Genomic DNA, 71058 nt, shown 5'->3' on the forward strand with positions numbered 1-71058 from the left:
CCAGTTGTCATGAACGACGAAACAAGAATAACCTCTATTGTTAATGCCATTCTGCAACCGGATCTTAATCGGATTGATGGTGATATTTCTGCTGTTGTTGCCTCCGTCAAAGAGGTTTCTGGCTGTTCTGTTGCGTACGAAGCAAAGGTTATTGCAACTGTCGAAGGAATGCTGAAGTCTTTCAAGACTGAGATCATGGCATCTAGGTCGAGAGTAAATACTCAATCACCAGGTGAGTCTCCGAAAATCTACAGCAAGGCTCTGATGACGAACAAGATTCTTGGACTACTTCAGTGCAAAGAATCAACAATTCAGAATAGTCACAATCTGTAACCTAGTATTGTTTACCAATGATTATAGTTTGTATTCGGATATTCGATAGGTAGTGGCCCAAATTATATGTCTTTAATACCTCTTGGTGCCCCGTTATGTTAAAATGTAAGAGCATCATTATCCCACGTACCCAATTAGGGTCTCTTATTTATTTTTTAATATTTTTAAGTAATAAATATGTGTTAAGAGACTCCGTTAAGAGACTCGATCATTTATGTCCTCCATTGCAAGTTTCTTATTTAAGAGTTCTTAAAAAAATTTTATTAAACTTGCAAATTTATTTTGAAATAAAAAAAGGAAATGCAAAATCAACATGTAGAAGAAATGCAAAATCAACATGTAAAAAGAATTCAATCTACCTCACAATAAAAAAAAGGGTTAAAAAGAACTTACAGAGGCTACAAACAGAGTGGAGGTGGATTTATCAAACACCACAAAAGCGAAATCGCCACTTAGGTATGACACAACGTGGTTAGCCGGGTAAGGAGCTCTGTCACGGAGAGTCTTGTAAGCCTCGATGACCAAGAGAACCTCGTTTGCATTCTTGGCAAGCCCATATTGCTGCTTCAAGCTTCCTAGGTTGTCAAGTGAGCCTTGAAACAAGCAGAATATCTCATCCTTGGCCCCAAATGACCTGCATAAATTCGAGAAAACCCATCTTTAAGACAAGCATAAGCCTATCTATATATTATATCCACAGAGTTCATATTAACTCAATTTGAGATCTCTAGAGGAGCAAAACAAAGGTTTAGACTTTTAAACCCATTTGATCAAAAGTACTAAGAATGTGAGGCATAATAATAATTCATAAATCAACCTACACTCTGTTTGTAGCCTCTGTAAGCTCATATTGCTGCTTCAAGCTTCCTAAGTTGTCAAGCCCATATTAAAATTACAAATTTATGTTAAACAATACTTCTATTCAGCTTTGTATTCGCAAACAAAATGCAAAATCAACATGTAAAAGAATAAATATTGCTTCACCTGGGTGGTCGAGCTTCTTGTTGAGCCTCAATAGGATCATCCTCTGCAGGCATCGACATGTTGGCAACCCACTTCTCAGCCTGGAAAACGAGCAAACGCAGAGCCATGAGATATCAATGCAAAGTAAAAAGAAGCTAATCCAAACAGGGTTTTCGAGAAAGATTAAAACTTTAGCTTCTTCAATCCCAAAATTTGATTGCTTCAAGGAAGAGAATCTTACAAGTTTTAGTGTCGTATCTGTCTTGAGAATCTGTGGTGTTTTCTTCTTTGTCATTGCAACTAGAGTATCACCACCACCACCAAACTTCCTGCTTACATTAGTAAGGAAAAAAAAAACATAAGTAAGCTCTTGTTTGTTTTTTGAACATACGTAAGCTCTTGTCAAATCTTAGTAACACTTGCGTTTCACTAGTTTTATGCAACAAGTTCTACTTTCTTCACAAAGTTCTTCCCCTTTCACTAAACCCTTCTTACTCCCTCAACCTTTCCCTCACAGGGTAAGATTTTTCTAAGCTAAATCCACTATAAATCTCTGTGACAAAACTTTAATCAACATATACTCCCACAGCCAAATCGTCGAACAGCTTACGTGCATACACTAAATAACTCAACTTGGGCTAGAGAATTGATCGTAAACTACACCAACAAAAGAGCAAAGAACAAAGAATCGTCGCGCAGATCATACATACCCGATTAAAAAGGAAGAAACTAGAGCCACCGTCAAAGGAACTTTCTCTATCCCACTGATACCGTTGATGGCTCTGGTGATGGAACTTTCTCTATCCCACTGCCACCGTCAAAGGAACAAAACACGTTCTATAGTTTATGCTCAAACCCCGTCAAAGCCCTCCGGTAAGGATCAGAAGGGAGGATAGGGTTCTTGTCAGACCAGACCTCGTCGATGTACTGAACCTGGATGGCTGATTCGCAAACCGGTTTACCGTTGTTTATAAAGACCAAAGATAGACAGAGAGGAAGGCAAAGAGAGGAAGAGAAGAAGAGAAGAGACGTCTCTTCCATTGCTTAATTAAGAGACGTCTTCTATAGTTATTACAATTTTTCTTTTTTTTTAAATCCCAAATACACTAAGAAACCTGTCTAAGAGACAGGGATAATGATGCTCTAATGTTCTCATTTCAGGGTTCTGATGCCAAATCTCGTCCCCAGCAATCAGTCAACCCTTTGGATAGTACTCAGAAGACAACAACAATGGGAATGAAATCCTCAGTGCTTACCTAACTCAAAAACAGTGGACCCTACTCCCGCAAGTGTCGCATTATGCTTCTGCGAAATTTAAAACCTCACTCGACTGGTTATTTAACCGGTCCTCCACACTTTGTGTACCTTTTCTTCGTGTTAAGCCTACCCCTACCAGATACAGTGTATTTACTTTTTCAAAATTATCCACATATTTTCTACATAGCTGATTATAAATTGAGTATCTGTATAGTTTTTTATATCAAAAAAACCTATATTTTATTTTAATAACCGGTTATAACTTAATGTGATATCAACCTCCGTATTGGGTTATGCAGGTTAACGCTGCACCTACACATCTGCAGCTGAGTAACCTGCGTTTTGATGGAAACGTAGAAGAATCTTACCAAAATCACCCATCTAGGTCTGCTCATAGCCATACGCATGAACATCATGATCCAATCGTATGATCACACTCCATATATATTACATATGTTTTTAATGTACTTACATGTTACCATGTTTTTCTCGTAACCATGACACTCCTCTTCTGTTAATTTTTTTCCATTCAGATTCCGTCATTCTCACTTGGCTTCACTCAGGATCTTCAGGCTACCCAACATCAAGATGATGATGACATGGGAGACAACGAGGAACATCTAGGTGACAAAGACAGTGGAGACGGTCTCGGAGATACAGAGGAGACTTTACTGTGCCGTAAAGTAAGCGCATCTGGACTGTCTCACCTCAATTGCTTACCGACTATCAATGTGAAACTGCCATTCTTAACCATGCGAGGGAAGGACAAACTATCGGCAACAGTGCGTACGCCTTAGCAGATATTCACGAAATGTACAACCGCCTGCAGACTCTACTCAAGAAAGAATGGTATGAAGTCGAGAGAGAACAGTGAATTATTTTCGAGTGATTCCTATTATTTAAGTTGGTAAAAATGACTTTTGCTTTCGTAATTGCTTTCATTATAGTGTTATAAACGTCGCGGGCCTATCCGTCTCTGGCAAGGACATTACGGACATTGGAGAAAGAAACCGGTTTCTTCCGGGCAGAGTATGTAACTTTTGATTTCTAACGTGTAGTTTAACAAGTTTTCTTTACTTATTCAATCATCATTCTGTCGATGCTCTCAGGTTGTCGACATCCTTATGAGGGTAATTTCAGCATCTGTCAACAACCAAGTATGTGTTACGGCCCCTAGCACTCCGGTATTTCTTGATAGTCGAGTTCAGGTTTTATTGTCCAGGAACTTTCCAAAGTTCAGATAAAGAAAGACCCAAACTCAGTATGTTTTCACCAAGGCTCTCAAATTGTTTCTTCCTTGCTATTAGTTTCTTAATAAGTAGTTGCCAGAGTGGTATCTCACTGATGGCTCGGGCCCCCCCGGAAGGAGGCCTTCTTCGCCTTCCACCTAAGCTGCGCAGGAAAAGCCCAAAGCCAATCCCAGGGAACTTGGTTACATTTCTTTATGTTATTTGTACCAGTAACTGGTTTATGGATGAGTGCTCTTGGAGTAGTCGGTCTAGCTTTGAACGTAGATATCGTGACGAAGAGTTCGAATTTCAACACTGGTGTTTCTCGTTTCTACATGCCTCTCACCATTGGGCGGAAACACTGGATCGGGGTTTGCATTAACATCACTACTGCAAAGATATATGTTCTCGACTGCAACCCTGAAGTGCTCAATGACAATGCTTTAATTAAAGAGGTTGCTTCCGTAAGTCAAATGTTTCCATCCTTACTGAAACACTGTGGGAGTTTGGTTGAGTATGTGGACAAGCCAGTTGTTGTTAAAAGGGACAAAGGGGTGGTACAAAACACCAACCCGCCGAAGCCGCCATAACTGCGTGTTTGTTGATTAAAACACATGCGCTGTATGGACCAGAAACTTGTAGGTGTATAACTCCATTAGTCATTCCAGACGAAGCACAAAGGGCAGCTGTGATGATATATGAGTTCCACCAGAAGTTGTAAGTGGTTCGTGTGTTGTTGTCTTCGACCCCTATTTACGTTTGAACCCATAATCATGTGTTACATACTAAGGAGTTTTATGTATGTTGTTTGGTTCTCGTACTTACAATGGTTTGTATCGGTACTCTTACCTTATCCCACCGTATTTTGTGATAACCCGTTATTCTAACCATCTTTTGTATCTGGATTTGTATGTTATTTAGAACCCGGTTTATCAATGTTATAATTAGTTATTTTTATCTTTTCCATTTTTGTAATCTTCAATACCCTCCTTTGTTTCACTCTAGTACTTTTTAAAATGTAATTCTACAGTGTTATGTTATTTACTTTCAGTGTCTTAATTACTGTCGTTTTCACACCTGTAATGGGTCTAGCTTTTAAAACATGTAACCATACATTATCCGGGCATTTTAGATATCCCCAACCATTCGTTATGGTACACAGTGGGCTTAGTAGGTTGGACTTATATATACGAAAAAGAGTCAAATGAATATATTTTTGAACCTTAAATCCGGATGTAATATATGTTTGAAGGAAATTTAAGTTACAGCCTTAAATCCGGATATAATATACGTTTAAATGAAATTTAAGTTACAACTTGAATCCGGATATAAAATATGTTTGAAGGAAATTTAAGTTCCTACCCGGAAAAGATTGAATTACATAGTTGGATTGTACATAGTTGGCTTTCGTAAACCTTGTCCAATTGTATCATCTTTCAATTCTCATAACTCTCACACACCTTGTAAACTCTCAGATTCACATTAAAATGTTGCGCCTCTATAATTGACTGAAAATAATATTTCACATTAACATCTTACAAATTCACCCCTTAACATATTACACAATACAACTTCAAACTTTTTTTTTGAACAACATAACTTCAAACTTAAGATCCATTTTATCCCCGTTTTCATAGGGCCAGCAAACCGCATATTAAGCATCTTACATACAATACTATAAGTTACTACACCCCCTCCCCCAAAATAAGACACATATCGGGATAGCATCGACAAGCAAAATACAACATACCATCGTACCATCGATAGACATATTTATATAAAGAACCTTCAATCTTCACCTGCATCTCCTCCATTGTTTCCCTCGTCTTCAAGGGGCTGCTCTATGTTTTCAGTATTCATTACACCAGTCAAATCCTCAGTTGTTCCCAAATTGCCCTGTTTTGACGATTCACCTATATCTCGGTAAAAAATCACATATTTAAGTTATATGTGTGGATTTGTTTCTAACCACAACAAATGATTTACATAATATTCGTTGGAACAAGCGAAATACATATATACCTTTCTCAACATGTACATGATTTCCAAAGCATGTGCGTTCTATCTTGGAGAAGTTCGCTTCTGCCCCAGTTTCGACGATGGTTTTCACATCTGTTGAAGAACCGTTGGAGGATACCTCAATTGGTTGTTGGTTTCTTGGGATAGGAGGAACATTTGTGGCCACTATATTGAGATCATTTGGGGCGTAACCCACGTATTCCGAACCCGGAACTCCATAAATTCTTTGTAGCTGAACAACATAGCTCGAAGACATCAAGCTTTCCCAATATTCCGGACTGGCTTACATGCTTCCAAAATGGGGGTGTAGTAGTGTGGATCATAGGTAGGTGATGGAACAGAGGTCCTGAAACGTCTACCCCTGGAGACATGGTGAAACCCTGGAAAATTGAAAACAGTTACTATTTCGCAAGAAAATATTATAACACCTTGTCTTTGTTGTAGTAATGTTCTCGGATATTTCAATAAATGCAATTAATCAAAATACATAACCGGTTAAGTTTGCCTTACCATAAACGTTAGCTGTACTCTTCTTAAATCCTTCTCCTCCTATGTGATTAACAATCCGCGTATTGGCAACACTAGGGACAATGTGATCAACGGTTTCAACTGTAGGACCTAGATTTAGGTCAAGACTGTTTTTATCCTTTTCAATCTCTATAGAAAAACGGTAGAGAAGCACCATTTCATCTTCGTAAAAAATCGCAGCCATGGCGCATTGACTACACACAAACTTCTTGCCTCTTATCATATCTACAATGTTAGTGTAAGAAACTTTATTTGTTGTTCTATACTAAAATCAACAAATGAAACGGTAACTAATGAAACTTGTATACCATATCTAAAAAGAAGAAGGATATACCCAAAACAACGGCTATGTGTTGCTCCTCTGTAACAACGTCAGCAAGAAAATTTCTAGTTTCGATGGTGAAAGACGATCTGTATCTGAACTGGTATGTAGCTACATCCTCCGCCCCAAATATTACGCATAATCTAGGCTCTGTATTCCATTCGTAAACGCAGATCATCATCTTGTGGGAACCGAAATTCACACCGTCGATTTCCGTAATCGGAGAAAAGTCAGGAATCCCTAACTTTCCCTGAGGTCCCGGATTCTTTGCGAGAGCCAACGACAAGTGACCAAATAAATGGGGAAAATATGAAAAGATAACTAAACAAATTTATAGAAAAGGTAGACCTTATTTCGAATCCGCGTAAGAGCGTTGCGATCATTACAAGAGATTATAAAAGCTTCGGCCGCAAGAGCTATCAGTGAATTACATAGTTCTAGCAACCTAAAACCTTAAACCCAGTTGAGTCGCAGCTCGATAACAGAAGACGAAAATGATATGAAAATGGTTTTGATTGATTTTGGACTAAACCTTATGAAATGATGCCTACGTACCCCTTTCGAGGATCAAGCCGAACGTAGTTCAAGAGTGAACCAAGAGATCGAACTGCTTGTGCGTGTTCGTCTGGTAATCGGGTGCCTGTCATAGAAACAGAGCATATCGAGAATAATGCCTCAAAGTTTCTAAGTGCCGAGAGTTCTTTTTTATGCCTCTCGCCTAGGACTCCTTATATACTCCCTCCAAGGTCGGTTTGAGCTTTCCTCTTCTACCCTTAAGCCGTCATAACTCAAAAAATGGAGATATTCCATTTTTCTCGATCTTCATGATTATCAGCTGAAACTTAACATTTATCTGCGGAAATTTAACATTTATCTTTTCTTGTGGACTGAGTATAAACCGCCATAGTATCTAGGGGCTTTTCCTCAAAAAATCGTAAGTGGTTTTCTAATCACGTTTTAGACCTATTTGAGCCGTCTTTCGACTCGAAACGTTTATTACGATTTTATCGATAAAAATAAACTTTCCGCGATTTTTATCTTAAAATTTAAGTGATAACTCCGATCGATGGGAGTGAGAAATGATATGGCTGCGGTACATAGGAGCCAGTATTAACGAACATAAGAGAATGCACGGATTTGGGTCGTACCCGTTGATCAACGTCCGCGCTGGTTCGGTCGCTACGTAGCGATCTGGTCCTCGCTGGTTCGGTCGCTACATAGCGACCGAACAACAGGTTTGGTCGGTCGCTACGTAGCGACCTACTCGTTCGCGGGTCGGCCGCTACATAGCGACCGACCGAGTTGCTTGGTCGGTTGCTACGTAGCGACCGACTCGTTCGCGGGTCGGTCTCTACGAAACGACCGACTGAATGGCTTGGTCGGTCGCTACGAACGAGTCGGTCGCTACGTAGCGACCGACCGAGTGGCTTGGTCGGTCGCTATGTAGCGACCGACTCGTTCGCGGGTCCGTCACTACGTAGCGACCGACCGAATGGCTTGGTCGGTCGCTATGTAGCGACCGGCTCGTTCGCGGACCGGTTGCTACGTGGCGACCTTGTTTGGATCCTTTTCTGACGTTTTATGAACGTGTTCTTGGACTATGGTTGTTTAGTTTTGATGAATCAACCGAGATTAGTGCAAGATTTCACCGTAAAGTTCTTCGTAAAGATTTCTTTACGAAGATTATTTTTCGTAAAAACTTTCATGTTGATTTGGATGTTAACTTCGTCGTGTCTGATTTTGATCCCAACAATATTAATAACTCGTCGTATAATCTTTTCAATAAAAATTATACGAAATTCACAAATCGAGAAGTATTTTTCGGGGAATTTTAGACATTGATTCCATCTTGACCGATTTTGACCCCAACAGTTAGCCCCCCAGCTCGTTAGAATTGTGAGCTTTTAGCGTGAGGTTCTAGCGAGTGGCTTGGCAAGTTAGGCAAGTTAGGCAAGTTAAGCGAAATTAATGGTTGAAAAGGTCCGTCATATGTGGTCTTCTCGTTCTTCTGAGAGTTGAATGCGATAAGATTGGGGTTGCGCCTTGTGAAGGTTGTCTACGTACCCTTATCGAAGGGATCAAGCCTTTCGTAGTTCGCCCTGGAGTTGAGATTCTTAAGACATGTTTTCCAGTGAGACATTTACGGTCCAGTTTATATGTCGTGTAGAGGTTATCAGGCATATTGCTGCCGATGGCATTTTATATTGGTGTAGAGGGAAGACTACGAGTTGTCATCTCGTAATCTAACTCTGTGTGAACTGCTATATTCGTGATCTGTTTCGAGAGTTTTTCGCAGTGCATAAACTTGAGGGATTTCTGAAGATGCTCGAATATTAGCCAAGAGACAAATTTTGGGATCTCGTACCAGGGTGTTCGATACTATGCCTAGAGATGTTAGAGACCAATGTGCTGGGTTTAGGACAAGATCTAGGTTTAATCACGGCTTTAGGGGGTGCGATGATTACTTCGGCTACGTTTTTTGTATCATTTTCGACCTGATTCCATCCCGCTTTAAAGTGCGCAGTATGTTCTCGGTTTACGTGACTTGTATGGTAGGAATCGAGCATCTCTTCGAGGACAATTTTTAAGTCTCCCGAAAGTGCTGACCAAAATTTCGGATTTTTTTTTATATAGCGCTATTACCCTTGTGTCGGGTGTACGAGAGCTATCTCTACGAGATGGCTAAGTCTGTTTAGGACGTTAAGAGTTTGTTGTGATCAGCAATAAACTTATCGGTAGATATTACCGTTTCTGAGTGTATGACTGTTTGGTCTTCCAAGAAGATGCCTTTATCGAGGAAGGTAATTTTGTCGAAAATTGGTTCTTCAGGCGTCTGTGACGTCTCGCAATGCTGAAGATTGATTTTTCTTTCGTATGCCGCGTTTCGTGCTCGAAATGTTTGCGGACTTGAAGATGCTTCGTGATATTGCAATGTTTTAGTCTTAACCCTGCGTTTGAGAAACATTCAGGTTTGTCTAAAGATGTTCGCAGCCAAAATTGTTGTTCATGTTCGGATGCTAATAATTTGATTTGCGATCGAGGAATTAGGACCGAGGGGTCCCGTAAATGTTTCCCTGGGAAGAAGCGTTTTCCTTCGTAGTTCTTTGTGCGGTGTTGGCTTTCCGAGATATATTTCTTGTACATTTGAGGATGTTTCGTATAGCTCTAGGAGCTCTGTTACGAGTTTTCCTTACATACCGCATTTTACGGGTAAAACATAGCGGGCTATAAAGTTATTGGTGGAATGTATTGAACTTAGTCGATTGTCGACAAGTTTAGGTTTTCCGTTAACCATTTGGTTGTTAGGACTGAGTTTTGTTACGAAAAATTTATCATATGATTTCCGACTATGGGTTATACGATAGTTATTTTCTTGATAGTCACATGACTTTTTAGAAAAATCGCGGATAGTCGTTTAGCCGTTAAGTGATGGAGCGATGGTTTCTCAAATACTTTGGCTTGGCGTGAAGGATGTGTTCACTCAGATTGCCAAGGACATTGTAGGACATGCAGCAGACTGTGGTACTTTCGTGTTAACATTAAGGTCATGTTAGTTTACGATTGTCATTAAAGTGGATGCCGAATTCTGGTTCGGATTTTTACTGGTATGTGTAATTGACCGAGGGCCAAAGAGGGCTTGTCGAGATTGATAGGCCAAGTTTGCCAGGGTTATCCGTGTTAATATGGCCAATAGTCATACTGATATACTATGGATTTGACCCATTTTCATCCATGGTATATAAGTGTTTTACTATCTATATATTATATATTCTATCCTATTAGGTATGTTTTTAGGTTCAGCAGTATCTTGGAGTAAAGTGATGATTATGGAGCATTTAGGAGCTTAAAAGAGATTTCATCCGAGATGACCATTAGAGGTCGATACGAAGAAGAAGCAATCGTTCGATGCACATCCAGTGTCGTCGATCGATACAGAAGAGAAGCCTCGACGATTGAAAATTATGATCGATCGATGTACATCCTGTACCATCGATCGATGTCGAGACGCGAGAAGCGCGACTTGGTTCCAGCCGACTTTAAACCCAAGGCTTCACCAAACAAGATTACCCCTGACGAGTTTCTAACCTAATAGTTATATACTTGCCTAAGTGTTAGGAGGCAGAGAGTTTTTTAGCCACCATTGTATTCTTACTTTCAGCAAGAGAGAGAGAGAGAGTTTTAGGAGAGAAAATCATAGAGAGATTTGTGATTGGAACTCCATTGATTCATCTATTATATTCTATGCAGTTTTTATCTATATTTTGTGTCATGAATTGCTTAGCTATGTCTGAGTAGTTTACTTGTTAGATTCAGGGTTCAAATAGGTTAGAGGGATTAGCCCCAACTATAGATTTGCTGAGTTGTGATATTCATTGATTGATTGTTCTTAATGCTGGTTTTAGCCTTGCTAACTAGAACATGAATCTAGGAATTTGCATGTGTTAAGCATCCTTGATCATCCTGTCCTGAATCTAATATGTCATGCAATGACTGCTAGAGAGAGCTAACCGCTGATCTAGGAGACTAATGAGCATTATCAACCCGCGCCTAGGGCTTAGCTAGAAGCTATCGATCGATATTGTCTTCTGACAATCGATCGATATTGCGAAAGGTGTATCGATCGATATCCATATAAGATCATCGATCGACACTTTCTTGTGATAAAAAAACGACGGTTGAGATCCAAGATCTAGGTAGTTAACCAGTGAAACATTGCCATCGCTGATCACTGTGATTAAGGAGTTGAGCTCTAATATATCATGCATACAACTATTAGGCATCTATAGGATTCTAATCTCTAACAACTGAATAGAAACCATGCATCTAATATCTTCCAATAAAGTTACATCCCCAATCATCTTGTTAGTCGAGCAATAGACTTGCTCAATTAGGATTGCTATTTACTTTTAAACCATAAAACAACAAACACCTAGAATTAATAACCTGACTAGATTTAATAGGTTCCCTAGCTGCTTGTGGATTCGATCCCTAAGTACTGCAACTGAACCTCTTATTTGAGAGATTAATTCACTCCTTAGGGTAATTTGAGTGGTATCAAATTTGGTGCAGTTGTCGGGGAGCTTTGATCGCCATTAGATTTAGTGTTATTGATTCTTATTCTTTTCTCAACCCCCATTCTGACACAAAAAAATTTTCTTGTCTTTTCAGGTACATGCCCAGCAGTACCAGAAGCAACAAGGACAAACACCTGCTATTCTCAGAAGATCCTGCTCACTTGGAACGCACGATCCGCAAAGACCAATGTTGCACATCGCTCGACGCAGCAGCTTTCACGTCGATTGATTCTCGCACCCAACCGTCGACCGACATCCGACCTTCATCATCGACCAATCTACATCGTTCGACATCGATCGATACTACACCGCGTACATCGATCGTTCATCAGTCGCGAAACATGGTTGCGATTGTTATTCTCAGACAGGACGAGAATGGAAACCTGTATGACCAGGATGGTCATCTGCGTAATGCAACAGGTCAGAAACTAGACGCTCAGGAGAATGTAATCCCTAATACTGATGCTACAGGAGCTGCTCAACCTGTAGAAGAGGCTGCTCGACCAAGGGCACTGGCTGACTACAATCGTCCAGATGAGTACTACGCCAACATATCAGCTATTCGACTTCCAGAGATTCAGAAGCAGAATTTCGAGCTGAAGCCTCAGTACTACACACTCGTGTCGCAGATACCCTACTTTATTAGATATTGTTCGGTCTATGATGAGTCATACAAATATGCCACCATATTTTTGGAGATACGCTCTAGAAACGTCTGCATTTACGCTAAATAGATGTCCATCAAAATCAGTTGAGAAGACACCATATGAGATGTGGACTGGAAAGGTTCCAAATCTGTCTTTCTGAAAATTTGAGGTTCTAATGCTTATGTCAAACATATGTTTACTGATAAGGTTGGACCTAAATCTGATGAATGCTACTTCATTGGTTGTCCTAAAGAAACCAAAGGTTATTACTTTTACTACCCCACCGAGAACAAAGTGTTTGTTGCTCATAGTGGTGTTTTTCTTGAGAGAGAATTTCTTTTTAAGAAGAAAAGTGGGAGTAAAGTACAACTCGAAGAAGTTCGAGAAACACAGGAAATGGTTTCATCATCTTAGGAAGATGATCAATTAGATTTACGAAGAGTCGTAGAATCTACACCTGTGGAACCTGAAGTGCGTAGGTCCGAAAGGACATGTCACGAACCTGATAGATATGAGGTTTGGGTGACAGATCATCATGATATATTGATAATATAGAGTGATGAACCTACGTCCTTTGAGGAAGATATGATGGGCCCTGACTCCAATATATTGCTTGAAGCAAGCATCTCGGAGTTGGAATCTTCGTTTTAATGAGGCAATCAAAGAGTTTGACTTCATTAGAAATAAAGAAGAACCTTGCGTTGAAAAGAAGACTAGTGGGAGCACAGTTTTCCTTGGTGTTGTATGTAGATGACATACTTTGAGGTTGTTTCTTAATGAAAGACATGGAAAAGCTACATATATCCTTGGAATAAGAATCTATAGAGATAGATTAAATAAGACTACTGGATTATGTCAAGATACTTATATCGATAAGGTCTTACATAAATTCAAGATGCATGGAATGGATTTTTGCCAATGTCTCACGGCATAACTCTTAGAAAGACTCAGTGTCCTTCGACACATGATGAGCGAGAGCGCATGAGTAGAATCCCATATGCTTCTGCTCTAGGATCTATCATGTATGCCATGCTCTGTACTCGTCCAGATTTTGCATGTGCTTTGAGCATGACGAGTCGATACCAATCTGATCCAGGTGAAAGTCATTGGACAGCAGTCAAGAATATCCTCAAGTATTTGAGAAATACAAAGGAGAAATTCTTGGTATATGGAGGAATTTATGAGCTTGTTGTAAGTGGTTACAGCGATGCCAATTTTTCAAAATGACAAAGGAAATTTTCGATCACGAGTTGGTTTCATCTTTTGTCTTAATGGAGAGTGGTGGGTTGGAAGAGTTCCAAGCAAAGCACCATAGTATAGTCTCAATGAATGCAAATGTTGTTGATCCATTGACCAAGCCTCTTCCATGGCCTAAGTATGAGAGTCATACTGCAGCAATGGGTATTAAGTATCTTAAGATGTGATCTTGATTTTAGTGGGAGGCTTTATGTTTATGATATGATGTTCATATTGACATACATTTGATTTTGTATTCAAACTATTGCAATTGTTTCAGATTTATTTGATTATTATACAATTAAATAAATGTCCCAAAATAATTTATATCATTATTATAGGTCATCAAGTATGTGACTTGATCATGAAACTCTATAAGTGAAAGATGCTATGAATTACTGAGGTCCCTAGTCAAGGTTGTTAACGTGAGACATTAATAACCATGAATGGCTAGTATGTGAGGTGACTGATGACTAAGTTTCATGGAGTCATTCAATATGTGGTATTGAAGTCAATTGCATGGATATGTGTTAGAGAACACATGATCGGACTGACCCACTATGAGAACTCTACAAGATTGTTACATGAGTGTCATAAGAGTTTCTCATTACGACTATAGAGTATAGTCCTTAGACCTGAGTTCGTCATGATTCTTTATTTGTGGATTAGTACACTTTGACCTTGTCAAACGTCAGCCATAACTGGTCATTGTAAAGGCATTGATTAGGTGTTCTATGAAGTTTGTAAGGAACATGGATGGAACAAGATGGGATTTGTCCCTCCTATATAACAGGAGATAAATATCTCAGAGCCTATCGAAGATTTGATACTGAGAAATGCATGGCCATGCTCAAACGAGGTGAATGTCAGTCGTTTATTTGATCAGTATAAATCAGAATTCGATAAACGTGATCTAGCTTAATAAGGATGACACTAGCTCTTGCCTTATTCTAAGATCGAGATATAGAGACAAAGGGATTATGAGAATAGATGATTATAGTACAAGTGGGAGATTGTTGGGAATATCCTAAAATCATTTGTACTTACTTTTTATAAAGTCGTAACTTCGAAGTTCGACAATCGTATAATATTAGGTGTTATAATGTTTTGCTAGAAACCGTTTATAATTTATGAATTGATAATTCATTACTAATATTATATGATCCTACAGGGTCACACACCTAAACAAACTTTATCAATATAATTTAGGGTTTGGGAATATATGATATATATATTTGTTGTATGAGATATAACATATTATATGCAATATATGCATATAATTAAAGTTAGTGAATAACTTAATATGCATGTGTGACGTGAAGAGAATAGTTGTATTCTCCTTCATATTGGGCTTAGCCTATAGGCATATGTGTGTTAGGTTCGGTTAGGTTAAGTCCATGTTATATAAGAATATAATAATGAGACTAATCGATGATGAAACTGATGACGGCGAGAAAAACGTGGCCGACTATAAAACCCTGAGAGACAAAAAAGTTTGTCAAGTATTTGAGATTTGATCTCGACGGCACTAGCATCCCGTATCGATTTAGTTTGTGTGCGTGTGGATACCGGTAGAGGAACTATGTTTGGAGTACTAGAAATTTCGACTTGGCTTATTCATCCTTTCTGCTGCAGAATAACCAGGTATATTCGAAACTTTAAATCTAAGTTTATTTCAATATTGACATGAGATTCTAGGCATATAAATTCATAGGTTAATTTATAAATAATTATAAACCGGTATGAATTTCAACGGACTGTTACCCCATCGACATCGTCTATGCGCTCAAGAGTCAAGAGACAAGGCAGGACCCTCTACGGATTCGGCGGTTAAGAACTTTTCGGATTCACGTTTTCTTTTAGCGCGTTTGCGTTTTAATTCTGTTTGGGTACGGCTTTTGTGTGTTGCGGTAGCGTTTCGTTACATGTAATTACGCCTTTTATCGATTCAATGTCAGCGTAAACCACAGTTAAATGCATTAAACCGAAACGAACCGGTTGATTAATTAAATCACAGTCTAATCGTTAATCAATGTACAGAAGCAAAGATTCTTATCGTCCTTCAGATTTCACGAGCTGGGAGAAGACTTTACTCATGGAAACACCTGAAAGATCATCACCACACGACTCCTCTTCTTCTTCTCCAAACCGTCCCTCTATTGCAACACTAACACTCGTGTCTCCATGGTTATTATAATCATTAAACCGTAACGGTAACTCACCGATCATGTTGGTACTGTTATCATCTTCTTGATCACAATCAACACCAGCTTCTTGTAACTGCAAAGCATACTCAAGATTCCACAACACATCTCCCATCGACGGCCTATCAACTCCATAATCAGCTAAACACTTCTCCCCCGTCTCACCAAACTTCCTTAGCGAATCAGGTACGATCTCACCGCGCAGCGACTGATCAATAACCTGCTCAAGCTGTCCTTTCTTCTGCCACTTCATCGCCCACTCAGCTAAGTTCACCATCTCTCTAGGAAGCGTCGGGTCTATAACGGGTCTCGCGCAGAGAACCTCGAACATAACGACACCGAACGAGTAAACATCTGACTTCTCAGTGAGCTGCTGTCTTCTAAAGTACTCAGGGTCGAGATAACCGAAGCTTCCTTTGACAGCCGTACTCACATGAGTCTGGTCTATCTCTGGTCCGGTCTTCGACAGTCCAAAGTCCGCAACTTTCGCCATGAGATTCTCGTCGAGCAATATGTTCGCAGACTTCACATCTCTGTGGATCACTGATTTAGAGTCACCGGTGTGGAGATAATGCAACCCTCTAGCTGATCCAATACATATCTCGAGACGTTGCTTCCAACTCAAGGTAGGTAAACCAGAGCCGTAGAGATGACTCTTCAACGTTCCGTTTTTCATGTACTCGTAAACAAGAATCATCTCCCTGTTCTCGTCGCAGTAACCGATCAAAGACACCAAGTGTCGATGTCGGAACTGAGACAACATCTCGATCTCCGTCTTGAACTCCGCAAAGCCTTGCTGAGACTTGGGGTTGCCTCTTTTAACAGCTACTTGCGTGCCGTCTTGAAGCACTCCTTTGTACACTCTACCAAAACCTCCCACTCCAATAGCACGGTTCTCGTCGAAGCTGTTTGTAGCCTCTTTAACCGCTGCTAGAGGGATTCGGTAGCTTGAGTTAGAAGCTAAACTTGCAACAGTAGCTCCACTTGAGCCTGAAGCTGCTCCATTAGTAGACAAAGGAGTCCAAGTCTTTGAGTGATTACCTCCTCTTCGTTTCTTGAACAGTATAATGAAACCTCCAAAAGCCACTAAAACAAACAGAGAACCAACCGTTGCACCAACGATCAAACCAACATTCTTCTTCTTGGTTAAACCACCACCAGGAAGAAATGTCCCTGTACTAAGCTGACCTTTGGAGTTATTCATCTTCATTATCTCTAACCCGTTCAAAATCCCATTAGGGTAAACCCCGTGTATACTCGACCGACCAATGCTCACACGGATTCTATCACTCTTCTTTTCTGATACCGTCACAAAATCCATAACGTATGCAACGGCTAAAGCGTTGACTACATAAGAGCTTAGATCGAGATCCCTCACAACCATCATGGAGTCAACGTAAAGGTTGAAGTAGAGCTGGTTTAGCGACTTGCTCACGATATCGCAGAAATGGAACCGGAGAAAGTACTGAAACCCGGTTTCGACATCGAACACCCACGTCACGTTGAAATTGCTAGCCGGGTTAGATCCGGAGTTCATCTCGCTGCAAGTACCGTATACACTTTTAGGAGCAGTCTCCTCCGTTGCCAAACCGGGTTTATAATGAACGCTTGGAATCTTAGACACGTTCATAACTAGATTATTCTCGACTAGAAACTCAGAATCTGTCTTCCAAGTCCTCGAAAGAGTGTCGTTATCAGGTGTAACGCGCGGACCGCCCATGTTCACTCTATGAACCGTCTCGAGAGCTTGCAATGACAACTCGTTAAAGCTCCCGTGACTCCCCGCGAACGAAGGATCACCGCTGATCAATGTATCAGGAACCGAAACAACCTCGAGTGCGTTCACAAAGGCGAACGACTTACCGGAGGGAGTAAACGTGAGCTCAAGATGATCCGTGGGTACGTTCAGATAATACTCCTTCATAATAACTCTTGACGTCACGGTGAAATCACTCAAGAAGACATGTGTTTGGGACGAGACTGAGAATTTGGCTGACTCCATTTGAAAGGTTTGGTAATGAAAAGGACTGAAATGGAGACGAACCCAGTGACGGCCTGGAGCGACGGAGAATCTGTACTTGGAGATTCCGGTGAAGATTCTCGCCGTCTGGTAGATATCTGAAACAGAGTTGCGGTTACTTGCGGCGAGGGTTTCGCTGGTAGAGGTTAAGAGGTTTGAGGCAAGGGTATCAGAGATGAACACACGAGCGGTCACAGTGACATTGTTGGGTGATCCACAGTTGATGAGGTAATTATCCACAGGTACGTATCCATGGCAGAGGCAGAGTAGGCAAGTAATAGATGAAACCCAGATCAAAAATCCAAACTTTTCACCACCCATCTTCACAAAACCTAGATTCAAGGGATTCAGTATGAGCAAAATTAAGGTTTTTTTTTTGTTTTAGCAAAGATGACAACTTAATGAAATTAACAACTACAGGGATGAACTTTTTTTAGTAACGGTCTGATAAAATGAAGCAGAAATATAACAATACGTACCTTTAAGGCAAGAAATCCATGAGAGTGGTAAGAGTTGATCTCAAGATTTGCTTGAAAACTGTATATGGAGCTTAACACAGAGGTTCCATTAGAGAATAGAGATGTTTTTTTTTTGTGAAAATATGAAAACATGAACTTTGTGTATATATTTAAGAATATATTAATTTAATATATGCATGTGTGTGTGTGTTGAAGCTAGCTAACAAACAAAAAATGAAAGAACTGAATTGAATTTGTCAGTAAGATTTTTCTGATGGCTGAAGACGACGAAATTTTCCACTCAAGTTTTTTACCAGAAAAAAAACTTGCAGAAAACGTAAGTTGGTACGTTACACTAGACCGCTTTTAATGTGTCAAGAAATAACAATATTTAACACTTTTTCCTCCTCCCGGTTTATTTTGGTTATTAATAATGATTATCATTTCGTTTTCGTCTGTCTGCATCGTCACTCCTAATACACTCTATTAGCGCTACACTCTATCATAAAGTTGATCGATATATTGCTATTTTATTTTTTTCTGAAATAAAAATTAAGGTAGTGGATGTATGAACGAAAGTCAGCATATTTCGGGTATTGTGAATTTTCTCAACGCATATACCAAACTTTCGATCGTATTTATGAAGAAAGCACATGAAATGTTTCGGTTTCTGTTTATGGGATTCGGTAATAGATTCTCATTGAATATGCTATTCCATTTTTGTTCTGCTGGGAGGTTCAACACAAGTTTTTTTTACATAAACTTACAAAAGTCACTGTGTCAAAGCTTATCGATTGAAAATAAATGAAGAATGGCGACATTAACCACCCCCACTATTCGCCTACATGTAACATAACATATATTATAGTTTATGTGAACGGAGTGATAAGATCCCACCCACTATATTTTGATCAAAATAGCGGTAATATGATCCCACTATATATAATATTCCTTGCCAGTTGGGAATTTTGTAATATAATGCTTAGATATCAACCCAAAAAGACACTTATGGTGGACCTGGTGTGCCGATGAAAAAATGACACATTTAGTTCCGACACTGGAAAGTGGAACACAACACTTTTGTACATTTGTTTAATTTTACTTGAAGTGGCTGCCACTTTGATGGCTTTCTTTCGTGTGTTAATAGTATTATTGTAAAATATGGGTTTATTTTTTCTATTTTCAATAAAAGATGGTTACATGCCCAAGTTCTGATCAGGGATTGAAACAGTTGTCAAGTTAAGAGGACTGTATCTGTTTATGGCGATCGGGTTATGTTGCCATAGAAGAATGCATGCGACCTAGAGTACATCCAAGTTGAAGATATTTCATCCGAATTATTTAATTTTTCTTCAAGTAGATAGAGATACTTTGGCTAACTAAGTGATTGACTATGTCAAAACAAAAATTTACATCTTAAAATACTTTTCTTTTACAATTTTTTTTTTTTGATAATCTTGAAGTGATTCCAAAGGCTTTCTAAGCCAAAAGACTAATCACTAAGAGACCCGTAAAATTCCGAGTTTTTTTACCACACTTTTTTTTTTCTTACCACACTTAAGGTATCTATGTGCAGAAGCTCCAGCTGAAACTCTTTTACCATTAGACCAAGACCACTAGGTTTCTTTTACAAACTTTGATAAGATTTCATCTTAACTGTTATGATTGAACTGCATTGAATGGACGGACGTAGTTTTCATGGTGTTGAAAATATCTAACGTCGATTTCATAGGGTTGGGTGATTTGGATTGTTTACTAAATCTAATACTAGCTAGCATTCATAAACAACGGTGGTAAGGTACGTAAATATCGAGTAACACACATCTTGTCGTTTTGTTTTATATCATAGTAGTAAGGGCATCGTGGTTTTATAACAAAAGTTACCGGAAGTTGACAACTCGAACGAAATTTAACCCCCCAAAAAAAGCCCCCAAAAAAAGCATGGCCTGTTCGAATGGGCCCAAACAATGGTTCCGAAATTAAGGCCTTTTTCCTACAGAAACACACTTCCTTGTTTAATGACTTACCAGGAAGACCTGCGCCGATTTATATAAAAATTATTTAAAAAATATCATATAGAAAAATAAAAATTTATATTATTTATCGAATTAATATTTTTGACCTTTAACAATTTTTAAAAAACATTTTTGTTAATTACATAATTTGTTTACTAATGAGCTGATCTCATTTTTAAAAGTATTTTAGGTCAAAAAATCATTTATCATCTCAGGTCTACTATTTGGTTACAATGAAACTATGTCAGCTCGGTTTTACATCATGATTTAGCAATTTAAAAGTTAATTATGGTTATGAGAAGTTTATGTTCATGTGTCAATCCTATCTATCTTCAATATTTTTCTCATTTTTGTGTCGCTTTTCTCATTTTGGTTATTGCTCGATATAAATATTGATTTTTGAGTTTATTCTCATTTCATTATTTTGTTTTGACCTGAGATTTAGAAAATGTTTAAGATTTAAAATTATTAAAGAGATACATACTTAGTTTAAGATTCACGCCTTGTGCAGAATAACTATTTTATATTTATTACTTATTTATGTTTTTCTGCATATTATGAAATAATAATTATATATTAAATAACTAAGAAATCAGTTACTATTATGTAATAAATTGATGTGCACATATAAATCAAACGACCGCTCTTGTTTATTCGCAATAATTTTAGAATAAATAAATCAAAGCAATCAATCTTATTTATCATATATGATATATAATTAAATTTAAATGATATTAATATAGATATATAGTATACTTTTAATATGAATATTTATTAAATGGGGTTTCTACTCATATAATTTTATGGTTATTTGCATATTTATGTAACAAAATTTTACACCAACGATTTTTTTTAATGTAGAATGTTAGTGGTTTCAATAATTTATAACATTAAAAAAAAACAATGAAGATTTCAAAATTAAAATAATAACTTTTCAATATATGTTCAACGCAGGTATCAAAATATAAATATGTATTTTCATATGATGTATAGTTTAATTTAAACGATATGAAATATATATATATATATTAACATAAACACCTATTAAAATAAAATTATCTATTCGTATGATTTTATAATCATTGTATCTTATTATAGAAAAAAATTCAAACCTTGATCACAAATGTTTATGTTATACTTTTAACAGTTTTAGTAATTTATACTCGTTTTTGAAAAATTCAAAATCACCTACATCCGCCACTGCACGTAAAGCAAAAGAGTTACGTACGATCACTCACTCATCAAGCACTCGACACTTAAACCCCACACATATCACGAGATTCTCATTCAATGGCTACGTCCTCCCCAAGATTTACCTCTGCTTCCAAAAGTATCCAAGAGGTAATTTCCTATATCTTCAGGGGTATATCTGGCATTAAACGTATTTCTTCCCAAACCGAACCGGTTTATCTCGTAGAACTCGGTACAAACCAGCATGAGTTTCTGACTCGACAAGATTTTAGTCTGGTCCCTAAGTTTCGGGTCGGGTATCACCCACGATATCTGTTTCCGGTACGCTAGCGAACAACTCTTTAGCTATCTCCGGCGTAATCTCCTCCGCCGGATTCTCCGGTAACGACGTCAGCACTTTCCCCCACGCGAGCTTCTCGAACTTCTCCGCGTACTGATTCACATTCGCCTCGTGCTTTCACCACCCAATATTCAAGCTGAGTAAATGAAAAAGGAAAAATGAAAGGACCCATAGATATCCCATGGGCTTGATACATCCTGTTTTATTTTCTTCGTTTGTTCATCTTTTCTTCCCGCTTTACGGAGACAATATAAGCCAGAAGGAGGTAAAGTCATAAAGAGAAACGAAAAAGATAACAACTAAAAGAAACCAAGTGAAACACACAGCAGTAAGAATCCACCAGTGAAGTGTCACATTTCAATATTTCATGATCTCCATTCCTAATAAATTTTCTTTATTTTGTTATCAAGGGAGTTCCAGATGGAATCTCAATTAATTTTCCAAAATCAGAAATCCAAGTTTTCGTCACTATTAATTTAAATTAACTGCATTACCTAGAAACATAAATCAAGCACTTGTTGTCAATTGAAATAATTGAATCAAGCTACTTCTACTTATAGAATTTTCTCATGTAGTAAGTGTTCTGAATTCTGAAATTAATACTTCGCTTTATTTTGTTACTAATTTGTGCGCACTGAAGTTGATACTTGGCTAAAGTCCTTTCGATGCTATTAGGAAAGTCTTGGGGTGAACCACTTTTTGTTCGTTAGAAATTAGGATATATTTTACCACCAACTACGTAATAACTCGCGCTTTGCACGGAATGTGATTATTAGTTTCGTTATTTTTAATAAAAACACATTAAATCTGTTTAATCTGGATATCGGTTCGTTTTAAGTTATTTTTTGGTTTTTAATCTCATAAAATATAACTATTATTTTAAATTAATATTTATTTTGGTTTATTCGGTTAGAATGTTTGATTTTTTAGTTTTTTTCGGTAAAAACCAAATTTTTTTTTTTTTTTTCATGTTATGAATTTTAGAAAGTTGTCATATCGAACCAATGGTTTCATATCATAGTTTGTAAACGGATAATAGTTCAAGAAAAAGAAAAGAAAATTATTAAGACAAATCATTTCACTACAATTTGGTCAGTAGTGAAAGAAGCACTAAGAAAAAAAATATTTCAACTTCAAAAAAAAAAGATACTTCAGTTATGGTAAATACTTAGTCACAAGGTGCTCATCAAGGTGAACCAATGGTTTGTAAATACTTAGTCACAATTTTTATTTTCATGTTATGAATTTTAGATAGTTGTCATATCGAACCAATGGTTTCATATCATAGTTTGTAAACGGATAATAGTTCAAGAAAAAGAAAAAAAAATTATTAAGACAAATCATTTCACTACAATTTGGTCAGTAGTGAAAGAAGCACTACGAAAAAAATATTTCAACTTCCAAAAAAAAGATACTTCAGTTATTGTAAATACTTAGTCACAAGGTGCTCACATCAAAGTGCACATGTATGTGTATGTAAAAGTATATAAAAATAGTTGACAAATATATAAAGATATTGTTAATTAATATTAAATGACATTTTTGTTCAAAATAATACATGAAAGATAAAATTAAAATTAATTAAAAATTAAAACGGCCTTGATATTAGTGAATTTTTTTCATATAAAGAAAAATAAATTGTATCGGTAAATAAAGGTGGGCACATATCAAATATCCGGGTATTTGGAGGTATTCATGTCAATTCAATCTTTAGCCACATGGATAGTCGGTGACTCTGATATCCGAAATGATTTAGAATTTTAAAGAATATCTGATTTGATCCGTAGATAAAATAAAATTTTAAAAATAATTGAAAATTTTAATAATAACATTTTATTAAAAAATAAAAATAAAATATTATTTAACTTTTTTAAATTTTAATACCTAATATAATAAATTTAATTCATAAAAATATTGTAAAACTTATATAAAATATAATATATATAACATATATATATATATATATATATATATAATTCTGTACATATATGTATATATATGCATATAACAAATCGAATTAGATATCCGTTCTTAATAATATTGGTATTTCTGATTTGCTTTTTTTTATATTGTATTTTAGAATTTGATTTGCTTCGTAGAGTTACGGATATCCATATTTTTTTTGTTCAAATCAAAACGGATAACGAATCAAATCAAAATTTATAAATATTTTGCCCAACTTTATCCGTAAACAATAAAAATAATATATATATATATATATTTATATATATATATATATAGTTTAGCTTTTGATTCGTTATTTGTTTTGATTCGAACTGAAAAATCCAAAGTTTTATTAGAACCATGCATGTGAGTTTTATATTAAAAATATGAAATATATAGTGTGAACACATTCATAAATATAGTGTGAACGCGTTAACATATTTATTATCAAATCATTGTGATGTTGCCACGTGTCTATTATAGTGTGAATGCATTTATTACAATGTTTCTTTTTTAATATATAAGGGATTTTCTAAACTTAGTTGATCATAAAACGATCAAGATAAACACGTAGTGTATAGCAAAATTATGTTAAAATTAAATATATTCGAAACGTGTAAGATATTAGAACAAACTGATAATGCAAATCGTACGTACTACTAAGTTTCCAGTAGTATTAGAGCACCCTCATAAAAAAAATGGAGAATTCTCAGTAGAGTTCTAAATAATTTATTGCATACTAAATATATTAATATGTATATATATGCATGGATTCATAATTTACTTAGAATTTGGTTGTTAACTCTGCAGTCTGCAATAAACATGTTTAGAGCATATCCAAACTTTTAGGCACTAAATCAAATGATCGGTTTTCATAAACCATTTTACAAGGAGATATTTATCAAACATCAAATAGGCTAGCAATCAACCAGTGATGTCTTTTACTTTCTTTAGTTGTGGTGGGGTTGCCAGTTTGTCTTTCTGCGGTCTAGAATAGACATAAGGTTCTTCGTGAAATAAAGTAATATAAAGTACCGTTTTGTGTTCAAAAAAAAAAAAGTACCGTTATTAACGCCGATACAGATTATATTTTAAACACATGCCATATAACAAGGAGATTAGATCTCTTTACGTTTGTTTAGAATTGTAACGTGAGGTCACGTATCCCAAAAGTCGCCTAATAAAATTCATTCATTAACGAGTGCATACGATAAGATAGCGATTGTTCTCAACCAATCTGGTTTGTTTAAAATGTATAGTAGTAGTACTTCTTAGTATCTTGTATTCGTTTTTTTTTTTGAACAAAAAAATATCTTGTATTCGTTATGCAATTGAATTTGCCTTTGAATTTTGTTTTTATACTCTCTTTTATTGTCTCGTAACTAGGTCTGGACATTTCGGGGATCGGTTCGATTCGATTCGAATATTTCAGGTTTCGGGTAATTCGGGTAGGAGGCTAGAGTATCCATTTTGATGTGCCCCGGATCGAGCTGGTCGAGCTAAATCAAAGTGGCACTATCTTGAATGATCTGAATACTCAAGTGAGCTGGACTGACACTGGATGAGCTGAGCATAACTGACACTCACTTGGACAAGCTGAGCAAGCAGGTTCGATCTTCCGAGCTGGTTCGACCATCCGAGAAGCTGGAAATGGCTAACCTTCTTTCTTCAGTTATGTCAAAGGTGATTATTCATGTTCTAAATGTCCAAAAAAGTCTTGGGTTTAATGGTTTTCAAAAAGATTCAAAAACAGACTTGTTCGGGTCAAATGGAGAAACCTAAAAAATATTGGTTAAGGGAAAAGATAGATTTCGACCAGGCCTCAAAAGGACATGTCTTGGCCATATCAGGAGCATAGTCTTCACTTTTCGAAGTCCTAGTCGTGGCTATATCAAGAGGCAGTCCAAGTTTCAGTCAAATACTTTATTTAGTCAAGTCTTTGTTTTCGGTTTTTTATGTCTTGTTTTTAGCACATTCTTCTTTGGATCTCTACAACTTGTAATCCTATAAATAAGGTCTAAAATATCGGAAATATCGGAGGCTTTCCGCAACCTTCGTGCGACCCTTCAATCCATTCAGTTCTCCTTCCGGAGTTCATATCCAAACCGTACCAGTAAGAGTGATCCGTTCCTAGGGTCCTTCACATTTACTACTTGACCTACTTTTGGTTCGGTTCGGTTCGGATAGTTTCGGGTTCGGTTCGGATAGTGAAACTAGGAACCTCAAAATACCCGAAAAATATTCGGTTTTCATTTGGTTCGGGTTTGGGTTCGGATAGTTCGGGTAGTTCAGATAAAATATTGGTTATTTAGGGTAAAATATCAAATAATTAGGATGATTTAGATAAGAATTTCAGATATTTCGGATAAAACTATCCGAAAGTTTCGGATACTTTCAGGTAGTTCGGATACTTTATAATAATTTAGTTATCTTGAACTATTTTCGGATACTTTTAACCGATCTTTAAATTAAAAATATATATTTAGTTATATTATATGTATATATAATTAATATTTTTATATATTCGGGTACCCATTCGATTCTCGGTTCGGTTCCGGTTTGGTTCGGTTATTTCGGATATAGAAATATATGAATCATTCGGGTTTTTGAGGGTTCTGGTCCGGTTCCGGTTTTGAGTATTTCGGTTCGTTTCCGGTTTGGTTCTTCGGTTCCGGTATTTTTTGCCCAAGCCTACTCGTAACTATGTAATGTAATGTAATCAACTTTGGAGTTACATAACACCAGAACCACATTTAGACAAAAGACTCAGGAACTAGTTTCAAACTAATACTAGCCATGACTGATAGCTACTTATAATTTTTCTTTTACGGTCGTATGTCTTTGGTGCTAATTCAATAAATATCGTATTTTCCTTCTCTCGTTGATAAGTCGCAAAGTTACAAAAAGAATCAAATGAATATTTATTAATAAAAAGGAGAATTCGATCAATAATTTAACATATCTGTACAATGCAACAGCAAAAGGAGATACGATACGATCATCCATTCATCCATCACTGTACCCACTTTAACCACACACCACCCAAAATAAATAATTATCGCTAATATGAGGTAAAATATCATGAGATTCTCATTCAATGGCTACGTCCTCCCCGAGATTTACCCGTTGTCGTCGAACCGGTTCCGGATCCAGATCCGGTTGTTGTCGAGGAACTACCTGAGCCTCTGCTTCCAAAGTACAGATCCGAGAGGTAATTCCCTATATCTTCAGGGGTATATCTGGCATTAAACGCATCTCCTCCCAAAGCGAACCGGTTTACCTCGTAAAACTCGGTACAAACCAGCATGAGTTTCTGACTCAGCGAGATTTTAATCCGATCCCTAAGGTTCGGGTCGGGTATAACCCACGATATCTGTTTCCGGTACGCCGCCTCGAACTCGTCGTTGAACCTAGCGAACAGCGCTCTAGCCTCCTCCGGCGTAATCTTCTCCGCGGGATTCTCCGGTAACGACGTCAGCACTTTCCCATACGCGAGCTTCTCGAACTTTTCCGCGTACTGATTCACCTTCGCCTCGTGCTTCACCACCCAATCGTCTCCGAGAAGGAGCCTCAGGTTAGAGGAACGGACCTTAACGACGACGTATTGGAGATTGTTCGCGAGGAATAGATAAGACAGTGCCACGTCTTTATACGGCTGAGCTTTACCGTCGATTTTGCAGAGAGTCAGAAGAATCACCCACGCGATTCGTTTGGACACCGGAGACGAGTACAAATCCTCCGGATGAGCATCATCTCCGCCGCCGCTGATGAATAAAGACTCCGGCAAAGGAGACGGCACGGTTAGCTGCCAGTTCTCGAAGATGACGGAGATAGACTCGTCGTAATCCGCGAGGAAGGAGAGGTAGTTCATGACGTAACGAGTGAGAGGATGAACGCCGCCGCCGACGATCAGCGTTTTGGACGCTTCCTTCTGAATCGCGGTCTCGAAATCATTCATCATGAACCTAACCGCATCGCCGAGTTTAGCTAACGAGTTGATCACCTGAGACCTAACGGCGGCGGCCGAGTCGAAGTAGAATATCGACTCGATCTCGACGAAGAGGTTCGCGAGCGACTCGTACATGTCGAGGAACCGGAACATCTTCTCCGGCGATAGTTTCTTGATCTTAGCGGCGTGTTCCGGGAAGGCGAAGAGCGCTAAGGCTCCCTCTTGCGTGATATCGGTGAAAGAAGCTTCGACTATGTTAGTGGAGGAGGAGAACACGTGGTCGGCGAGGATCCTCTCGCCGAAGAAGAGTTTCCTAACCGCTAGCTTCGCAGCTTGTAGCCACGACTTGATCTTGGGCTCGAGAATCTCCCAATCCATCTTCTGAATCTGATGCAGAGTCAATCTCTCCACCGATAAGTTGTGCAGCGTCTCGTCCACGATAGATCTCCGCACGGTTTTGTAGACATTTACGCATTCTTTAGCGTATCCCGTGGAGATCATACAGTCCGCGATCATTTTGAGATCGTCCATCGCGTCGGAATCTCCGCCGGAGAATCTATGCTCGTCGGCGGCGGCGTTTTCCTCGTACGAGCCGCCTTCGTCTTCCGAGTCGGAGATGCTAGTCACCGTCGAGGTGCTGAATCTTCTCGACGATCTGCAAGACCGTAGAGAGACGGATTCAGGGTGTAGGTACTGTTTATTCTCCTTCAGCACGCGGTGGAACTCAGATTCGAGGAGGTTCATCGCGGACTGCATGAGGTTCTGCGCGTAGATGAGCTTCTCCGAGGAGGGGCTGACGGCGACCAGGCGGTGCATGGTGCTGTGCAAATGCCTGACGACTTCCACGAACTCCGCCGCTTCGCTACGACTGTTTGTGGAGAAGAGGAACTCGTCGGAGGAGGAAGTCCATTTGGATATGACGGTGGTGATGTCCCTCATACACTCTTGCACAGCTGTTTCCGCGAGAGATTGGTGAGCTGTTTGTTTCTCCGGTGGAGGTGATGATCGGAACAAGTGTTTCCCCATTTCTCTGAGCTCTGTGTTGTGTGTGTTGCTCTGTTTATTCCCTCTCTATTAATTGCGTGAAGAGGATACTTTCTTGTTTTTTGTTACTCAACAAAAAAAATAAAACGTCTGGTTTGTTTGTAATCAAGTGAAGAAGATAATAAGAAGAGGAAGGTAGAGGCAGAGAACTATTTATACAAATAACTTTATAAAAGTATTACTTAATTATATAGATACGGACGGCTGATTCAATGGCAGATTGGCATATGTTTGTGTATGTGTATGTGTATGTGGAGGAGAAATGTTCATTAGTCAAACGCGGTGTCAAATACGACATGACATTTGATAAAGTCAAAGCAAAGAGTTAATTCTGTCTATCCACCAAGTTGTTTATTACATTGCCTGCACTGTAGCTGTAATTTTTTTTGTTTTGTAAAGTTACCGTTAACAAAAGGACTACTAGTATTAAATTATCATATTAATTGTAATTTATAAGTATACTATTATTAAATGCAGCCAAAATATCAGAAAATAATTTAAATAAATGTAAAGGGTGCGTAATAGTAATGTCAAGAGCTGTACAAATCAGGACGGCAAAAACACACAGTTTTAAATGATATTAATATTAATGTTGGTCCATCAGTTACAGATTGTTTCTTGACAGTTGTTTTGCAAGGTAATTCTTAATAGTTATAAGTTATAACAGATCTAATAGAAGACATTTAATTAGAATATGAATTGCAACTGTTAATTAGCTTTCTACCAATACATCTGTTAATTAGGTTTCGAACAAGACATCTATTAATTAGCTTTCTTAGGTATACTACAGTTTTGATATTTTGGGAAACAAGATTGCAAGGAAGGTTCACTTCTCTAGCTTTCAATGTTGAAAGTGTACGCCCTGCCGCCACATAAATGAAATCCACAGTTTTCAAAAGATTTTCAAAGTTCTTAAATTGCCATTATACGACTACTATGTCATAGTTTTCTCCATCTATTGCTTATAACTAATACTATCTCCGTTCCTGAAAGTAAGATGTTTTAGATTTTTTTCTTGTTCCACAAAAATAGATTTTCTATATTGTTAAGGTATTTTTTTATACTTTTGAGGAACATTAATTGATAATATTTGAATTGATTAAATTTTATTGGTGGAAAGTTATTGGAAAGCGTATAAAAAAGTAAAAAATAGATTAAATTATAAACATTTATTAAATTCTTAATATACGTGTATACTCTAAAAAATCTTACTTTCAGCAACACAATTTACTATAATTTAATAATCAGATGTCAAATATAAGATTTGAAGTTTTGAACTAATCAAATACTACCAAATTGATCGAAGACTCCTTAATATCTACTATTTTGTAAAGGAAAAAGAGCTTTATTTTGAAATTAAACTATCTTAAAAAATCACACAACAAATATGTAAGGTTGCATCGTATATTTCAAAATTCAAAATTATACAACTTTAACATTTTCATATATGATAGAATTCAAATTCTATATATTGTGTAATTTTTATTATGGTTAGTCATTTGTTAATGTTTTAGATAATTTGAATCTTTTACAATATCCTTAGTCTAATATGAAATTACGGAGTAATATTATTCAATAATTTCCTATTTGGAAAAAGGATTTATATGGATCGCAGTGTAATCACTAGTTGGCTTAATTTTTTTATAGAAATGCGTAGATCTAAGTAATATCATAAAACTATAGAGAATGACTGTAATCAGCTGACAATCCATTTGACTACAAAAAATTCAACCGACAATCGAATAAAAAGTAAACTACCAAATTCAACTTTCTCAAAAAAAAAAAAAAAAAAACTACCAAATTCAGTGTGATCTATTTGATCTACATCCGTAACTATATATCTGAAGAATACTTATGCCCCTTATTTTATACGAGATAGATTTTTTAGATTTTTTTTCTTGTTCCACAAAGATAGATTTTTTATATTGTTAACGTACTTTTTTATACTTTTGAAGAACATTAATTGAAAATATTTGAATTGATTAAATTTCATTGTTGGAAATTAGAAAATGTATAATAAAATAAAAATTAAATTAAATTATAAATATTTATTAAATTCTTAATAAGCGTAGATACTTTAGAAAATCTTACTTTCGGGAATGGAAGAAGTATTATTGGTTCTGGAGTTAGTGAAGGAAAAAAAATACAATAATTATTTTTATCTTTTCTAGAAAAAATAAGATAATTCTAAAATAGGAAAAAGCCAATGAAAAAAGAGAATCTAAAGCTAATTCAAAAAAGTAACACGTGCTCGAGTGGTGGGAACTTGCCGACGAGGGATAAAGCTAAAGTCCCATGCATTTCAATTTCAACACATTACGTATGGTCCTCATTCCGCATGGCTCCTAGTGATTTGGATTAGACAAGACTCGAGAGCCGATCCACTCGCCTTCGTTTTAGAGCACTTAGTTTTGTCTTTGTCCTAAACTCCTAATACAATAATGGAGTATATAACAATAAGATATTGACCTCTGTGACCGTTTGTTTACGGGTCTATCCAAATAACCTGTTAACGTATGGATAGTCATAGTCCATCAAAGGCTACTTGGTTTTAAAGAAATATATTCCAATGATTAAAGTTTTAAATCATTGCTAACGTTAGCAAAATTGTAGAATGTTGGCCCTGTAACCATGACCTGAAAACACAGTGATCTGTTGTTGTTAAATTTTGATCTTGCACCCATTCTAAATATTGTAAAATTCCTCGCTTACACTAAGATTCACATTTATAAAAAAAACCGAGGCAGTCTGATCCCGATGTGGTTAAACGTCCTATACTACCATACTGGAATTGAAATTAAATTGAATCTTCATCTCCAGAGATTTAAAATAATCGCTAGTAAAACCCGTAGTTCGGATGAAGGAAATTATAGTGTAGAATCTCGAACAAAATATATTGTTTACTACTTTGCATATAACCCCAACAAGAGTTTAACCAATTGATCTAAGTTTCATTTAAATAAATAAAAAATCCTCTAGATAACTTGATAATTCTATCAGCCTTAGGCCAATGCTTGAGTCTTTGACCAGCTTGTGGTCAAGGGTGGCTCTGCATTCAGGTCTTTTATATATGTAGGTAAAACCGTCCTTATATGCGCACCGTTTTGACTTTTGATAGCGATGAGTTGAACGAAACTACGAACCACGCAAAATGTTGCTTCCTTTCGTTAATATTTCTTTTTTGTAGATTCTTTAATATTATTTGGATATCTGAAGACCAAAAATATACATAACCTTAATTGTATGTTCAACGAATATGGATTGTTTTCGAATATATGATCTTTTACAAGGTGTGAATCATGGACCTCTCGTTTTCACGTCGTCTTATGTTTACGAATTAATAACTTCACCATCAGAAAACGTCTTCGGTCTTTTTTTTTACATGTTTTTTTTAGAAATTCCCAGCTTTATTTTCACAAAAATAAACATCATTAAAGAAAATTACCAAAATAAATTTTATTTAAAGGTAAATATGAATTTATACCCAAAGATTAACTCATCTGAACTTAGTGTTTAGAGCTAAGGGGTGAAGTTTTGGGAATAGAGTTTCAAATTTTAAAAAATAAAAAATTAAAATTAAAATTTTCAAAACAAAAAAATGCTATTTTGATCATTTTATTTTTTAAATGCTATTTTTGTAACAAAAACTAAAAAAATCTATTTGAGAAAATTGCCCTTGTTTTTTTGTTTCATTTTCGGCTATGGTCAAATAAGATAATAGTACCAATATTCGATTTGCACTTGCACACATTCTATTATTACTTTCAGTTTCTGAAAAATAAAAATAGACAGTTAAGTAAGCATCTCTGATTACCGTATACAACGAAATTGTCGAAGAAATTATCTCAACTACCTCTTTGTTTGAAGTACTCAAGTGTGTGTAGAAATTAAGAAGGGATCAACGCACAAGACTGATACTCCTCTGGCGTCATGACGTCGCCTTTAAAAAACATGTAAAGGAATACCTTATTATAATGTCTAGCTGTTTACTAGATCAATTCTTCTCCTTTTTTCTCTGAATCATTCTTCTGATGATGACCATGCAGGTGGTACATATTGTTGGTTGTTAGTTGTTACTGCTGTATTTAGAACTTAACTCTCTTGAAGAATATTAAAACGTCCAAAAGCTATAAAATATAAATACAAAATACGTAAACTTATAATTTTTAAAATTGCATATATAATATCCAACAAAATTAAATAAACAAAACATGAAAAATACATGAATTCCCTAACGACTAGTTACTTACTTCTAGCTGGCTGTGAAGGTTCCATCTCAAGAGCCCTCAGCCTTTTCGTATTGGGGAAGTTCTGGAGGTGGCGGTTGGCTTTGTGATTTTTTGTTGTTCAGTAAGTTTTTCGCATATAAAGATCCGAAAACGATGACCTGCATCCAAATGAACTTGGTTAGTCAAATAATCATAAGCATAGTAGTGCCTAAGTTTTTAGTGGAGCTAAAGGTACAAGTTCCAAAGAAAAAATGTAAAGAGGATGGAGGATATACCGATCCAATACATTGCTCCCAGCTAAGCGGATGAGAGAACCAAATGCATGAGAGCATGATGCTTGCAAGCTTTATTAAGACGAGTAATTCATGTTAGAAACGGATTGTGTTAGGCATTGAGTTGGATTGAGAACAGGTATGTATTTTTTTTACCTGTCTTGTTGTCATGATAGCAGCGAATGTTAGAGCACCAAATGTCCTAATGGTGTAAGAAATGAAGAACTGGCTCGCTGTTGCAACCTGCACATTTAGTCTCTTGTAAGTTCAGTGGGGAATAAAAGAACAAGAAAAGAAGATAATATCACGAGTTGTTGTAAGCATGGATTTGTTAGTAGAAACTAAACTCAAACTCTGTTTCATAAATTATACTTGCCATCTTGACATTGTAATGACTATGTAGAAGAATAGAGGAAACTGAAACTTACAGTGGAAAGCAGAGCGATGTCAAGTAGACAATCTCTATGCCGAGAAACAAAATCTACAGCTAGTAGTAAGTGGCCTTGCAATATAAGTCCAGTGAAACTCAAAACACAGGAACAAAGTGTTGTGTAGAATATTTGGTTATGTATCTCCATATTATATCCTTTAAAGAGTTTGTCTTGGAATGTGCTTGTAAAGCCATCGAACCTGTGAGATAGCCCATTACCAAATACACAATCATAATTCAAAATCTCAGTCTAATCAATAAGCAGTGAAACGAGTAACATATATAAGTGGATATACATACCCAAGATAACCAGCCATAAGGGAAACACCCCAAACAGTATTTTCCCTTCCCTTATTGTACGGACTTATATCTTCTCCTGCCTACAGCTCAGATTTTACATTAGAAAAAAAAAAGCATCAGTTTGATTGGGGGTACTCTTAACAAACCGAAGCAATTGAAAAAGATTTGAGTAATGCATATAGAGCAGATATATACCGGAAAGAGAATAAAGACAGAGCAGCCGAGAGTCACCAGAAAAGCCACTAAATAGTCAAACCCTTTGTATTTTTTCTGCATGATGAGAGTTCCCCATACCTGTACAGAGCAGAGATATAAGAAGGGTGATGCTAAACCCAAAAGCCTCTACTGGAAAAAATAATGTTACAAGTTACCATGACTGGTATCATTTTGGCACATTTAGCTAGAGTTTGGACTGGGAAGCTCACATACTTGAGAGCCTGGAGGAATTTTACATATGGTATAAGCAATAATGCATTAAAATGTAGAGATAGAAATAGTTATAAAAGTAAACATACTAAATCCTACCTCATATTGGCATGTAGTGGTTAAAATGTTAGTGACTGAAATAAGGCAATATTTATAAACCGGAGCTACAGGATCCAAAACTTTCTTGCTTGCCTGTAAAATGAAAAAAAGCCAATATTTCAAACTCAGTTCATGAATCATTTAACACAAGGTGGGTTCTACGCTGGTAAGTTACCAGTAAAGCAGCAGCAGAGACAGCTGAAGTAGTGAGGCGATTGCAGAAAACAAGAAACAAAGAGTACTTAAAGAACTCTTTGTTCAACCCATAAGGAACTCTCATTATCTTCTCCTACAACACATTTACAAAGACCCACAAAGAAAGTTCTAACCTTTAATTAGATTTCCATAGAACAGAAACAGCATGTATCATGACAAAGACAAGAAACAGACCTGAAGAAGACCATAGATGACAAGAGTAAACATAATGCCCGAAACCGCGAATACACCTTTCCATAATTTGTTCTCCTCCTTCACTCCGTTTACTGTCTCCGCCTCCGCCATGTCCCCCTCCACCACCTCTCAGTAACTTCGTTTCTTCTTCCTCAAGAACATAAAAGCGAGCTCACATTAACCAAAAGGAATCTCATAAGGATGAACAGATATAATAGAACCGCTGATCTGGGGAAATCGGAGAATAAATACCTCTATGGCTCACAGATTAGCCGGAGTAAATTCTCCGGCGACTCTCCGACTCGATCCGATTTTGCTCCACCGTCTTTTTTTTGTGTGTTAAAGTTCAGTTCTTGAGGTTTTCTATGGATCCGCCACGTCAGCACTCGAAAATACGCATGTCTGAAATAATAATGAGTCAAAAGTCACAGAGACCTTCCCAGCGAACAAGAGGGTTTACATTTAAAGGAATATAAAGAAATGCCACTCACTCGGTAAAAACAGTACGATGATTTTGTTTCTGTTACATGCTTGGACATTGTCTGCCTTTTGTTTTTCTGAATTTGCATACTTGGGTACGGGAAAACACACCCGTAAACGATTTTAAAGCAGACGAGAAGCAAGCTAATCGATGGATCGATCATACGAGAGTGTGTATGGTGTTTCTTTTCAAGCCCTTATCCTCTGTTTTACATCCACTAGATGGATTATGCTCCATTAATTCAAAGGTTTTAATCGATATTTTCGGCTCATAACGGTATGACTGTGGAAACCAATTGGACTTAGCCATGGATCTAATCGAGAAGAGAGGGAAGACGCGTGGTCGTGTTTGTATCTTCGTGGCTACGAAAGGAAGATGCATCGGTCTTGGTCAAAATCGAGCTTACAACTTGCAGGACGAAGGACACGACACTGTTCAAAAGTGGTTTAATCAATTTGGAGGGTTAGTTATCTAATTAGAACCATGTCAGAATGATTTTTTGTTCAACTTCACTGATTTCGTAGTCATCGATTTAAAAGGAAGAAACACAAACAATTTATGTTTAAAACCCAATATCATTTACAGGCCCACGAAGAGTTTTAAAGAAGTAGCGCTTTTTTGTCTTTGGTTTAAGAGTCCCACATCGGGTAACTGGGAGAAGTTAGCAACAGAAGTAGCAATATAAATAAAGGTCTCCTTCAGTCTAAATAAACTACGCAGCCATGTGGTGAGCATAAAGCTAACTATTCTTTCGCCTTTTACTAAAGAATACCGTGTGCTCTACATGCTAAGTGGCAAAAGAAAAATAGTACTAATTTTAATTAGGAAGAAACCGTGCTTGGTATCCGAGAACAAATTTATCCTTACATTACCAAGTCTTACATATAACCGAGCCGGTCGAACCAGAGATAGAATCATAAAGAAAGGACAAAATAATCACCAAACTTACAATACTGCTGCTCTGATAAATCTCGTTAAATAATCAGTTCGCTACTCTAATCTCTGCCTCTTCCCGGTTAACACCGTTTGATCGATAACCGAACTTGAACTCAACCCGAATCTCATAACCGAATCATAACACATCAGTGAATCACATCGTCCTGACGCGCCGCTACTAGTGACATCATCGCACCCTTTAAACGAGACAGTAGGAGGTAATTCAAAACGCTGCGATTGCGTTTGAGGCGGTGGGTTTACCCATTTCGGAAGTGGCCTCGCCACGAGAAGCGTTTGAAGAAGCGGTCCAGCTTCCACCACCGCTTTTAAAAGCTTTCCCGTTTCCGGAAAAGCCTTCCCTATCACTAGAACGTCTAGAGGATCGTGGGGCTGGTGATGATTATGAGCCATTGGATCTTCGAGGACCATCAACGGCTGAGGATGATGAATGGCCAGGAGGCTGGAGAGTTCCGAGGAAGAAGGGGGAGAAGAAGATCCGTCACCAGAGAAGCTGTTCGATTCAGTGGTGGTTCTTGAATTAGTGTTTTGGGTTTGGATGAGAAACTGAGATAGTTGCTCTCTAGCTTCATCTCGTTCTTGTTGAGTGGATTTGAGTAGAGTGAGTAGCTGATTGACTTCTTCTCTATGTGTTCTTGATTCCTCATTGGCTTCCATTTTCAATGTTTCTAGCTCGAACAGAGTATTATGCAGATTCTGGCTTATTTCATCGATGCTCTGCATCACAAGAATTGTAAACAAGAATATATATTTAGAATAATGTTCAAAGGAAATCAACGAACCCCAACATGCACATGTGATGATACCTCTTGATGAAGCCATATAGAAGAATAAAAGTCATCCATTGATGAGTAAACTGTGTTTTGGACTAAGAATGATCCCTTTGATTGGTTTCTTCTTTAACACATATATATATATATATATATATATATATATATATATAGTATATACATATAGAGTCATAAACGTAATCAATGCAAATATCAGTGCATTGCTTGGTTTTAACTTTTTATAGACCCATGTGAGACAAAGGAAAAATGATACAAGCAAATAAAAACTGGATTGTTGAACTTTGATTTATCCGCATACTTGTTGGAAAATGTTTGATTTAATTATATCAAGAAACATAACCTAGTTCTTTTCAACATATTTAAAAGCTCTGAAGACTATAGCTATTATTTTTCACGTTTGATAATTGCATATACTATAGGTACTATATAGAATTATTCAGGGGGAATTGCAAACAGTATACAGTCTATATTTTAACTATCGATGTTGTAGAATTCTTAACACGGATTTCACCCCAATGATAGAATCTAGGTTATGGAGCCCTCAACGATATACGGTGAATGTTCTCACGGTTGAAGACTCTTTCCACTTGTTATCAAACTTGCCTAAGTTTGTATCTCTGTGTTTTCGACCGTTTGTGTTAGAAACTTTTATTATAATCGCACATCCGCTATTGCTTTTATCTTTGTAACCGGTTAGGAGTATTAATGAAATTGTTGTGTTACAAGAAAAAAAAATTATATCAAGAAACATAAACTAGTTTGTTTAACGTATTTAAAAGCACTGAAGACTATAGCTATTATTTTTCCCGTATGATAATTGCATATACTATACGTACTATATAGAATTATTCAGGGGGCATTGCAGACACTATACTGTCTATTTTAACTATCGATGTAGAATTCTTAACACATACTAATAAGAAATACTTAAATGTTGTTCTCATAACTTTTAGTTGTATTAGAAACAGGCATTAGTAATTAGTAGGAATATAGATGATAGTATATATATTTTTTCATGTAAAACGAAGCATTAAGCCAGTTTATAAAACAATTCTGTCAATCATTATAGTACTATATGTCTATATGAGACGTAAAATCGAGATAAAGAAAACTATCGTCAAAGAAGACTCACAGTATAAGACGTCTATTATCATTTATGTTCCGTGTGACTCGAGCTTAGATCAAAAGTATTATCATGTACAGTAAAATCTCTGTAAATTAATAATTGTAAATTAATAATGTTGGGACTTTGAAATTTTATTAAGTTATCCATTTTTTATTATTTGATGAGCATTGATAAAAAATAACATTGGCTTCATGTGTTTATTACATGTGTGTCATTTCCTAGGTGTCATCACCACATGCACTTTCACTTCATTTTTTTAAAAGCCCTTTCTCAACTAGAATAATTACTTTTATCAAAAAAAAACTAGAATAATTACAAACAAATGCCACTGGTCATTACATTATACTATAAGATTTTCGATCAACATTACACTCGGATTTAAAAAAAAACGGGGATTTAACTAAGGCAACACATATTATTACCATTCAAAGAGAGACTTTATTGTTTGTTCGAAAACTTAGAAGTGGTTCATTTAAATAAGGCAATAAAATATATGTGTGTTTTAAGTCATTTACGCTTGAGTAAATAATTGATTCTTTAAACTTCGTACAACTAAGTTCTTTACGGTTTGAATTGGTTATTTTAGCTTGATATGCCGATTTGTAATAAAATATCATAACATGTATTGCTGTTCATATCTAATCTTGCAACAAGTAAACCATGTTTATCATAATGTTTTGAAAAACTAATATGAGCTTCAAATAGTTTTATGATCTTTTAGATTCAAGTCATCGAAAATCCTTTTTTTATTCCCAAAACTTAATGCTTCAAATTTAAAAGGAAACACAATTGAATTAATCACGGGATCGAATATATTATAGAAAAAAATGAGAATGTTAATGTATTCAAGGAAACAAAATCCGAAGAATTGAAATACTTACCTTAATCGATCGGAGAATATTTGTGAAATAAAGTTTGCGTGACCAGAACTTGTATAGTATCACATGGTTTGATCCTTTTTTTTTACAGTAACGTCGTCATTAAGTGTGTCGCTTATGGTGCACTTGCTCATGTTTTCAATGATTTATGGAATTCTATAGATGCAGACATAGTATTATGTGTTTTACAGTGTTGGCAAATTAATTGGGGACAAGGTAATCTATTGTATTTATTGTATATAATAAATCTTTTGGAGCTGATATTATATGTATATCTTGCTAATATTTTTCATCTTTCATAATAAGGCCGACTTAAGAAGGTTACTAACATTGATGGGTTTTCCAAAATTGTCTTCGACCCCACTGGTGTTCCAGAAATTGATGCTTTACGATTGATGTAATACATGCATTCACATATTTTGTTAAATAATGTTTTTAATTTCTCAAGATGATCTTTTAGTTATTGCTCATAATATGATTGCAAACGAAGACTTCTGAAGATATTATTGACAGCAGTTATTTTGTCTCTATTTTTCATTTTCTTTTGTTTTCTGATACATTGTTTCTTTTATATTTTATTAGACTATTGCTTATGTTTCATTTAATCTTATATTTATAATTTACTTTTATGCAAACAAATATACAATTTAATTTTAAAGTCCATCGCATATAAATTTATATTGACATACTAAATTTTTTAGCTATAACCCGTACTTTCTTACATATATTTTTCTTACTATGACTTTAACTTTTATTATGTCTACATATTAAAAGTTATAATACTTTTAAATCTACTCGCCCCGCGCAGGGCGCAGGTTATCACCTAGTAGAGATATTAATTTACAAAAGTTTCTTTATGTAGATTTCTTATTTTAAGATATATTTATTCTAAAATAAGAAAAATATTTGATTTTAATGTATAGACATTAATTGTTATTTTTTGAAATTTTACATTTATATTAATTTCATTATATTATTTGGTGTAAATAATATATATTCCATAGAACTTAAATGTGGTTTTAAATATAGTATTACTAAATCTCATCAAAAATATATTAAGTGTTAAAAAATATAAAGATAATTTCATTGTGAATATAAAACAAACAATATAATAATAGGTTTGTACTTATATAAAATATGTGTACATATAAATTATTAATTTATAACTTTAATAGGACCATATATTTACATATAATTTTCTAAAAAAAATATTATCTTATTATTTTATTGATTTGTGTCAAATTTTGAACCGGTCCAAGTTAGGACCGACTAAATTTATTAATTTATAGAGATTATTAATTTATCGAGTATTAATTTACACAGGTTCTACGTAATATATTGAACTGACTTATTGCACATTCCTAAGCACACATATATTATTCATTTAATTACCCAATAATTGTACTGCAGAGGATTCTCGTGCACAAACTTACAAAAATATATGCAAAATCAGACAAGTCCAGTTTAGGTTGCAGTGTTTTTACTTGACGTAAAAACCACCTCTCATCGGCGACAAGGAAGAACCCTAAGACCAAATCCCTTTCTCCGGTCCGGCCGTTGCCGGAGCCGGAGGTCTCCTCTCCGGCCGTTGCCGGAGCCGGAGGTCTCCTCTCCGGCCGTTGCCGGAGCCGGAGGTCTCCTCTCCGGCCGTTGCCGGAGCCGGAGGTCTCCTCTCCGGCCGTTGCCGGAGCCGGAGGTCTCCTCTTTCCCTTATTCTCCTTTCCCCTTTGCTCTTTTCCTCCCTGTTCTCTTCTAGATCGACATACTTGCAGTTCTGGATTTGTTTGAGACTTAACCGGAGATGCGATTAGTCTTGACGGCTCTTGGTTTCTGACTTCTCTGGAGCAGCGGTGAGATCGGTGAGGCTATGGGTGAGGAGAGAGTCGGCTTTTAGATTTGAGGGAAGAACCATATCTTGTTTTTCATTTTCAGATCTACGGTGACTCCCTCACGGCGATGGCGCGTGGACCGGTAAGACGTCTCCTCCACTTTAGTTCTCTTTCCTGACGCGGTGGCGGTGAGATTCTCCGAGAAAAGGATTGAATTTGATTGAGAAGCGTTAGATGTGAGAACTCGTTACTTTGGAGGAGTGTTTTAATCGTGGTGGATAGTGTTGTCTCCTCCGGTTCTCAGAGACTCACCACAAAGACTCACGCTGTTGGAGTCGATAGTCAGAGGAGTGAGCTTTGCTGGTGGTCGTGGTGAAGCTCAGCATCCCAGCACTGGCGACAATTCCATTTCAGTCCGGTGAGTAGAGCATTACCGCTGGAAACTTCGGTTAGTGGTCTCGTTGTTATCGCTAAGGCTCGCTCTTTCTAGTCGGACTTGTATGGTCTGTTTTGTGTATGGGGTTTGTGATAATGTTCGCTGATGCCTTGTGCTCAGTTCAAAATGGGTTTTGCGTGGAATCTGTGGATACATGGTGTGCACCTTTTGCATTCGTATTGCATGACCAATGGGTTGGCTTGGATTGGAAATCTTTGGCTAGTGAGTGTTGTTGTTGGTTCTCTTTTGATTAGAGTGTTGGGGTCTGGCAGCCGTTATGATAATTTCAGTTGCACAATTCTCTTTCAGTTGGCGATTCTGTGATTTCTCCTTGATGTGATCTGTTCTCGAATGCATTTGTTATGAGAATGAATCGACGAGGCTTGTTTGTGTGAAGGTGTTTGGGAGGCTTCTATCTAGGTGTTAAGTGACGTCAGAGAGTGCGTTCAAACCGTATCCGAAAGTTAATTGGATCGTGAAGCGGTCTTGCTTGTCGGGTTGTGAAGTCTTGGTTATTGGTTACTAGTGGGATCGTATCGTTCGGCAGGCTATAGGCGGCAGCGATAGATCTGAGTTGAGAAGACTGAGAGTCTTCGGGTTTTAAAGCGGATGGAATCGTCGGTTGGCCGAGGGCAGCTTCGATTTGTCCAGATCACTGCGATTGCTATATTGGGAGGGAGGTCATGTGCACTGAAATGTTATAGGTTTGTCGGTAGATGTTTTCGTTTGTGGTATTCGAGGTTTGGGTGATAGGTTTTTACCCGTAGTTGTTTTGAGTCTGTAAGCTGCTCCGTTGTGGGTTCAAGCTGCCCCGTTGTGGGTTCAAGTTGTCTTTCCTTTGAGCTTTAATTTCTAGGGAGTTCATGATATCTGCGAGCTTTTATAACAAACTTGAAGTATTTCATCATGAATGAATATTTTTCAGACGGAAAAAAGAAAGGTCGCAGTTTTTTTTCTTTGTAATATATGCATTTTTGGTTTGCATGCAAACTTAATTAAAATCTTGTACGAGATTGGCTTGTGGACTGCCCAAGAACTATATTTGATATGTACTGCCGCATACATATTTTTTTTTTCTTTTTCCTACGATAAATGTAAATCTATACTTATTATATATAGTTAGTCCTTACATTAAGCTAGTTTATGCAGAGGCCCGTCCTAGCCATAAGGCAGGTAAAGCTGTTGCTTTAGGCCACATTTATATTTAACATTTTTAGGGCCACAAAATCTTAACATTTTTAATGTGTGTAATGAACATAAGTGGCCGTTTTATATTTTCTTTACTAGGTGATAACCCGCGCCCAGCGCAGAATTATGGATTAAAGAGATTATAACTTTAAAACTACACTTCTTAATTTATCGGTGTAATTTTAATATATTTGAATTAAAAAAACTGTGAAAGTAAGCAAAGACTTATATAAATTTATTATGAGTTTAAGATAAAACAAAACATAAGCAATAGAATTATTGTCTTCATAATATAAATTATGAATATAAAATAAGAAAAACATAGACAATAAAACAATAAAATACTAAAGAAACAAATTATAAAAAAGAAATTAAAATCATAATTTTGAGAAGGAGACGGTGGTGAGGACTTTGTTTTGAGAAAGAGATGGCCTAGTATTTATATATGCAATGCGCTGGTCTAGGGTATGTTTGCATAACTAATCGTCCTCATAATTTTCGAAATTCAAATTAATATTAAATTTTGAGGACTTACCTTATTCCCTGATCGTCGAATCACATGGAATATTAAAGGAAACAAAGAGTTAATATGGTCAACTAAATTAAATTTTAAATCAATCAACTTTGATCAAAAATACGTATTTTTATATCTTTTATTTTAGGAAAGCTTGTATATATATTGCTACCACTTTAAAAATATGAAATAGGACGGTATTGAGCCTATATGGCAATTCTGCGAATTTGATTCCTAGATTGGAGTTCTATAACCAGAATGAATTAAATTCAAAGACGTATATTGTGGCTAATATTAATGGCATGATTATGCTATTATGATAGTAATTATTGTGATGAGTGATTGTCAAAGTACATATATGCCTATGGCTGGCGGATGTTTTGTAATTTCCTGTTCGGGCAATATTTATATTAATGAGTTATTGTCAATCAATATTTATGCCAATTACTGGCATCTTTTTTTAATATATATTTATTAATATATTCATCCGTTAGATTTCGTTTTGATATATATGTATCATGCGTGAGTATATCTTATGTGATTATATGATATAATATATAGTAACCGGTTTTGACATAGTGTAATAAAAAGTATTCACGAAAGTAACATTAAAATAAATGTTCTTTACGTATTCTCAGAAAACGTTCTTGTTCGAACCGGTTGTAAATAACATCTTCGTTTAGATCGCCAATTACCAATTAGTATGATTAAAACATTATGTTAAGCTCTACTATTTATATCAACACAGAGCGTAGGTTTTTACTCTCCACGCCAAATTCAATCGAAGAAACCAATATTAATGCTCCTCCTTTAATACCATATATACCACTTACCTAATTTTGTTATTGCGTGATGCGTTTTCGTGAAATAGGTATTATAAGATCTGTGATGGTCACGCCAAAAATATATCAGAAATATTCTCCTATCGATTACGGTAAGTATTTCGATTCTTTGAATTTTGTTTCCTTTTATACGTTAACAATATTATTGTGTTTCCTTAATATTTGACCAATTAAGCGTAGGTTATAATTTGGAATATCGAGTTTGCATCGAGTATATTGAAATTCAATTGTGTTTCCTTTTTATTTTGACCAAATAACCAAAATATATCTGATATCCGTAACGTATAATTTTTTTTTTCAACGTTGACCAAAATGTTGCCTTTTACAAAATAGTTAATATTGCATTATAATTAACATTGACAAAAATGTTCATAAAACGTTCGATTATAATACATGTTCCTAAAATAAGCATAAAATTGTTCATAAAATTATTCCTGTTTCTTTAGTTGCATTATAAAGAAATTTGATATTAGTTTAAAAATGTTCATAAAATGTTGCATAAAAATGTTCATAAAATGTTGACTCGGTTTCAAAAAGGTTCATAAAATGTTGCATTATAATACGATTTGATATTAGTTTAAAAATGTTCATAAAATGTTGCATTATAATTAACGTAAACAAAAATGTTCATAAAACGATTTGATAGATGTCAAACTTATTTTGTTGCCTTTTACAAAAGAGTTAATATTCTGCCTGTCATAAATTTCTGTTTTTTTTTTCAAATCGGATTGTAATCATATAATATAATGTATATGACCAATGACATTTGGTTGTAATTATTCTAGTTCACAAATGGTTTTTTAAAAAAGTTAGTGAGAGTGCATGAGGGTGATGACACATAGGAAATGACACTCATGTAATAAACACATGAGGCGAAAATTTATTTCTATGAATGTTCCTTCTTTAATAAAAAAGGGATTATAAGACGTAATATTTAGTCATTTTCCTTTTTCTCATACTTTCTTGGTGTCTTCTTTCAATAGAATCTCATTGGATATAATTGATACTAAAGAATATTTAGTCATTTTCCTTTTTCTCATACTTTCCTAGTGTCTTTTTGTATAACTAATAATCATGTATATATATTTTATTTTAACTATCATTTATTGTCATCTAACTTATCATAGTTAAAAACAGTCATATTTTATATTTCAAACACATATAGTAATGCATTTTTCTTATATTTTTATGATTTTCTTGATTCTTTATATAATTGTAAAATAGCTTAACAAAAATCCAGGTTAAAATTTACTGCAACCACAACTAAACTGTTATATTTGTTTGATTTAAAAGATAACAGAAATTTAGTTTCTTATACTTGGTTTTATTCCTATATAAAATAAAAATATAGTAATGATAAACAAAATTCAAAATTTTTGAAAATAAATTAAAGGCCACAATTTTTTTTTATTTTGGTTTAGGCGACTGGATATTCCGGGCCGGCACTGCTTATGTAGATTGTTAACTCTACTAAATTGTTATGCAAATATTCTTTACGCACATAATACTCAAAACCACTATTATACAAAAGCATTCTTATACAACCTAGTCCCTTACATTAGCTAGCTTATGTAGATTGTTAACTCTACTAAATTGTTATGCAAATATTCTTTACGCACATAATACTCAAAACCACTATTATACAAAAGCATTCTTATACAACTTAATCCCTTACATTAGCTAGCTTATGTAGATTGTGTACTCTACTACATTGTTATGCAAATATTCTTCTCACATAATACTCAAAACCACTATTATACAAACACATTCTTATCGAGCTTCGTGGTATGAATGTCCATATTTTATAAGGATTTCGATGTTTGTTCCACTTCAATTTTTTAAAATTTATAATTGTTTAGCTCCACTTCAAATATTATTATAAATTTTATAAACGGCTCACGGCACACTTCAAATAAAGCATATATACATAAAGCTCGACTCTTGTTATAAATAATATATTTCTTAAAGCAAGTTTCTGATTCTTTTTTTAACACTGAAAGATTATATTGATTCCATATTACATCAAGATCATACACAAGGAAACATATCATAGCCGGCGAGTTTATCAAAATCCCCGGAATCTAAAGCCAGAGAAAATACAGGATTTTCTTGGAAACTAAAGCCGGCGGACCAAACAGAATCCCTGGAAACCACAAAAACAACAAGAAAAAACAAAAAAAAACAGATCTAAATCATATTAACAAGACACCCTAGCAAGTAATTTGACTGAGATTTGAGAGAGATAAGACAGATAACATCTTCAGGCGAACTTTATTCTGGTTAATGCCACACATGAACTCATTATATTGCTTCTTAAACAGAAGAAGCCACGAGTCAAGAGATGATGTGAACAAACCGAGGAAGACGAAGGACCACCTTCTGTTTTTTACCATTCGTCGACCTACGCCAAGATGCTTAGAGGGCCGAAGCCTCTACTCCTTGAGAAGAAGCCAGATCGAAGAACCCTAGCCAAAAGGCCAAAGATGAAGAACACAACCACATGAACAAACCCATTGCAAGCAAAACAAGGAGTAGCACATTCTCAGATCGCAGCAAACTACCACCAGAAGCAAACACGTAGCGAACATCCCAGATCAAAGTTGGTTCAGAGCGGGAGACAAAAGCGAACTTTTGAAGCAGCTACAGATCCAACATGCAAAGAGAGAGATCAACGAAACTGAATCGCCATCGAACATGCAAGACGCCGACTGATCCAAAACCGTTAGAAACTTTGCCACCAAAATAAGATCTGGGAATCAAGATGAAGATCTGATTTTGTAGACTCATGAAGTTTTGAAACACAATACAAAAGAGACAGAAGAAAACAAAACCCGACCGACGACGTGGCTATGAGAGCCCACAATCGTCGGCCGGAAAAACGGAGATCAGATCGGAAAAAGTTGTTATGTGCAAGTTTCTGATTCATTAATTGTAAAAAAAAGTTAGTAGTTCAAAAGAATATCTAAAAGGGATTGGGCTAGTGGTACTTAATGGATAACTCCAGGTGAATCCGCAGTTCGATTTCCGTTGGCCATCAGAAAATTTACAAATGTTGGCATCGCTGGGTCCACAAATTAATGGTTAATTTCGGTCGCTGGACATGTGATTAATTAAAAACAAAAAAATCTTACCATATACACTAGTATTCGACACAAAAAGACCTGAGATTGAGAAACATGTGATGAGCTTAACCAACAAGTGAAAAAAGTCAATATACATCTATATAAATTTAGATAAGTGAACAACCCATCACATATAAAAAACCCATCAAATAAACTAGATTAGTGATTATTATAATTTTGTGAGCTATATGAATTATTTTCTTGCTATATCTTTGTAGTTGGCTAGCCAATGAACCTTATGGAACTCGTGATTTTGGCATTTTCTTGGACGGCACATGGAAACATGTAGAAGTCACATATAGACAGTGCTCATCTTTCATGACTTGGAACGTAAATTGAAAACTATTTTACACGTGTCTTGAATGATTTCGTCTAAAAGTCGACTTGGCGATACTAAATGCTGTGCTACCAGATCCAACTAAATTGAATTTATCTTCAAATGATTGTCACAAAATATGTAATTTCGACTCTTCCAAGGATGATTTCGTTCCGTTTTTAGAATGGCCGTGTGGGCCACATCAGTTGGCACAATTTGATTTCTATCTCAACTATCTTTGCTGTCAGATGGTTCAGCTCCAACCATATTTTCTTGACTATTAGAGTTATTTCAGCTTCTCCCTTCAAATTTCTATTTAGTTTCTTTCTTTTTGCAAAATTTAAAGTATGAACACTTTTTCAATATTAATTGCGAACACATACCTTAAGGTGCACGAGTACTTGTCTGGCAGTCAAAGCTGCAGGTTGCAGCAGAGGAAAGCATGTCGTTCCATCAAATTTTAAATACAGTATAAGGAAAATACTAATTGGTTACCAAAACGAAAACATTTAATTAGTTTGACTGAAGACGAAACTCTTATCTAGTTTTGATTAGTTAGAAGACTGAAAACAAATGGTTTGAACCAAAGAAAAACAAAAGACTGAAAACAAAAACTTGTTATGTTAACCCTTCTTGCAACAAAAAAAACTTGTTATATTGTTATGACTTTAGGGCTTTGTGATATGCTTCGACCTTGTTAACAAAACCAAAATAAAAATGTAACTACTAGATCGTAAAGCTATCTTTATCGAATCATATCTTTTATAATAAGAGTTGAAAATGAAACTACTATATATCCTTTATACTCATTTGTTTTCAGTAGAACTAAGAGTTCAAAATGTTTGGATTGTAAGTTTTTTTTGGGGTTAAAAGTATAGTTTAAGAAAACATATAGAAGCTTATATATACTTAATATTTTGTACTAAAAACATGATCAATCATTTGTTAATATGTAGAATCAAAATCAATATTAGAAAAGTTTCTTAAGCATCTTATAAAAAAAGGGAATGGAATGAGATATTTTGTTTTACCGTGTTTGTTTTTAGATTATTGCATTATGAAGCATGCTACATAAAATCTTAGAACAACATGTAATTAAATTAAGAAGTTTGGATAAAAGAAAACTACACTAAATGTAATGTTGCAGCTTCTTGGATCAACTGCCACAGGGACTGTGAAGCTGCCTGGATATTAAGGATCAACGGGGAGAGACTATGTTTGAGTGACATCCGTAGTACTTGGTCCTTAATAGTTTCCTCCTTTGAAGCAGATCTGTTGAGCTTACTATAAGACAGTGGAACGCCGATTAAGCAGATATGTTGAGTTTACTCTGGAAAAAGGACAATTGTGTTTGAGATATCATTGCAAAATGTGTGTTGAAGTGATTGAAAATTCCAAAAGTACCTTTTTCGACACTCAACAGCTGAGATTCACGGTTATATCGAAAACTCTTGAAGAATAGACAATAAATTATATGCCAGCAAATGGAGACATTGTAGCAATGGAGACAGCCAGGAGTGTAATATCAGTCCTATATGTCAAGAGATTATTAATAATGGCTGTAAGATCTTATTATCTCAGAAACTAGGGGACCGGTTAGAGACGAGTTCCCGGGAGACTCAGGGCACCAGCATCAAGAGTTCATAAGGGGAGTTCACACGTTTCCAAAAAAAAAAAATATTAAAATAAGCTACAGTGACGACTCTGTCTCGCAACGCCCCTTCTGCATGAACCTGGGTCGTTACTGTTCAGCGGGCCGCCACGTGGCGTGGCGGCCCGCTATTGGTCAATTTTTTTTTTTTTTTTTAACGAAAAATGAAAAAAAATAATAATAAAAAATTCACATGATGAACCCCAACAGGAGGTTCATTAATGCGGCTGCCCTCATCATTCCAAGGTTTGGAGCTCCTATCTATGCAATTTAAACAATGTAATGCCCTTGCATCTCTTTTTTTTTTTAACTGACTAAGAGGTTATTTTTCCCGGAGAGTAATTTATGCAATTTATGCAATTGAAACTCAAACCATGTAATTTATTTTTTCCGGAGAGTGAAAAGTTTTCAATGTAAATCAAATTAATGAAGTGCAAAATTCCTACGTGAATCGGTAATCAAGTGGCTTAACCACTAAGCCAACTCATCTTTGGTCCCCTGCTTCTCTTTGCTTGATAAAATTTTAATCGAAGGGAAACATCAATTAGTTTTGTTAATTTAATTATATGAAAAGGCTAACTGTGCATGGTTTTATGTATACAGTAGGTGAAAATCCACAATATGCGATCGACAAGAAGATTGTTGAAACGATGACTGAAACGTTTACTCTTATTCCAACATGTAAAACATTATAAGATAAAACTGTAAAAACGTCAGAATAACGAAGTTTATGATGTTTTTATGCGGGTAATATAGTATTACAGTAAATCTTAATTAAGGGTAAAGACGAATCCTATGAACTTTGTTTCTTCGAAACTCTGGCAGCTATCGGCTTAGGTTTGTTTTGTTTTAGAATTTTAAATTCAAAGAAAACATTCAATGAACACTTAATATTATCCAAATTGTAATTCTTCTTCAACAAGTATAAGTCACTACAATGAAATAGAACCTAATACATTAAAATTCGAAGAATTTGATTTGAGCTAGGTAACTTAAATAGTAGACTCCAACATGTTTGCAATGTTGCTTCCGTGAGACCTAAGCAAAAGTTGGCGAAAAGGCACCAGCTTCTGCACCAAACCCCTAAACAGATCGACCGTATTAATCTCACGCGTGACTCTAAGTGCCTTCACCACCACGAAACTCCCAAACTCATTCCTCGCCAGCCTCATCAACCTGCCTCCTTCGCACTCCAAAAGCTCCGTTACCACCACAGCCATCGACTCCTCAGTATCTAGAAGCTTCTCTACGATGTAGCTTCCATACTTTTTAAACGACAGATCAATGCAATGGCCACGAAGACTAACCGCTACGTTGTGCGTGCAACGCAAGTCGTAGAGTGTAAGCACGTGTTGGACAGCGAAGTTCCCTGAAGGATCGTTGCTTAGGCAGAGAGAGTTGCGCGCGACCAAGTCTAGTAGAAGATTTCTGTAGAAAGGATCATCCGCGTCGGTTATAACCTCGTTAAGCGCGATGCAACCGTACTGATTACGCGCGATGTCGAGCGCGTGGTGGAGAAGGTGCTCGTACATTACATACTTCTTCTGGTCGAAAACGAGCATAGCTCGAATGGCCACGTAGGATGCGTACTTGTCGGTGATGATATGGAAGAACCGGCGCAAGATAGCGGCGCAGAAGAAGGCGTCCATGTCGTCTGATATTCCGAGGAGCTTCTGGACGCGTCTCGACCCGTAAATGTTTCGGACAACCTCCGTGAAGTAATCGGAGTCTGACGTCAGTAACAGCACCATCAGCTGAAGCTCTTTTCGGTCAGACTTTGAGATAATTTCTTTAAACTGGGACACGCCTTCGCAACTAGTCATTACCATGAATAGCTCGTTTAAGCGGGCGTTAGCTAGGGTGGCGCGTGGGGCGAATCCCGGAGGAGGAATGTAACCGGAGATTCCTTTAGGGAAACGAATAAGTTGTAAACCATCGGACATGGTCATTGCCATTTTACAAGATTAATCTTTAACTAGAGAAGGATTAAAAGTTTGTATGATTTAAATTTGGAGAAGTTACGTTGGAAAGATTTTAGAGTTGTTGTTGGATTAGGATCTGTGTGGGGTAATGATATATTTATACATGTTCTTTTCTCGGTGACAATTGTATTTTCCTTTTAAGAAAAAGGAAAGCTATCACGGGTTTCCTTTATTTTATTTTTTTGTGCAACTATCACGAGTTTCCTTTCCTTCTCTTTTCGTAACAAATATTTCTACCGTTAATGAAAAAAAGGAAAAAGGTTGTGGAGGTAGGTCAATTAAATAAATTATTAAGCTTATCAAAAGAAAGGCTGAAGGAAAACTGGAAAACGGGAAAACTTACAATTGGGCTATAAATTGAAGGCCTAAAAGACGTACTCAAATTAACTAATTAATTATCATGGCCAGATATCACCTTTCTCAAACTTAAAATTGTGCTACAAATAGAAGGCCCAAGGGATATATAGCGAGGCAAGTTGAAGCTTAGTGAGAATATCTGATCATCTGCATCCAAATCCATCACTCAGTTAACACACTGAGAGATTGGCAGTGTGATTGTTGCTATTTAGAAAGGTAATACAACTAGTTGTATGATATTTAACATCATTGTTCCACCTAGCTAGACAGTGTTCCATTCTGTTAAAGAACTTTCTCTCAATCAACTCTAATCATTGCTAATATACGTTCAAAGGTCTCGCTGACATTCTCTCAGCATGTTTCTTCTAAACTTATCACTGCCTTATTGTAGTAAAATATTTATAGAGATGTGAAAGATCATTCAAACTCACCCTAGCCGAGACACCAAGCTACAAGTGTGTTATTGATAGCCATGGAGAATCCTGGACCTGAAAAGAGGAATGTGAAAACAGATAAAACCAAGATAACATCCTTCTTATAAGACATCCGCAAAGCGGAATCCCAGTGGAAATTAATTATATAATTTGAAACGACTTAAGCCTTGTTTTATTAATCTCAAACTTGGAGTGATTCTACTGTTATGTTTTTGTTGCTAGTAGTTTGGCTCTTTCCGTTTTCTTGGAAGTGGAATCAATTCCAAGGTAATGAATACTTTGATTATAATCTATTGCTGATTTTAAGATATGCATGAATTCATATCCACTCCACTTTTGGTACAAACTCTTCCAATAACTTTGGGTGGAAAGGGGATAATCTTATTTGGTGTTTACTTATGATAGTTATTGATGGATTTGTCATTTGTGGTATGATTAGGACTTTAAGATAATTGAGATTATCACTCTGGATGTAGATCTTATTTTATCCCCATCCATTTGTTCTTTGTTTTTGTTCTTATTGGGCGCAAGGTAGGCAGGTAAAATCATATGAAGAAGATATATACTTAATTGTTTTCTCCAAGCTTTTTTTTTTCTCCAAGCTTCCCTTATATGCCTATTAAAAGATTCAGGTAACCTTATTTGGTGAGAATCAGCCAGTCATCTCATATCTGCTTATTATAATTTACTTATTTTGTTTGTTTTAGCTGACTATTATCAATTAGTCTTCCTTCTCCACTTTTTAATTGATAAATAGTTGGTTTTGCATGCTTTTAAGCAGCCATCCTTCTCTTCTTTTTACTTATCCTTTTCCATTGAATTTTTAAACAACTTTTAAAAGGTTGAAGCTTTAGTCTCTGTAGTGGCTCATATAATAAAGAGATAGAAAAGGATATCTTACCACAAAGACTAAAGAGTGGGAACTGATCTTTTATCATGGAGCAATTTCTTAAATAGAAACACACATACTAAACACACATACTCGATTTGGTCAACAAGATGATAAAGCAGAAGATTATATTCTGTTTTGACAAAGTTGGCTTAAGCTTTACAACTCAAACTATTTCTCTTGATTATCTAGCAGATGAATATGCCTTGTTCTGTCACGTTGCTACTTGGTTATTCTATTTCTCTTCTTTCACACCTCATGGTTTTAATAATGGATACTCATTGATTTCATCTATCAACATTGATTTATATACAAAAATTCACAGAAACATTAAAATCTATTCATTTAGAAATAGAGTTCTGACTTATATTACACATAGTATCCATGAAAACATATTTTTGATAAAAAGGGAGATGGATATGATAATACATATAAGCTTCACATATAAACATTCAAATGAATCAAATCCTAGACTAAAGACGACCATGATGATCTACCATGTTCAAAACTGAGAGGAAATTGATCAATAGCAAAAGAAGACATCTTACTTTCGTATGCATCCATGTTCCATGTAGACTCCAAGGAGCTTTCCCATGTTGGAGAAGCCAGAGGAAGAGGATGGAAATTAAAGTGACAGCTTTGCTCTGAGTAGTAGATGTCTTTTACCGGTTTAATAATGTTTGCTCCAGATTGATCAATCTCTCTCCATATGTCATCCATAGAGTAGTTTCCATCATCACATTCTTGATTCATTTTGCCATTGGATCCTACAGTGTCTTGGGTCATAGACGATGAGCAGCAGTTTGAAGATGAGGAAGTTGGCGACATAGGTCGCTTTTTCTCTTGTGCCTGCTTCCTCATATGAGTCCTCCAGTAATTCTTTATCTCATTATCTGTTCGACCAGGCAATTTCTTTGCGATTTTTGACCACCTGCATATGAATATTTCCAAAGTTCATACAACAACAAAAAAAAAAAAAGTGAAAGAAACAAAAAGAGAGGGAAGTTTTGAGGTTTATCAGTTTCTTGCAGATATCTTCTGACCTGTTTCCCCATGTGGCATGCAGCTCAAGGACAAGACGCTCTTCTTGATGAGTCATCTTTCCACGTTTGAGGCCAGGATGCAGGTAATTAACCCACCTTAGCCTGCAACTCTTTCCTGTTCTGTTTAAACCTACAACCAAAACTAGGTCAGACTTTTAAAATGGAAGGTCCTTTCCAGAGACCGCCCATTTTTCCAAACACAAACCCTATACCTATTCTTATCATGTTTCTCCCTCCACCTTCAAACCTGAAACTTTGGCTACAAAATCCCATCTTCGATCTCCGAAAGCGTGGACAAAGTTGACCAAGAGGATGTCCTCCTGTTCTGTCCACGGTCCTTTGCGGTATTCTTCTTGCACATTTTTCATCTCACTCTTTCTTTTTTAATTTTCTCTCTGAAAAGAAGGAAAGTTACTTCTCAGCTTTGTTTTGTGGGAACTTATGGCATAATCTAGACCAATATTTATATGTGAGCCAACTTGAACAATGCGTTGTTGTGTCTACGCGATATAGCACTCACATTATTAAAATTCTCAAATGATTTGTCTTTCTTATCTTTACCGTCCATATATGGTGAGAGATTATGCTGATGATAATGTGGGGGCCTGTTGTTTTATGATGCCATCAAGCTATTATAGCATTAAAAATGGAAATGATCGGTAATAGGCGATTGATGTACACTGATGCAACACTCCCATTAACTCGGCCTTTTCTATTTCTTTTTGTGTGTTGCAATAAGAACACGTTCTTATATTTTCTTTTGGTAGATCTCAATAGTTTCTATTGCACTATCTGTAAAATATTCAGCGGCTATCCCAAATCGATCAAGAGAGGAACTGAGGTAAACTATATAATCTTATCATCTAAAACAAAAAAAATATGCAAAATATTGTTTTTCCTTTATGGTTTAAACAATATGGAAGGAATATATAAATTTGTGTGAGCAAAAAAAGGATCCAACATTTTTCAACTATTTTGTGAGGTTATGATTGCAATTTGTCCTTTGACTTTATTAAAGGTTAATCTAGATATCACTATAGAAGCGTATAAGAGCATTTTTAACGCGGTATACTGCGTTTCTTAAGGAGTGGATCCCGCGCTTTTGATAAAAACGGGTTTCATAAGTCGTGAGATAATGAACGGTTTCGGTCCGTTTCTTACATTATTTTGCGGGCTCCACGACACGTGGCGGCCCGCGATTGGTTCTGTTTTTATTTTTATTTTAATCACATAAAACAAAAATAAATAAAGATTTTTTTTTTTGAAACTCAAAACGGATTTCACCCGATAATCATGCTCTAAAAGCAGGGCCGTGCCTGAGATATATTGGCCTTGAAGCAGAAATATTTTTTTGGCCCGTTTCTTTTATATAAACTGTGAAAATTCTAAAAAAATGAAGCTGTAGAGCGTCGAACCCAGGTATGTATACACCCAAGCCAATAACAAAACCGGTTAAGTTACATAAGATTTATGGAAATATTGGCCCTTTAAAATACATATCTTCACCGGCCCTCAAGCATATGCTTTATCAGCTTTTATTCAGGCACGACCCTGTCTAAAAGGCAAAGAAAGAAGAAAAAGCATAGAGCAGAAGGGGTCGAATTGTTTTGGGTGTCTGATAAGTGGCCTTTTGTATCTAGCAGCAGCGCTTGAGATTGAAAGTTAAATACTTAGATATCTTTTTAGGATCAGGAATTCATTCTAAAGACCCACCAAATTATTTATTTAGTAACTGAGAAAGGCCAATTCTATTTGCCTTGACATTGTGAAATTCCCCTTGGTACTCTGTTTCATGTCTTCGAAACTTTGGGTTTTAGTATATAATCTTTCCAAACCCTAAATTCATTCGTTAATAATAACTAGGGGCATTGCCCCCGCGCAAACGCGGAGTTGTGGATAGAGTTCTTGTTTCATCTCAATATTTGCTAGGATTATTGTGGTTGTGCATTTTGCATTTTGAATTGTTTTTCAAGTTTTTTTTATTGTTATAGGGTTAGAGTTGTGATGATGAACTGTGTATGCATTGTTCTCTACTTATGAATGACTAAATTGTGTTAATAATGTGATTGATATAGTTCGTTGTGTTGTTTGCTGTGTTACTGAGACTTATTGTTTGTTTGTCTTTTTAATTTATTTCTTATACTGTTGAGAATAAATAAATTATATTAAAGTTGTTGAGAGTACCTTTTGTTTCTAGATATTTTTTCTCCAGTTTAGTTGTGTGTATTAAGTAATAATTTTTATTATCCTTATTATGTTTGTTATATGTTTTTATTTTATTTTTAAACTTGTTGCTCTTACCGAACCTTTAAAACAAATACACGAAGACTTGTAGAAATAACTATAAAATGAGTGACAGTTCTGAGTATTTGGGCTTTAACGGGTTTTAAACGAATTTATGCATTTCTCAAAAGAAGACAATAGCATTGGCATGTTAACATTGGGCATGTAAGCTATTTTTATAAGACAGGAGTAGTGAGCAGGTGGAGATGTTGTTGCTGCCTTTGTGTATATCGGGATTGTCTCTTGTATCTCTTGGTGTAGTTGTGTTTGTTTATCTTTTATTTGATGGGTAATATGCAAACAAAAATCATTGTTAGTAGTATTTATCAGAGTTCGCAATGTACTCTGCTTTTTTGTTTAGGTAAGTTCACTGATTTTGGTTGTCGTCTTCGTCTTCTTCGTTGCGAAAGTAAGTTTGTAAATTGTTAAATAGCTGGCCGTGTAATTTGTATTTTTTTAGCTGGTTTGATGTATGTGTCGTTGAATTTTAGTTGAGGTGGTTGGTTTGGTATATTTGTTTTGAAGTTTATTTCTAAGATTAGACAAAAAAGAGAGGTAATCATTAATGATTCGTCTTTTTTGGAATTCTAGTTTTTGGTGTTTTGATTGTTTGGGTTGTTGTGGTTTCTTTTAAGCTGTAAAATAAAAGTTTGTGTAAAATTAGTTTGATAAGTAAGGGAGATAAATAGACGATCACAAAATATGAAATATTTTTGATTATTAATGTTAACACAATATATATAATAATATAAAGGGAATTGTTTGTTGACTGTTTCTTACGGATCAATGAGGAGACGAATAAGGACTCGAGTTGTTTCTTTGGTAAAGTTAGAGCCCTGGACAGAACGGATTTGCCCAACCACATCTGCAAGTTTAAATATCAGTTATGATATCGAAACATAATATAAACTCAGATGCAGTATGATAATATACCTGAGAGTTATAGGTTTGTGTTCGTAATCACTTGGAATTGTCGAACAGTCTAGTTATGACTGGAGATTAGTCTCAGGAGCACCCGTGATGACTTCATCATTAATAGTTGGTGAGATGAAACGAATGAGGAATTGATTATCAGTTATCTTGTACATGCTTGAGCACATAGCAACCTCAAAACGATCAACTTTCACAATGAACCGGCTTTCAAAGATGACATGTAATGATTAGCACGTCCGGCGGGAATAAACCCATGAATCACGAAATCTGCAAATAATATTATTCAACAAAGAATCAGTAAATCAATTAAAATCAATTATATTAAATAAATGTGATAAATCAAAGATTAACTTATCTTTTTATCAAGGAAGAAAACTGTGATTCCCATAAACTCACTGTCTTTCTTGAAATTCAGGGAATCCAATAAGCGAGGAGGTTAGAGGCTATGCTCTGACTACTACGACCAAGACGGAGAGACTCGAAGGTTGAGTGACGGACGCCGGGGACGCCGGTTTGAGGAACTGGAGAGGCAGAAAGAGACATTTTCTAGAAGATGGTTAAAGCTAAGAGGAATCAATGAGTTTTGTGGAGATGCAAATTGGGTTCATCAAAGATGAGAATCATATATATAGGGTTTAGAGAAGGACTACAAATCATGAATATTTATGATCAAACGATTTAAGATGGGGAGGTGAAGAGTTTGCCGGTGAAAAAATAGATTACGAACAGACACACAGCGCAATTCTGTAGCTCAGACTTGTATAAGACAATGATAAAAAAAAACCTAACTCATATTAAACAAAGACAGTTTACAATATGAAAAAACTATAATTGTTTTTTTTCTTCCATATAACGTGATGAATCTCATTTAAAAATGAAACTCATAATACACTTGTAGGCCCGGCCCACAGAGAAAGCCGAAGAAGCAAGGATTTCCGACATTCATAAATATATATTAGTTTCGGCCATCAATGTACAAAGTACCATTTAGTTTAGTAGTATAAATGTAGATGTTTATATCTCAATAACCCGAGTTTGAACCATGTGCTTGACATTTTTTTCATATTTTTTAAAAGTGGGATCCACAAAACGCTGACGTGACACGCTGAGGAGAGAGCAAAAACTCAATCATTATAATATTGATTTTCGAGGATGTATATTTATTATTATATGGTTTATCGTGTAATTACATTAACCTTACAGTTACAGATTTGGTCACGTGTGCAATTTATGTTGCTTACGTCTTCTAGATGCATGGATTAAAGTAGGGTAGATAGGGTTCTGACTCTGTGTGTGTAAGTACCTGGTGTGCTGGTCCATAGAAGCAGAGAATAAAGAGTTTATATGTTCTTGTTTTCTCTTGCGATAACTCTAATTGGCAAAGAGTTCCCAAGATTCTTCAAATTGTTTTGTTCTGTGGAAAACTATGAAAATGACCTACAGGAATCTTAGAGAACTATACTCAGATTGATGTTGCATGGTCTTTATTATAAATGCTAAAAAAGTTCCAGACCGGTGGACAAACCTATCAAAACTGGTTCCAAAGGCATCTCCAACCCTACTATAGTTTTCACTCAAAAGCAGAGTTTAAAGTAAAAATGCTCCAATAGTACTATATTTTTCACTCTATAATAGAGTGAAAAATTAGTTTACTCTATATATAAAGTAATTTGTTTTTTTTGTTCATCATTCTATTTTTTACTCTAAAATAGAGTATCATTGGAGCAATATCCAACTCTATAAAAGAGTTACTTTCTTTTAGAAAAAAACAGAGTAAACCATTGTAGATAGTCTAAGATTTTAGGAGGGCAACATGCGCTTTAATAAAGGTTTTAATAATTAAAAAAATAATAAATTTGGAAATCAATGTATATAATTTTCTTCAGAAAATTTGAAGTTATAAGCTAATGTTTATTTGGCTATTTCCAGGACCTGCCATGAAACCTATTGAAGTTGCGTCCTAATCCCCAATATATTAATTGAGAAACATTTAAAAAGTTATAACAAGTAGTTTGTACTAATTAAAAAAGTGTCCTGCTGAGTTGTCACGTAATTAGAATGCTAATTTTGCTTACGTGGCGGCTTGAGAATCAATTGAGAATTTTGTTAGTCCAAAATGAAATTGCTAGGGAATGTTATATTATATAGTATGTCCATTATGAATCATTCATTTATCAAATTGAAATTATTATATATTCTTTCCTTAAATAAAACCTATGAAATTACCTAATGTGATTAAGATATATATAGAAATTAATTATTTTAAATAATAAATATTTGCTAACAATTTGTATACTTTCTATCATTTTTTGTTTAATTATTTATTATTAAAATAAATTACACAATTACATTAATCATATAATAAAAATTTAGATTTATTTTTCTATATGTTGTATTTAAAATTTTTCAAAACGAGTATAAATTACTAAAACTGTTAAAAGTCTCACATAAACTTTTGTGATCAAGGTTTAAATTTTTTTCTATAGTAAGATACAATGATTATAAAATCATATGAATAAATAATTTTATTTTAATAGGTGTTTATGTTAATATATATATATATTTCATATCGTTTAAATTAAACTATACATCATATGAAAATACATACTTATATTTTGATATTTGCGTTGAACATATATTGAAAAGTTAATATTTTAGGTTTGAAATCTTCATTGTTTTTTTAAATGATTATAAATTATTGAAACCACTAAATATTCCACATTTAAAAAAATCGCTGGTGTAAAATTTTGATACACAAATATGCAAATAATCATAAAATCATATGAGTAGAAACCTCATTTAATAAATATCCATATTAAAAGTATACTATATATCTATGTTAATATCATTTAAATTTAATTATATATCATATAAGATAGATAAGATTGATTGTTTTGATTTATTTACCCTAAAATTATTGCGAATAAACAAGAGCAGTCGTTTGATTTGTATGAGCACGCCAATTTATTACATAATAGTAATTGATTTCTTAGTTGTTTAATATATAATTATTATTTTATTATTTCATAATATACAGAAAAACATAAAATAAGTAATAAATATAAAATATTTATTCTGCACAAGGCGCAGATCTTAATCTAAGTATGTATCTCTTTAATAATTTTAAATCTTAAACATTTTCTAAATCTCAGGCCAAAACAAAATAACGAAATGAGAATAATCTCAAAAATCAATATTTATATCGAGCAATAACCAAAATGAAAAACGATACAAAAATGAGAAAAAAATATTGAAGATACATAGGATTGACACGTGAACGTAAACTTTTCATAACCATAATTAACTTTCAAATTGCTAAATCATGATATAAAACCGAGCTGACATAGTTTCATTGTAACCAAATAATATGCCTAAAATTCTTCGGCCTAAACGTTAGGTTCTTATGCGATAAGTGATTTTTTGACTTAAAATATTAAAAAAAAAGATCAGCTCATTAGTAAACAAATTATGTAATTAACAAAATTTTTTTAAAAATATTGTTGAAGGGCCAAAAATATTAATTCGATCAAGGATATAAATTTATTTTCCATACAATATTTTTTAAATAATTTTCATATAAACTCACCATGCGCAAAACGCATGTCTTATCCCGGTTCTATTTTAAAAGCTGTGGAAAATCAGTACTGGTTTTATAACGACCCATACAGAACTGGCCAAATCCATCATAGTTCTTGTGTCTTTTGGAATTTAATTGTGGGCTGGCCCTGATAACCAGGTAAACCTAGACGAAACCGGGACAGAAAAAGGAAAGAATCTTAACTTAAACCGTTTTATTAAAAACATAATCTTGCTTAACCGTTCACAACATCCCTTATCTAAGTCCTCTTCAATTATCTTAGATCCTTAAATTAAGCTAGCGCTCTATGTTTGTTAAAAACTATCTCAACTGTTTGTTTGTGCTACCGTGTTTACTGTATACCTGTTTTATATAAAGACTGTATACCTTTTCTTAACAAATCAAATCTCTTTGTGCTTGCATTTTGCCAAGATATAACTAAGACCCGAAAAACGCTTGTGTTAAAAAAATAGTATTTTTTGTTACAGAAATTATTTTTGAAGCTTTCTGTGATACTAAGTGTTATTAATCTGTAGTAAAAAAAGATTGGTTCCCAAATTGGTGGTGTCTAGTGACAGTGTAAGGGATTGGTTCTTTTGTGCATGATTCAAACTTACTTTGATACAAATTATTACTTCTTTAACTGGAATTTTGAAGACGGATTCCATATAGAGGGATGAAATAGGCTCGAAATTCACACGGTCTTTAGAAATTTTTTGAGTTAATTACACTAAGAGACATTTTTTTACTTTCTTTTACACGTAGAGACACTTCTTACATGTGACACACTTTGTTGTGGGCCAGCAACAAATTGTAGACAATTTTGTCCTTAATGGAAAGGACAGTTGTGGACGAGTGATGTATGCATGAGTGATGTGTGGTTGGGTGATTTGTGGATGGGTGATGTGTGGATGAGTGATGAATAATGTGTGGATATGTGATGTTAATGTGTTTATAGTAGATAAGTGGACAAACTCTCTGTTTTGATTCCATAAAACTATACAACAATACATGGACATGGACTCATGTTACTAAAATTATACCATAAAACGTGGACACGGACTCTGTTATCTCCAATACAAACACTTGGCTTCTTCAGCTCAATTGATAAATTATATGCAGTTAAACTCCAATCAAGATGAGAAAGAGATGATATTGCGAGTATGAGCGGAGAGAAAAATTGAAGAAGCGTTTACCTTTTATCGGAGAGTAATAGATCTTGCATGTCAGAGATTTCTGATCTAAGAAATTTGCGCTTTGGCATGAAGTGGATGGATGTAATTTTGATTAGAATTGAATTTAGATCCCGAGATGATGAATGAAATCGAATAAATATTTTCCATGTCCACAACTAGTTTATAATTTTGTTAAGATGTTCATGTCCATAACTAATTTATAATTTTGTTATCCACGCTTTCGTGTCCACGTCCACATTTTGTTTACACATTAATATATATAATATATATATGAACATGGATCTTAAAAGATAGAGAATTTTATATATAGTTTATTATAACAATTATTTTTGTTTAATATATTTTAGAACTTGAGATAAAAGTAAATAAATACATAAAGTAGAATAAGAAAAATAATAAAATGAAATAAGAAGAGGAGAGAGATTCTCTTTAGTTTAAGGTCATAAAAGTCTTTTTGACAAAATAAAGCGTGTATCAAGTGATAAGTGTCTTGTAGTGTAATTTGAATGTGAGAAAGTGTCTCTAGATGTAAAAAATTCAAAAAAATTTATGTCGAAACCAAAACTATATATATATATATATATATATATATATATATATATTTACAGATTTACAAATTACAACTTCACCTCTAAATTCCAAGTTGGTCATTTTTAATATGGGAGTTTAAACAATTTACTTTTAAACATACATCATACATGGTGAGATGATCTTAGAACGATTTGATTGGCATATTAATTTCTGTGGTTTTATTTTCTTGGCAGGAGAGCAGGAACATAGTCTCTTATTTTTCCGAAAATGAACTTACATGGCCATTAGAGCATCTTTATCCATAGAAACACTAATGAGTTTCTAAATGATTATTTAATTATATAAGTGTAGTTAGTGGAGTTAAGAAATCTAGTTAAGAAACTGTTCGATTTTGTGCCTCCAACGGTAGTTTCTTAATTAAGGTTCTTAAAAAAAAATTAAATAATTTTTTTTAAGATGAAATTTATTTATTAAATAAAACATATTAAAAGATAACATTTTCGACATATGATTTTAAATAAAAACATAAAAACAAAGATTACTAAAGTAAACGACAATAATTTGAAAGAAGCATCAGAGCTCAGTTGTTGTCTTCATCACGTCCAAATTTACGCCATATATGTTCAACTAAATCAGCTTTCAGGCGTTGATGCATTTGTTTATCACAAATTCGAGTTCGAACACCCATCATATTAGTGATATTTGAAGGCATATCTGTAGAATACGTGAGATCGACATGTGAACTTCCGGCGTCGTCTCCTTGTTGGAACTCTGAAACATTAAAGTGAGTGTATCCATCTCGTTCGTCTTCTACTATCATATTATGGAGTATGATACATGCTCTCATAATATTCCCAATTTTCACTTTATCCCAAAAAAGTGTTGGATTCTTAACAATGGCAAAACGAGCTTGCAAGACTACAAAAGCACGCTCGACATCTTTTCGGGCAGCTTCTTGACGTTGAGCAAATAAAACTGCTTTCGGGTCTTGTGGTATTTGAATAGATTGGATAAAGGTTGCCCATTTCGGGTAAATACCATCGGTGAGATAGTAAGCCAATTGGTACTCTCTTCTATTGACGGAGTAAGTGACTTGCGGAGCTTGACCGTTTATTATGTCATCAAAAACAGGTGAGCGATCAAGAACATTGATATCATTTAAGGTACCTAGAGGTCCAAAAAATGCATGCCATATCCAGAGATCATATGAAGCAACCGCCTCTAAAACGATGGTTGGCTTACCCGAACCACGAGAATATTGCCCTTTCCAAGCGGTGGGACAATTCTTCCACTCCCAATGCATACAATCGATGCTTCCTATCATCCCGGGAAATCCACGCTGCTCACCAATATCAAGTAGACGTTGAAGATCAGCGGGTGTTGGTCTTCTTAGATACTCATCACCGAATAAATTTATTATTCCTTCCACAAACTTTTCCACACACGCCCGAGTTGTAGTTTCACCGAGACGGAGGTATTCGTCGACTGTATCAGCCGCAGTACCATATGCCAAGACACGAATAGCTGCGGTACACTTTTGGAGTGTAGAGAGCCCAAGCCTTCCAAAACCATCTTTCTTTTGGCGAAAGAAGTGAACTTCGTTGGAGAGTCGATCAACAATGTGTATGAACAATCGCGTGTTCATTCTAAATCGTCGCCGGAATAAATTTTCAGGATACGTTGGAGTTTCACTGAAATAATCATTCCATAAACGTATATGGCCTGCTTCACGGTTTCTTTCGATATAAACACGTTTTTTCCTTTCCGGCCTCTCCTCTTGTTGACCACTATAAGCAACGACAAGATTCTCGAACGTTTGATCAAAACGTTCATCAAAATATTGATCAAAAGCTTGATAAAATTATCAGGATTATTATGAGAAGAAGATGCCATAATTACGGACCAAACGTGGAACCTGTACCAATTAACAATTAAATATATTTTAAATAATATCACGCATGATTTTATAACATATTATAAAATTTCCGGATGATAAAATTGCCTAATTCACAAAATTGCCCAACTCACATAATCATGTTACATATTAACAATGTCATTGTTTGATAATTTTTTTGCGGCAATGATATAGTTACATATTAACAAAGCTATGACGTAATTATTATTGCGGTCATAATGCTAAAATGTGAAGATCCATGGATTTACCTTTATGAGTATGTGTGATTGCGTTTGGAGAAGGTGCTATGTTTGATGAGTATTTGTCGATTGTGTTTGGAGAAGATGAAAGTAGAACACAACAAAGACAAGATATTATGATCTTTTAGATGAACATTTGTGATTGCGTTTGGAGAAGATGAGAAAGAAAAGATGGTATTTTAAAGACAATGAGAAGATGAGAAAGAGAATACTTTCATTACAAGATACAAAATCCACAAAGAGTTGCCCTCATTTTAAAGACAATGAGAGTATAACACAACAAAGACAAGATACAAAAGCCAACAAAACACAACAGCAGTCTTGTGACACAACAAAACAACTAAGATAAAGCAACTTCCGTGACCACAACACTGACACAAGAAAACAAAAAGACACGCCACCTCTGCTTTTCCACGTCCGTGACACAAGACCTGTAAACCACTTCCAAAGCTCCACTCTGCGAGAACAACAATCCATGTGAGACCACTTTCATTACAAGAACACAATCCATGTGAGAAAAGCAGAGATACATAGCAATAACAGATAGAGATCTGCTCACCCATAAGAACTACAAGAGATACATAGTCGAACAACCATGAGGACTACACTGAGCCGCCTGATACAGAACCTGAATAACAATGAGAACAACAAGAATCAAACAGGGAAATAGAACCATTATAAAACAGAAACTGAAGTTGCCAAATTATAAGTAAAAAGCTTACCCAACATTTCTGTAATAAGGTTCTTCTTTAAGGCTTCTTCAAATTCAGATAGTGGCTCGGTTTTGGCAATGAGAGTCTGAAGCAGCCCCATCTTGGACAATTTTTCTTTAACTTCCAAATCTTTCTCCTTAATTGCCCACAAGCTCTGAAGCTCAGAAATGTCTTCATTGGTTTTCTTAGCACTTGCTCGTTTCGATGCCTTAACACCAGGAGGACGGTGCTCGCCATCAGTGGTAGTTGCGTAAGAGCTCGAGGACTGAGCACCATCGTCACCCTTCCTCTTCTTGCAGCTTCCATCAATCTTACTAGTAGCTACTTCACACCATTTCTGGTCAAACCGCAGCTAATCCCACGCATGTTGAAGATTAAATTTGACCTTGTGATCATTGTGGAAGATCTCGTGTGCCAGTCTCACTACATCATTCTCATTCATTCCACTTGTCTTCTGTCTTGTTGCAGCTTCATAGGATCCAGAAAACTTGGAAACAAGATCGTTTATCTTCTGCCACCGTTGCTTACACTGGATTGACTCTCGCTTTTCACCGCCTTGAACCTTTGGACTAGCTGCAAAGTAAGCAGCTATACGCTTCCAAAAAGCACCAGCTCTTTGCTCGTTGCCCACTACAGGGTCCTTGCTGGTGCTCAACCAGGCGCTTATAAGCACTACATCCTCGGTGAGAGTCCACTTCTTCCTTTCTCTTCGCTCTGATGGTGTGTCTTCACCGATGCTTCCAGTGTCAGTACCGTGAGTACTATACACAGGGACGTGCGATGATCCGATCTCCCCACCCTGTGAAAAACCCTCATAACGAAAGGGTTGATGATGGACACTCCCTTGTTGACTTGTAAGAAGGTCAACAAAATGAGAGGTCTCAGTATAATGATTCGTTGAATCCATGGTTTAAAATGACAATGAAGAGAGAAAGAGAATAAACACAGGGACTTGTGATGATCGTTTGGAGAAGAAGAGAAAGAGAAATGGATTAAATAGATGAAAAGAGCAATGGTTTAATAGATGACTTGACATCAAACTAACATATTTATTACCTAATGCAAACATTCATCACACACATTTTCACTAACTATAATCTAACTCTAACTAGCATTCATCACACGCTTTTTACTAACCAAAACCTAACTCCAAAGAGCATTTATTAACCACACCAGACTTGTACTATCCAGACAAAGCAATAAAGAAAAAGAAAGACTTGAAGAAGAGTTAAGTTTGATGTGATTACCTCGCGGAGAGTCTCAAGTGGTAGTTGCTACTCCAAGAACTTGATGTGTTGCTGCTCCTCTGCCGCAACACCCTCAACCACGAATAGAAGCCTCGCAGAAGAATCAAGACATTAAAAGAATTAATTAACAGATACAATTAACTGTAACAACTCAATATACAAAGCTCGTAACTTGATGCTGTCATCTCTAATCATAACTTATGAAATATACATTATTCAGTAACTAATTAAGCTTCCAACAAGACTAAAGCATGAATCTTTACCTCGTGATTGGCCTTAACGATCCACATAAACGCACTGATCCACTAAACAAACACACCTACAACGAACATAACAGCACAAAGGTTTTTACTTAGATCCTATACTCGGACAAACTTCATCAACCTTTGATTCGAAATGTCGAGACTTTACCAGCTTCATGGAGATGGAAACATCGATCGAATCAGCATCATCAAACTAATACTCAAGTATGATCGCTCGAATCCTCATCAACCCTCCTCTGTTCAAAACCCACCAAGTGATTCGTTTAGACCAAAACAATAAAAAAATTCAAATCTGCTAAAAAATGATAAATCGAAGGTACCGTGGATTAGATTGAGGGCTCGCCGGGAAGCAATCAGAGAAGAACAAGGGTCGCTGATTCTGGCTCTCGAGAAGACGTGAGTTTAGGGACTGAAGATGGAGAAGGAGAGTGGAGATCGAGTTAGAGCAGAGAGAATCGCAAGAGAAGAAGGCGATGAGATTGATGGCATCGATCGTTACAGATCAATCGATGTGGTCCTGCGGAGATCACGAAGCGCAACAAACAAAGAAGAAACAAAGAAAATAATGAGAAGAAGAGAAATTAAAACGCAAAAAAAAAATCCTTTTGCTCCCAAGCTGACACGTGCATTCAGAAATCCTTTTAAAACGGTTCCAAAAATTACACATAGAGGATCGGTTACAACCCTTTAATTGCTTTTTGATTTATTTAAATGGATCATTATCTTTAAAAACCCATTACAGAAACTGGGATAATGGTGCTCTTAGGCCCATTACTTATTTGATTCCCAATAATTGCATCAACTAGGTCATTACGAAAGTTACAAGGTCGAGAGGTACCATTCCGTTAGCTTTAAACATTGCGTATCAAGAATTAGTAACTCAAAAAAAAAAAAGTCTTGTTACTATGATTTTCTTCACTTTATTTTTGTTTTGTCCCTAAAGATTATGTGGTCGCGCTTGTAATGCTTTAAATATCATCGTGTGAAATATTTGGGGTTCTAATGTTTTTGCCTGTTGCTTTCAAATTATCGAATTGTCCATTGTCCAACATCCATTATAAAATTCTACACACCACCATAATCCGAAAGCTACTACATATTGCCATGATCTGAGCCGTCGATCAATTAGTAGTTGGATTTGGTCATTTAAATTAAGCGGTAAATAATAACAATTAGATTAAGGGGCCCCTTAGATTAATACACTTGGAAATATATGATTAGTAGATATGATTGAGTCAAAAATATTCAAAGTAAATATTAGTATTATTTTGATAGTTGGGTTTGGTCTCCAATGTTCTCAGGATTGTTAATCGGGCGTTCGGGGACCGTCTAGACAACTTGATTAGTTTTTGTAGATATGTTTTTAGTATATTTTACTCCTATATGTTTAACAAACATATTATTTACCAATATATTAATGGACACCTAGACGAATTTAATAGGCTGCATAAACATTACCTACGCCAAAGAAACATTGACCTTTATTAACAGCTCAGACACCTATAGCGTCCGATTTTAAATTCTTCTATGATATAGTCATATACTATCATAAATTAATTATCCTCGTAAGGAATTCAGTTGACTAAAATTGCAGAATGCAAGAAATGACATTCTTTTCTGAAGCAGTCTTTGTAATGGAAGACTCAAAATTACGAAGGAGTGAAGTTAAAGACATCTCTAAATTCTAAAATAGAGTTTATAATAAAAATGTTTAAATGGTATTCTATTTTTCATTCTATAATAGAATAAAAAATAGATTTATTCTATATATAGAATAAATTGTTTTTTTTTCATCACTCTATTTTTCATTATAAAATAGAATATCATTGAAATCAGATCCGGCCCTAGGCTAAAACCCTTAAATCTTGGGTTTTAGGCGCCAAACAATATATACATTTTAGGGGCACCAATTGCAAGCAATCCTTTTAGGTCCAGTGGCTTAAAATATTTTCCTCTTATTTCACGTATGCATGTTCGAAACCTGTTTTTTTTTTTCATTTTCCCCCCATTTTATAACTGAAAGAATCTAATGATTTTCATTCCTTTGTTTATAACCTTAGTTTCCTTGTTCATTTTTTTCCGTTTTTATAATAACTGAAAGAATCGAATGATTTTGATTCCTTTATTTATAACCTTAGTTTCTTAGTTTATATTGTATTAAATAATATAATCAAACCAACTAATTGCCTTTGGCAAAAACAAAAGCGATGCCATTTACGAGAGGTATTCCTCTTTCCTCTTATTTTTTCTTCTTTAAAGCATTGTTCTGTTTTTCAAAAATAAAGTTATTCTAGTTATTATGCCTGTTGCTGACAACAATATAAGAAATGAGCTAAATGCATACAAAACGAATTGCCGTAACAGGAAACCAATAGTATTTTTAAGCAACATGTTAAATGCATATGAACGTTTTAGAATAATTATTTTATCAATATGATAAATCAATATATTAGGGTTCTTGATGAATTTTTGTTTGGTTTAAAAGCTAAGTTCTTAAAAAATTATTGTTGGGGGCATGAGTTTTTAATCCGCTTTAGGCGCCATAATACTCCGGACCGGCACTGATTGAAATATATCACAACTCTATTATAGAATTACTGTATTTTAAAATAAAAAATAGGTGAACCATTGGAAATTGTCTTAGATAGATAGAAAGAAGACATAAAATGGAGTTACATGGACGCCAACACTTCCTCTACATATGGCCACTCCACTAAGTAAGATTTTCCCCCTTCCATTCGTTTTAACAGTTTAAGATAAGACCCTTTTGGTCCCATTCTTTATCTTTCTTTTTTCTTTACATCTTTGTATTTCAGGATCCTATGAATTGTGCATGGCCTCACTTTGTTTGATTATGCAATATTACATTGCATGCGTCTCCACTCTCTGTGAAAATACTCCCCATGCATGCTTATATATACATGCACCAGGATTACGTTTGATTCAAAACTTATAAACTATGTTCTTCCGTTGACATAATTTAAGACATTAACATCACTAACCAAGTGGTTTAACCCTAATGGTTAACTCTATCATGTCTATAATTGGGTAAGATTAGATTGTGACTTACTAATCCATCCACATGTGTTATATCAAGGTTTATGATTTTTAACTCTTAAATCAGTTAGCAGTATGAGGTTGAAATAAGTTCCATTCTATTTCATATTTGATATTTTTAACCGTTTTTCTATTTTATAAGTAACTAGGGTTTGGCCCGTAGGGCGGGTTAGTAATCAAAAGAAGTATATAGTATATCATAAATTTTATTGAATATTTCAGAATATTTAATTTAAATTGTAAGTAATTTTTAAATTGAAATACAAAAAATTACAATTACAGTAAAAACTCTAAAAATTATGTTAGGACTTTGATATTTTATTAATTTGTAGAATTATTAATTTTTAAAAATTCATTTTTAAAGTTCTCTATTTAAGATATATTTTCCCTAAAATAAAAAAAATATTTGATTTCAGTATATATACATTAATTACATTTTTTAAATTCGACATTTATATTAGTTTAATTATATTATTTGGTGTATAAAATATGTTTCATAAAATTTAAATGTGCTTTTAGATATATATTTTTACTAAATCTCATCAAAATATATTAAATGTTAAGACAATTTAAAGATGATTCCATTGTGAATATATAACAAACAATATAATGGTTAGTTTGTACTTATAGAAAATGTCTATACATATAAATTATTAATTTACAATTTCAATGGGACAATATTTATATAGGATTTTCTAAAAATTATTATTTTATCCATTGATGTCATATTTTGAACCGATCCAACTTGAGACTGGAAAAATTTATTAATTTCTGACATTTATTAATTTATAGAGTTTCTACTGTATATTTTATTAAAAATTTTTAGTTACAATTATACATTTGTATATATTATCTATTTTGATAAATCTGATATTTTGGTTTAAATGGTGCTTGTTATATCTTTATCATGCTTCTTCCGATTTAAGTTTTGAATATATATATATATATATATATATATATATATATATATATATATATATTTTGTTGAAAACTTGAAATGTTGATAAATAATCACACATTATAATTTAGTTTTCTGTTACTTTTAGCGAACCTAACGTTCTTCGTTGTTTGTAGAGCAAATGCTGGTGTGAGAAGTAGTCTGATGAAAGCATAATAGAAAATCTTTCAGAAACCGATGATTCAAGTCAGAGAAGCTATTGTGCATCTTTATAGTGTTTGTTTTTTTCTTCTTAAAACCATAAAAAAAAATTGGTATTACAATGTTTGTTTTAGTTACTTCAACCTCGTTAGCAGTATGAGGTTGAAATAAGTTTCATTCTATTTCATATTTGATATTTTTAACCGTTTTTCTATTTTATAAGTAACTAGGGTTTGGCCCGTAGGGCGGGTT

At 35.3% G+C, this 71058-nt stretch overlaps 8 protein-coding genes and 1 pseudogene across 17 annotated transcripts; 1 reads left to right on the forward strand and 8 right to left on the reverse strand.

The window, feature by feature from the left end:
* Window positions 1–700: 700 nt before the first annotated feature.
* On the reverse strand, window positions 701–3304 carry LOC106362916 (stem-specific protein TSJT1-like). 2 transcript variants are annotated; one of them, XM_048768979.1, is made up of 5 exons: window positions 2007–3304; window positions 1538–1625; window positions 1318–1397; window positions 1155–1196; window positions 701–967 (listed from the first exon to the last, which is right to left on the reverse strand). In XM_048768979.1, exons 2-5 carry the CDS (start codon window positions 1589–1591, stop codon window positions 712–714), a joined length of 432 nt encoding a protein of 143 aa, XP_048624936.1. In that variant the 5' UTR covers window positions 1592–1625; window positions 2007–3304; the 3' UTR covers window positions 701–711. The 2 variants fall into 2 exon arrangements, with proteins under 2 accessions (XP_048624936.1, XP_013658198.1); XM_013802744.3 differs by lacking the exon at window positions 1155–1196 and having other exon boundaries at window positions 2007–3303.
* Window positions 3305–15530: 12226 nt separating this feature from the next.
* Window positions 15531–18719, reverse strand: LOC106366654 (probable receptor-like protein kinase At5g59700). The gene is made up of 2 exons (XM_013806310.3): window positions 18313–18719; window positions 15531–18165 (listed from the first exon to the last, which is right to left on the reverse strand). Exon 2 carries the CDS (start codon window positions 18152–18154, stop codon window positions 15662–15664), a length of 2493 nt encoding a protein of 830 aa, XP_013661764.1. The 5' UTR covers window positions 18155–18165; window positions 18313–18719; the 3' UTR covers window positions 15531–15661.
* A 7959-nt stretch (window positions 18720–26678) lies between these two features.
* Window positions 26679–28928, reverse strand: LOC106366653 (exocyst complex component EXO70H1). The gene has a single exon (XM_013806309.3). The coding sequence runs from the start codon at window positions 28754–28756 to the stop codon at window positions 26876–26878; it is 1881 nt and encodes a 626-aa protein (XP_013661763.1). The 5' UTR covers window positions 28757–28928; the 3' UTR covers window positions 26679–26875.
* A 3930-nt stretch (window positions 28929–32858) lies between these two features.
* On the reverse strand, window positions 32859–35360 carry LOC106366652 (UDP-galactose/UDP-glucose transporter 5B). Of its 4 annotated transcripts, XM_048768986.1 has the most exons (12): window positions 35173–35354; window positions 34921–35067; window positions 34706–34819; window positions 34531–34623; window positions 34377–34442; window positions 34201–34299; window positions 34006–34085; window positions 33704–33905; window positions 33432–33518; window positions 33279–33347; window positions 33025–33161; window positions 32859–32901 (listed from the first exon to the last, which is right to left on the reverse strand). In XM_048768986.1, the coding sequence occupies exons 2-11, from the start codon at window positions 35029–35031 to the stop codon at window positions 33051–33053; spliced, it is 1032 nt and encodes a 343-aa protein (XP_048624943.1). In that variant the 5' UTR covers window positions 35032–35067; window positions 35173–35354; the 3' UTR covers window positions 32859–32901; window positions 33025–33050. The 4 variants fall into 4 exon arrangements, with proteins under 4 accessions (XP_048624943.1, XP_013661762.1, XP_013661759.1 ...); XM_013806308.3 differs by having other exon boundaries at window positions 32859–33161; window positions 34921–35064; window positions 35173–35360; XM_013806305.3 differs by having other exon boundaries at window positions 32859–33161.
* Window positions 35361–36119: 759 nt separating this feature from the next.
* On the forward strand, window positions 36120–36229 carry LOC125593755 (annotated as a pseudogene).
* On the reverse strand, window positions 36127–37315 carry BNAC09G35090D. The gene is made up of 2 exons (XM_013803943.3): window positions 37162–37315; window positions 36127–37072 (listed from the first exon to the last, which is right to left on the reverse strand). Exons 1-2 carry the CDS (start codon window positions 37198–37200, stop codon window positions 36392–36394), a joined length of 720 nt encoding a protein of 239 aa, XP_013659397.1. The 5' UTR covers window positions 37201–37315; the 3' UTR covers window positions 36127–36391.
* A 12447-nt stretch (window positions 37316–49762) lies between these two features.
* Window positions 49763–52707, reverse strand: LOC106362914 (pumilio homolog 18). The gene has a single exon (XM_048768987.1). The coding sequence runs from the start codon at window positions 51001–51003 to the stop codon at window positions 50041–50043; it is 963 nt and encodes a 320-aa protein (XP_048624944.1). The 5' UTR covers window positions 51004–52707; the 3' UTR covers window positions 49763–50040.
* Window positions 52708–53028: 321 nt separating this feature from the next.
* On the reverse strand, window positions 53029–69962 carry LOC106366649 (transcription factor MYB59-like). 6 transcript variants are annotated; one of them, XM_048768985.1, is made up of 11 exons: window positions 66971–67226; window positions 66799–66886; window positions 66388–66706; window positions 65150–65991; window positions 64987–65055; window positions 64437–64884; window positions 56970–57490; window positions 56817–56901; window positions 54001–54148; window positions 53754–53883; window positions 53029–53641 (listed from the first exon to the last, which is right to left on the reverse strand). In XM_048768985.1, exons 9-11 carry the CDS (start codon window positions 54119–54121, stop codon window positions 53179–53181), a joined length of 714 nt encoding a protein of 237 aa, XP_048624942.1. In that variant the 5' UTR covers window positions 54122–54148; window positions 56817–56901; window positions 56970–57490; window positions 64437–64884; window positions 64987–65055; window positions 65150–65991; window positions 66388–66706; window positions 66799–66886; window positions 66971–67226; the 3' UTR covers window positions 53029–53178. The 6 variants fall into 6 exon arrangements, with proteins under 6 accessions (XP_048624942.1, XP_048624941.1, XP_013661757.2 ...); XM_048768981.1 differs by lacking the exons at window positions 53029–53641; window positions 53754–53883; window positions 54001–54148; window positions 56817–56901; window positions 56970–57490 and adding an exon at window positions 62707–64060 and having other exon boundaries at window positions 66971–69962; XM_048768980.1 differs by lacking the exons at window positions 53029–53641; window positions 53754–53883; window positions 54001–54148; window positions 56817–56901; window positions 56970–57490 and adding an exon at window positions 62707–64188 and having other exon boundaries at window positions 66971–68712.
* On the reverse strand, window positions 65030–66047 carry LOC125592716 (glutathione S-transferase T3-like). The gene is made up of 3 exons (XM_048768088.1): window positions 65565–66047; window positions 65150–65492; window positions 65030–65055 (listed from the first exon to the last, which is right to left on the reverse strand). Exons 1-3 carry the CDS (start codon window positions 66045–66047, stop codon window positions 65030–65032), a joined length of 852 nt encoding a protein of 283 aa, XP_048624045.1.
* Window positions 69963–71058: the final 1096 nt, after the last annotated feature.

Source organism: Brassica napus, chromosome C9, assembly GCF_020379485.1.
Source record: "Brassica napus cultivar Da-Ae chromosome C9, Da-Ae, whole genome shotgun sequence".
Lineage (NCBI taxonomy): Eukaryota > Viridiplantae > Streptophyta > Magnoliopsida > Brassicales > Brassicaceae > Brassica > Brassica napus.

Bases quoted from the DNA above. Each gene is read 5' to 3' on its own strand.
- LOC106362916 (XM_048768979.1), bottom strand. From the start codon at position 1,591: ATGACAAAGAAGAAAACACCACAGATTCTCAAGACAGATACGACACTA. The intron at 1,197-1,317 runs GTGAAGCAATAT...CAACTTAGGAAG, and splicing joins CAAGAAGCTCGACCACCCAG to CTTGAAGCAGCAATATGAGC. The intron at 968-1,154 runs GTAGGTTGATTT...GAATTTATGCAG, and splicing joins ACAGAGGCTACAAACAGAGT to GTCATTTGGGGCCAAGGATG.
- LOC106366654 (XM_013806310.3), bottom strand. From the start codon at position 18,154: ATGGGTGGTGAAAAGTTTGGATTTTTGATCTGGGTTTCATCTATTACT.
- LOC106366653 (XM_013806309.3), bottom strand. From the start codon at position 28,756: ATGGGGAAACACTTGTTCCGATCATCACCTCCACCGGAGAAACAAACA.
- LOC106366652 (XM_013806308.3), bottom strand. From the start codon at position 35,031: ATGGCGGAGGCGGAGACAGTAAACGGAGTGAAGGAGGAGAACAAATTA. The intron at 34,086-34,200 runs GTATATATCTGC...TCTGAGCTGTAG, and splicing joins CTGTCTTTATTCTCTTTCCG to GCAGGAGAAGATATAAGTCC. The intron at 33,519-33,703 runs GTAAGTTTCAGT...CTAAATGTGCAG, and splicing joins ACATCGCTCTGCTTTCCACT to GTTGCAACAGCGAGCCAGTT.
- BNAC09G35090D (XM_013803943.3), bottom strand. From the start codon at position 37,200: ATGGATGACTTTTATTCTTCTATATGGCTTCATCAAGAG. The intron at 37,073-37,161 runs GTATCATCACAT...CTTGTGATGCAG, and splicing joins CTATATGGCTTCATCAAGAG to AGCATCGATGAAATAAGCCA.
- LOC106362914 (XM_048768987.1), bottom strand. From the start codon at position 51,003: ATGGCAATGACCATGTCCGATGGTTTACAACTTATTCGTTTCCCTAAA.
- LOC106366649 (XM_048768981.1), bottom strand. From the start codon at position 63,918: ATGAACACGCGATTGTTCATACACATTGTTGATCGACTCTCCAACGAA.
- LOC125592716 (XM_048768088.1), bottom strand. From the start codon at position 66,047: ATGGATTCAACGAATCATTATACTGAGACCTCTCATTTTGTTGACCTT. The intron at 65,493-65,564 runs GTGAGACTGGCA...GCGTGGGATTAG, and splicing joins GAATGAATGAGAATGATGTA to CTGCGGTTTGACCAGAAATG. The intron at 65,056-65,149 runs GTAAGCTTTTTA...ATTGTTATTCAG, and splicing joins CCTTATTACAGAAATGTTGG to GTTCTGTATCAGGCGGCTCA.